Below are 72,089 nucleotides of genomic sequence, written 5' to 3'. Positions count from 1 at the left end.
GACTTTACCACCTTGTACATTTGCTTATTTTATGTTTTACTTTAAGGAATAATAACCATCTAGCACCCAGCATGGCCAAGTCCCCGATCTCATCAGTGCAGATGGTAATGGCTGTGTGGTGGCACCACCTGCTCCTCTGAATGCAGCACAGCCACATGTCTGTCTTATTGCCAGGGTCGCAGCCAAACATCTGCCTCAGTCACTCTCCCACTGCAGAGTCATGTATCTGTAGTTGGTGGGCTGCTGTCTGCCAGGAATGTCAAGTTCTTGGAATAAAAGTCCCCCCCCCATAAAAACAACAAAAAAAATGAATTATTCTCCATCTTTGCTTGTTTTCATGCCGTCATTTAAGCTGAAGTGTAATAAGTGCCACCCCCAGTCATATCCAAACGACGCCCACGTGCTCTCAGGCACGCGTCCAGATCTCATTGTCGAAAAGATTTACTGCTTAACATCCATGTGCCTCAGTTCATTCCCTTCCCTGTAGAAACCCCAGGCAGGGAGACAGGCTGCCTCTCATGTGGGGGGAGCCGGGCCCGTCGTCAATCAGCCAAAACACCATGTCAGCCACGTCGTGCCTTTTTACCTCCGGACACATCCGGCTACCTGAGGGACACAGATGAGAGAGAGAGGTCGCTTTGGGCGTACGATCTCTGCTATCAAGACAAATGGTCTTTGGTGGTGGATGTACATTCCCCCGGTGCTATCGTCAGGCCAAGGTGAGGAAGGAGAGGGCCTGTGTATGTCTTCATGTACGGTTTGATGTCGATGGCCTACATGTGATAGACCCTTGCCAAGCATCAGAGGTAATGGCCCACCAGGGAGACCTGACAGCTGAGACACACACACACACCTGACTGCCTGTCTCACACAACTCCTAGTAGTGTGTCACTGATAGACTGCCTTGATACACGGCAGCAAACACATGTATCACAACTTTTGTGCCCTTTTTTCTCCCTTGACACCAAAAAAACACACATGCCTCACTTCCAGTTGTGATATATGTTGTGTTAAGGGTAAGCTTGCTGCCGTGACAGCTGTGGAGCATTCCTGTGCAGCAACCGCCGCTTCTGACGTCAAAGTGGAAGTGCCTTAAACTTGCATTCTCTCTACTGGCCATTGGGGGGCAACTCCTCTGGTTGCAAAAAGAAGTCTGATTTTTCTTAACTTTCTTAACATTTGCTCACCAGAGGTCAGATGGATCCAGATGGTTGTTGCTTCCAAATGTGGTCACTTCTAGGGGTGGGTAAAAATATCGATACAGCAATATATCGCAATACTTTGCTGCCCAATACAATATTGATTTTTCAACTCCAAAGATTGATTTAAAAAAAAAAAAAAGAGATTCATGTTTACACATTTCAGTTCAGTGTTCAAACAGTGACACAAAAGGAAAAAAATATTTTTATTATTATTATTACTATAATTATTTCATTTATTTATTATTTTGTGCATTGTCACTCAGGGTACTTTATCCCTTTTCAGTTTATTTTCAATATGTATTCCAGTGATTGGAAAAGGCTGTTTTGAATTAAATAGTTTTGACTCAATTTGTCCTCTGATCAATATCATCTTATGTACATATACAGGTACTTGTGTTTTCATCATTATTTATATTGCAATATCGTAATATCGTGATACGGATCGTGACCAAAATATTGTGATATTTGTATATTTGTATTGTGATACACATCCTATCGTGAGGTTCTTGCCAATACTCACCCCTAGTCACTTCTGTTCGCTGGTTGCAAAAATTCCAAGATGGCGATGGCCAAAATGCCGAACACCAGGCTTCAAAACCATAGTGCACAAACCAACGGGTGACATCACCATGACTACGTCCACCTCCTGTATATAGTCTATGGTTTATGTATGTTCATATGCCGTCCGAACACCATTGTAGTAGGTTGAGCTTGATTGCCACAGAGTAAGTGACTCCAAAATGGCCCTCTTATGTGGCCCCAGGGCCCTCGCAGACTCTGGCACCTATCTGTCAGTGGCTTAGAAATCCAACTGTTGGAACAGAACAAAGGAAAGTAATGTGTTACATACATATATATATACATATATATACACACAGATATATATGCTGATACACATGTGCATGCAGCTTTATGCCCTTATGACACATATACATATAGATTTAATATTCCATTAACAACAGGCTGCAACAACTGCTGCTTTCTGAGATATTACAATCAAATAATTTATTTGCTCGGAGTTGTTTGCAATAATATGTCACCGCAATCTCATAAAGCCATTAACCTTTCTGTCGAAGGCACCCAGAGTGTGCAGAAAGCCCATTTTCTCTCCACCTAATTTACTTTTCCTGCAACCTGATCTATCGAGCGTGCCCTCAAATCCTTCCTGTTTGCAGACAGTGAGAGCCCGCGCTGTCAAAGAGAAACAATTAATTCATTGTTTGTATCTCATTTTAAGTTTGGTAAACATTCACCTGCGCACACGTGCATTTATACGTGTCATTGTTAGTCCTCAATGGGAGAAAAGGCCCGCGGAAGATGTGATTCCAAATATAGCCGAGAACAAACTCCAGCTACCGGCTGCCAGGAGCTTTTAATTCACAAAGCTGTTCGGGGGGAAAAGAGACCGGGCTTCAGCACAGTTGGATGCTAGCTTGCCAGGAGAGGGAGAGGAACTGCATGGCACAAAGGCTCTTTTAATGAAAAGTGTTCATTCTCCTCCTGCTCCTGCAGCACTGAGTACCCTTTAAAGTGCTTTACACTCATACAGTAGGACACAGGAAGTTCAGGTATCGGTGCCCTCGTCTTGTTCTCCATGTTCTCACCCTTACACCTTTAAACCTCTATCACATAACACCCTGTCTCAGTTTCTAACACTGATTTACCCTTCCTCACTTCCAACTTCATCACTGGTAATCTTCCCTGACTTCCCTGTAGCTTCACATTTATTCTCCCGTCTCGTTTTCTCGTCTCTCTTTCTCCCTCCCCGCCCACCACGAGGCGTCTGCCCTCCGGGTCGGTACCCGGCGCTCTCCCAACCTCCCTCTCCCCTCCTCTCCCGTTCTTTGCCTCCCGGCATCCTGTTCCCTTTCTCACACATTCACTCATCCACTGGAAGGTTTGGATTCATGTTTGAGCCTTGTGTTTTTAATGTCATTACTTTATTGGAACAGCGTTTCCCGTGGGGTGAAAAGGCAGATATTAGGATGGGGTGGGCTTCAGTGTCAGTGGCGCAAAAAGTGGGTATGTACTATATGTGGCACCTTTTTTTGTTTTTTGGTATTTTCTATATTAAGCTGCTGTTGTGCATTTCTAAATCATATCTGCAATCCCTTAATGTTAAATAACATTTTAGAGGACGAAGATTTCATAGAATGTTTATATCATATAACTATTCATAACTATGGCTGATGTACTTTAAAATAAACCTTTGTTATTTAAAGCCCATACATAATGATGTCCAGCACACTTATTTTTTTTATTTTTTTATTTTTTTGGAGGGGGGGGGGCACAAAACTGTTACTGCATACCCCTCTCTCACACTGGATAGATGCGCCCCTGTTAAGCAATATGTAGTTTGCAGTAAACATAGCTGGTTGTCAGTCCCCAGGAGGGGTGACCCCTTGCTGTAATGTCGTATTGAAATATTGAGCAAACAACAGAATGAAGCATCATGCCTTCCAGATGATCACATATGGTGTTGTTGATATCTTCCTGTTTCTCTAGTCAGATGACTGAATGTGTGCTGATTTGTTTTTTCCCAGGCTATTAACATAAAAAGGGTAGTTAGATGTCACAGAAAGTCGATCTGGATGAGCAGTTTTCTCCTTAACTCTACATGGCAGGAAAGCTGCACTAATCAATATCAATATAATATAATACATTTTAAAAACGCATCAAATGTCTACATGTAATGTAAAACTCTAATTTCCCCCTAAGCTCTAAACAACATTTACATTTTAGTTCATTGTTTTTATTATACAAACAACTCAGCTGTGCTAAAAAAGAAGTCTGCAAATTGCTGCAAAACACGGATGCATTGAATGCTAACGTTTCTACTTTCATACGTAACAAGCATAAAGTCAACAGTGACTTTTGTTGTCACAGGGGACATGAACAGCCGTCTGCTGGGTGAAAGTCCACAGTTTAACAAATAACATAAAAATGTAATAACGCAACATAACTACCATAAATGAATAACAACCACCATAAATGGACTTTCTTGTGTAACATAACAAGCAGTACAACGTTACATAATAAATGAATCCCTGGTTTGCAATAGCAACATGTTTTCCTGACGACTCAGCGGTTTACAACCCACAACTTTACTTTACTGCTTCACTTCCATCACTCTAATCAACAGTGTTTCCAGCAGGAGGCCGATGTTATCTGCAGCGAGCTCTGACCTACTTTACGCTACCTGCCCAGCACAAGACAGCAGAGAGACAGAGTGAGTGGCTGGATGAACATAGAGGAGCATTAAGGTGCTGAAGAGATTTTTCACTGGAGTCTGTGAAGACCAATACAGAGCTAACAGGAAAGTTAATATTTTAGACAGGGCTCCAAATGAACCCATCTGCTAAATCATTAATACGCTCAAGTTCAGGTGAGATCTAATAGTTAATTTAACTGTGAGTGGACCAAATACTGGAGACCCATATCAAAAGTATAATGCTATATGCATAACAGTAGATGCCACATAGATATACATCATCTGAAAGCTTGGAACCTAATTGGAGATGCAGCTCTTTGTGTATAAGGACTCAGAAGTAGCCATTCCCAAGCTCTCTTATAAGTATAACTCATAGATTTTTGTTCGATACCTTTTGTTACACAGATTTGGTCAAGAATTGATAGAAAATATTCCTCCAATTTAGGGTTTGGTACAAGGTTTTTAGATTTCTGCAAGAATTGCATTTTGGGGCTATTGGACAGTGAGGACTTGTTGTGGAATCTGCTCAGAGAGCTCCTCTCTGGGATTATACGGTAGCTGGGGAAACCATCCATCCTCCGAATGCCCTCGGTCTTTAGTTTGTGGTTGTAAAGTTTCATGAGGATGTGATTATCCAAGTTGGCGACAGGTCATTTTATACAGTGAAGTCAAGTTATATAAAAAAAGACCTCACTATGTAAAATGACTATGTGGACTAACATCATCAGACATGAACACAACTGGGCTGATGGGATCCACAAGAGTCTGAGAAAGAGGGGGATTATGGGTACCATAGACTTTATAGAAGTGGTGGACATCATCGTGATGTCACCCATCACGATGATGTCCACCAGCTTTGTTTTGAAGCCTCGGGTTCAGCATTTGGGCCGTTGCAAATCTGTGATTTTTGGAATCAGTGAACTTTGGACAGTGGAGAAGCAACAGGTGGATCTGACGAACGCAAGAGGCAGCAACCTTACCGGATCTGGATCCATCCGGATTCTGGTGTGGAGCTGTTAAGTCAGCTTTATAATTCAGGGGTGTGTTAAAGTCATCTTAGTAGCTAACTAAGCAATATGACTTATTGTTACAACCAGATGAGTCACCCATTGTGTTCAGTAGAGAGAATGCAAATTTAAGTCACTGTTGCATTGGCTTGACTTTTTAGAAGTGGAGGTTGCTGCCTGGTGGGTACCCATACAACCCATTTTCATTCTCAGATTCTGAGGTAAGAAGTCAAGGGACCCATTACAAAATGACAATGCTAGTTTTTCCTTCACCTAACCGGAGCATTTATTCAGCCCTCTTCCTGACGAGCATGATGTGGTTGGTACCAATGGATGACTTTGGCAGCCAACATTAGCATGCACCCCAATCACAGGTCAAACCAGAGGACCAAATTACACTGATGATGAACATCCCAGTGAAACAACACACTCCTTTCCCACCTCCAACTAATCTCTCCCAATGGATTCCCAGTGGTTTCTTTACCTCCACTGCCATGTCTCAGTGTTTCTGTGATAGTTTCGGTTTACTATCCCCCCCCCCCCCCCCCCCCCCCCACACACACACCCTTCTCCCTCTCTCTCGTCTCTGCTTTGAGGTCAAAACAAAACCAAAACTGAACACAGTTTGTTCATTCTTCTCCTTCTCCTCCTCTCTCACCTCAGCAAGCATGTGACCTGGTGGGGTTGGTGGTGTTTGCCTCACCATGTTCTCGGCCTGTCTTCCATTTCCCACGCTCGCTCAGAACTCCCTCTCTCTCTGCCGTGCACGGCTACCACTGCTCTCCTCCATCCCTCCCTGCTTGTTTTCCTACATCTCTGCTCCTCAGCAAGCTTCCAGCCCCTTGGGTCGCAGATTGCATCCTTGTTCTCTGATCTGTAGCAGCGGGGAGCCTGCCAGATTAATGCTAAACTTGTGTTGGTTCCCATCGTATGACACCCACACCCCCCCACTCTTTCCGTCTGTATAACACAGCACACCCCGAGCACACACAAACACACATACGCGCCCCATTAGCTAGAGTGGCATCTGCTTTTAATTGTACCCATCTGAGCACTGGCGAGGGCCCATGAATCGGCCGGCGCTAATTGCAGCGCCACATGTCCCATTGATGCCGGCTGCCACAGTGAGCTATAAAGAAAGAGACCTGCACAGTGTGACTTTGCATGTTTCATTACTTCCTCTGCCCCACATCTTTGGTGCATGGTCTTATGATCATATATGTACATGTAGTAGTAGTTATTATCATTAATAGGGTCACATGACGTGCCTGTATGTCAGCCTGCCCCTGTATGTGTGTGTGTGTGTGTGTGTGTGGGGTCCTACTGAGAGATAAATATATTATTTATGTTAAGTATGTAAACTCACATGAAGGGGAATGAGCTCATTTAGTCACAGCTAACATCCTTAACCAAAATGTATTCTCACTGTAGGACTTCAAATGGGAAACAAATAACAGTTTTCCTCAAATCTTAGGATCTTTTCAGCACTGTAAAGTTATCACACCCTAGAAAAGGGAATGCTGACGGCCTTCCAAGCCCTGTCGTCGTCTGATACATCATCTGAAGTAAAGTTTGTTTCTGTGGTTTTGCCACCCTTTTTATCGGTTATGCTAATGTTGCACTCAATCTGACAAACTCAAGCAGCGGAGCGTCACCCCCGAGCAGCAACCTTACTGGATCTGGATCCATCTGGTTTCTGGTGAGAAGCTGTTAACAAAGTTAGATTGATTATTCAGGGTTGACTTTACAGCTAAGTGAGGCCATGGTGGTGACCTCTGCATGTTTTATGGTCTGTTGGACTCTAAATGGACCATAATGTACTAAATGAACATCATGCTGGATCGAAGAAGACTTGAAACTAGAGATTGAGACCATCAACTCATGTTTAATATGTTTGCTGAGTTAATAAATCAAGAGAGAAGTAGACTCCTTTTCTCATAGCCTTCTACACAATCAGACTTCTTTTTGTTAGTGGAGTCGCCCCCTGATGGCCAGTACAGAGAATGTAAGTTTAAGGTGCTTCCACATGCGTCACTCTTCAGAACCACTTTGCATCATGCTTTGTCGTTGTCTGACACACACACAACCACCAGTACAATCATGTAGTGTGTGAGGCTAGGATAATAGACTAGACATCATTTTCCAGGTTATTAGGCAGATGAATCCATATTTTGCTGACTCTAATTGTTTTTGATTTATTTGAGTCACCCACTGCTTACATTCCCTTTGTTTCCGTTGCAGCTTGCTGCCTTGTGAGCAAAGCATTGGGAGATGGAGAGTCGGCATAAGGAGCAGAGCTAAATCAACCTACTGAGAGCAGAAAGTGGCTCCTCTGGGAGGAGGATCCCAATGACAGACATCCCGATGACTCGATCACGAGCGACATCATTGTTCCAAATGGACGACGTTCGGCTTAAAGCAACAATTTGCTTGCGTTGTGTAAAACACTTGAACTTTTCAGCATTATTAGATTAGGTGATTAGAACGTACCTCGATGGTACGATGGGAGAGTGGGCTTGCTGCCGCAGCACAGAGGAGGATGTAGATAAGAATTAAACAAATACAAAGTACTGCAGATTATAATACATGCTATGTGTATAACAGAGCATAATGGCTGAAGGATTACTTTGTCTCTTTGACATAGAGGAATGCAGCAGCAGCTAGTTCATTAATAATAGAGTTGTTGCAGAGGGCTTTATACATGGATAGTTCAAAGCTGCACACGTTTGCAATATTACAAATATAATACAAAAATACGCATTTGCGATATTGGGCTATATAAATAAAATGAATGAGAATTCCTTGATATTAAATGTTAATTTCCTTTTTTTCTGATATACTGAAGATCATAAAACAAATTGATTCTGCTGAAAAAAACCATTTCAAAGAGGCAGAGCTCCTGTTTTTGAAGCATTTAATAAAACATTCAAAATGATAAGTAAAACAAATAATAGTCGTCCAATCTCACACAAGTGTCATTTATAAGATTACAATTTCTAATATTATTTGTTTTTTTTAAACTAATTGAAATGATTTGCTTTCATCAGTAGTATACGTGGCAGTCATGTTCTCAAATGTAGGCGAGTGTAATGAACTAGCATCACATTTTGCAGATGTTGAAACTTTTACACTCAATAACGTAAAAACGACTTTCCTTCCATCGCACCGGTGTAAACAGACATGCTGGTCGTTGTCGTCCAGACTCACTTTCACTAATGCAGACTGACATTTCCTTCAGCATTTATAAAGGCCACCCAGATATATAAAAATACATTTCATGTTAAACTATATTGAATCGAACTGCAGGGAAAAGTGAGAAGTTTTGTTTTGGAAAGACTTTCGTTTTCTTTGTTTTGTTTTTTGCTGTGGTTGCAATTTTGACAGAGGTATAGTTCTCTATGCAGACAAAAAAAAACAGGAATAATAATATAATAACTTTATTCTGTGATAATTTATCACTTTTGTGTTTTTAGCTTCTACTGCCCCCAACTGGACCGTGCAGCTTTAATGTTCACAGTGACTTGTTGCTGGGTCGTCCTCACACCTCAGTGCCAACCCTTTTCAGATGGAATATTCGGAATCCAAATATGAAAATGGTTTACATGGTTCAGCTGTAACCGCTGGTTGCAAAAAGTAGTCTGATTGTATAGAAGTCTACTTCTCTCTTGATGTATTATCTCAGTAAACATTGTAAACATGAGTTTATGGTCTCAATCTCTAGTTTCAAGTCTTCTTCAATCCAGCATGATGTTCATTTAGAAAATTATGGTCCATTTAGAGTCCAGCAGGCCAGAAAGCAGGGGCTGCTTTAGGGCGGGGCTTTCTTGTGATTGACAGGTCACTATTGTGGCCTTGCTACTGTCGCTACCAATATAAATAGCTACTAAGATGACTTTAACACTAATCTGTAAAGTTCACCTTCAATTATGGAATCTAACTTTGTTAACAGTGTCACACTGGTTGTAAAATTTCCAAGACCAAAACACCAAACTGGAAGTTTCACAACCATAGTCCACAAACCAACGGATGACATCACGATGACTACTTCCACTTCTTCTTCTCTGCGAAGAATCGCTGCACTTCAGCTTGTTTTCCTGGTTTGTTAAAAAAAGGAGATGAGTCCTTTTGAAGTTCATATGAACTGTATCTTAATCATTTTGTCATTTAGAACAGTAACAAGCACACCGTGCTCAGTGTGACTATTGTAAATGAGTGCTCATTATGTTATCTTGAGTTGCAGGTGCAGATTATTCAGTATCCAGGTGCAGCCAAACACTCATTTTGTCAAATACCACATTTTCAATGCTGAGAGCGCCACAAATTCCATTCACCTCCATTGTATTCAGATTTAAACCAAAGTCATGTGCATGGAGAGATACCACAATAAGCAAACACATGTCTTTGTAATTTGGCTAAACTGACCCTTTAAATTGGTCTACAAGAGGAAAGCGTCCATGAAATGTTGCTTTTGCTGTAAGTAAATTAAGATGAACAAAAAACACATTCATTATTATTAATAATGTAGAGAGGAAGTAAACAATATTTCACAGAATGACTATGATCATAATTAAACAGTGAACAAATAGATGCTTTCTTGAGAATTAGTTTAACAGTTGTATCTTGAAATTGTCAACACCCGCCTCCGCAGGTGTTTGGAAGAACCAGAATAACATTTTCTCCTGTTTTAATTAGATATTCTTCTAAAATCAAACCTTTATGTCCTCAAAAAATAAGTGCAGCTCTTACAAAGTATTTGTCCGTCTTCTGTGCCAAACTTGGCAAAAGGTAATAATGTCTTCTCTGCAATTATAGATAACAGCAGTAAAAGAAATAGCCTTACTGCGGTAGCTGCATACAGATGAACTGTATAGTTAAGGCAGACAGTGGGTGCTCCTTGTTTGGAAAATGGGAAACATTCCTCTCGAGAAAAACGTGCTATTATGAACCACAGTGTGTGGATGAAGGCGTTCTCACACATGATGGGACTGGAAATGTAAAAAAAGGTTTAATTTTAGCTCCTGTTACCCTGGTTTAGTAGAGCAGCGTTAAAGAAGGGACCTGCCACCCACCTATGGGGCTGATTCACTGATGTATGAAGACATGCCATCGTGAAACTGTTCCCCCGATATTTTGTTACCTTTGAGAAAGTACCAATAAAACACTTCTCCTCTTTGCTCTAACTTCCTGCTTCCCATCTGCAGCGTCTCTCCGGGTGCATCACGAATGAGCCTATATGAAAATGCCCGCTGTGAAGATTTCCTTTTCTGTTCCTCTTTCGCTCTTCCAAACTAAGAAAAATACATCGTAGCCTGTAGAAGCCCCGATACTGCCATCTACATAGCATTAAAAGCATAAAATGTTGAATTTTCAGTCTATAGTCTCAGGCTTTCAGAAACGTAATATGCTACAGTTAACATTGTGAAACAGTTTGTAAAGTAAAGCTAGAAAAAAAGAAGAGAAGGTTGATAACATAACATCCGCATACCATAATTAACCTTCTCTCTTCTCTTTTGATTTATTAACCCAGTAAACAGTGAGTTAATTTCAAGTCTTCTTCAATCCAGCATGATGTTCATTGAGTACATTACGGTCCATTTAGAGTCAAACAGACCAGAAAGTAGGGGATGCTTTAGGGGCGGGGATACTTTGTGATTGTCGCTACTACGGCCTCGCTACCAATGCAATTGGCTATTAAGACTCCCTTAACACTTAGCTGTAAAGTTGACCTTGAATTATGTTGCTAACTTTGTGAGCAGTTTCACACCAGAAGCCAGATTGAGCCAGATGCATGGGTTTGGCCAAACTAGGCAACTGCCTGGGGCCCCGAGCTGGAAGGGGGACCCCACGATGGAGGTTACATAATTTATTTATAACGACAATTTAGAGAGAACCCCCTTAAATCCAATTACCTACATGTACAAGGAACCTCAACGACGTGTAAAAAACAATTTAGGGTCTCCGTGCCACTAATGGAACTTGCTGCCAACTGCTTCCAAATTACAGACAACAGGCAACCATGAAGGCACTAATCCTTCTGTAAACCAAAAATGAACGTGCAAGCAAGAGGAAAAGAAAGACAAAACAGTGGTAAATAAATCTGTTACTTTGATTAAATTAATTATGCCAGGGTTTTATTTTATTATTATTATAACAGCTACTATTGTTAATGCATGAACAGTAGATAGTATAGCTATCTATATGAATGACATGCATTAGTATGCTAGGATGATGTTAACATAAACTAGGATGTTGTTGATGGCTGTGGGCTAAGGATTTCGAGGTTATCCAGCAGAAACATTAAAAGACCAAATAGTTTGGACAGATGGGCCCCCGAAGTCACTTTTGCCTGGGGCCCCAGACCCCCTGGAAACACCCCTGGCCAGAGGCGGTATGGTTGCCTTTCTAGTTAAACTCCAGGCATGTGTTGATGACATAAAAACCTGGATAACCTGCAATTTCCTGATGTTAAACTCAGATAAAACAGAAGTTATTGTATTTGGGCCTAAACTCCTCCAAAGCTTGCTGTCTAAAGATATAGCTAGTATTGATGGGATTGCCATCGCCTCAAATACTACTGTAAGAAACCTTGGAGTTATCTTTGATCAGGACCTGTCCTTTGACTCACATATTAAACAAGGACAGCCTACTTTCACCTGCGTAACATTACTAAAATCAGGCGTCTCAAATGGTGTCTCAAAAAGATGCAAAAAACTAGTGCAAGCTTGGATACCTCAAGGCTGGACTATTGTAATTCAATCATCGCATTTGCAACAGCGTCATCAAACCCCCCCCCCCCACAACTTTACATTCTCAGTAACGGCAACGGTGTTGGAACGACGGGAAAAGTAATTAATTTGATTACTCATTACTGAAAAAAATAATGCCGTTACCAACACTGCTGTTTATACTAATGCTTCTGTTAATACTACCACTACTGCTAATGCTACTACTACTATACTTGGAACCCAAGGGCCTGGGTTGCACCAGATTTCTGCCTAAAAGTCTGTTAAGGCAGTTTTTTCTCGCCATTGTCGCTGTAACGCTTGCCCCTGGGTGATGTTGGGACTTTGAAAATGTATTAACTCTGAACATCATGAGCGTATTCTAGTCCTGCTCAATGTGATGTGTTAAGTGTCCTGAGATGATTTCTGTTGTGATATGACACTATAAATAAATTTAATTGAAGTGAATAAAAGTGTTTATTCCTGATGACTGTAAAAGCCTCATGATGTTGAACTTATGGATGTAAGCATCCATGCCTCCCTCCTCCTACTCCCACATTGAATTTAGCTCCAGGCGTCTGCATGTCTATCAGTGTGAAATTCAAGTGTTGTCCTAGAAAGCAAGCATTCAGAAGGGGGCTCATTAGAGGTGTGAAAGCAGCGTGATGGAGCTGGAAGACAGGTGGAATAGGCAAGGTAAAAAGGAATGAGATGGATGACCTGAGCCATAGCGGCCCCTAGAAGGAAGCCAGGATGTGACTGGAAAACATGCAGGGTGACAGCTTTGATTAAGATGCTTGCGGGCTAATCCGCTGCCTCTCTGACTTTCTGACTCTCACGTCAGTGTAAAGTATTATTATTGTTTATTCTTACTCTTATTTTCATTCATTATATTCTCATTTTTTATGTATGTATGTATATATCTGTGTGTATATACAGTGTATATATATATATATATATATATATATATATATATATTTATTCACTGTTCATTGTTCTGTTAGTAAGGCGGTGACAGGCCCTCTGTTACACCCCCCCCACCCCCCCAAAAAAAAACATATTTAACATAATTCTGTCATCTTTATTATTCCTAATTTCAATATTTGTTGGTCTTGCTGGATTTACAAATAAACTGGGCACTTTAGTTTTGAGCAAATGTTACTCAGCCATGAGTAAATATTGCATTAGTCGGGGACGACTTTCAGCTTACTACACATTGTTAGTTTAGTTAGCACCGAGGAAGATATATGAGGATACAGCCACAAAGCCAATAGTCATAGTTTACGTGATGACGGGCAGGAGGAACGTGATTAAACAGAACAGAACTTGATTTGAGGAAAGACAACATTGAATGAGAATGATGTTATTTTGCACTCAGCGCAAGGGCAGAAAATGCATTTCTTCCACACGATGAAACCGACTTTAGCTCGCTGTAACCGACTTTCTCCAGCTCGGATATCTTCTGGCCCTAATTGCCGCCAGTGGCTAAATCCTACCCATTTGCATCGATCTCCTTTGAAGAGATATGCAGATGAGCTTAACAAGTGTGCTAATTATGCTCGCTCAGCGTGGGGAACCCGCTGAAATCGCAACTTTGTGTGTGCATATTTGAGATTTCATGCTTGTGGATGCCGTTAGTGTTTTTTTTTTCTTTTTTTTTCTTTTTGTACACGTGCAAAAATTGCTGGCGACAAACAAGCTGAGGATCTCGAAGAGAGCGGCTGAGCTCGAGTATCATCCGGCGGATTGAGAGCGTTGTGTTCTGGTGGCGTTGTGTGGAGCTGCACATACTCAGCATCAGAAACAACCTGCCACGCTCTCCAGCAAAGAAGAAGAAAATGGAGCTGTTTTGCTGAAAACATCAACAAAACAATATTTTTCAGTGTTGACATGGGAATGGAGACAGATACGTGTGTGTGTGTGTGTGTGTGTGTGTGTACCAGAGGCTGTTTTGGTCCAGTATGTGTGCTGCTCTGCCAGCCAGTGTAATGGCAATGACTGGTGTTGTCTCCCTGAGCACACAATAGCCTGGACGCCGAGACCAAATGTCACTCGACAGGCCTGTCTCTTGTCTCTCCCTCTCTCTCTCCCCCTCTCTCTCTCCCTCTCTCCTCCTCCCCTCCCATTCTTCCCTCTTTCCGCTGAAAGGGATGTAATGACATCGACGAATGACAGAGCCGGAGCATTGGAAAGCTGTGACACCGGGGCACAATGCGCACAATTGTGACTAAACATCTCAGGAGACATGAAAGCCCCCTAACAGATGGATAATTGGCTGCGGTTGCGGCTCCTCAAAAGCGAGCCGGAGACAGCGAAGGGCTGCGACCCGTCAAAACACATCAAGGTTAATTGAGAATTTCAGAAATGTTGGGTTCTTTTTAAATCTATCGAGGGGGGGCAGGCAGAGCTCTCAGCACCCAAAGGATGCTTCATGGCGATGTCCCTTTCTGATGTTCGCTGCTGTATTTCCACTCGGAAGACATGAGAAAGTGTGACAGCGAGGAGACAGACGACACTTTTGACATTCCCAACTGTAAGACATGATGCATGATTCCCTGTTTCACCAAAACATCAGCCCGAGTGCATCTTATTCCTTTATGCAGTCAGAACTGTGAGGCCTCACCGTGGTCTTTCGGTCTATCTGCTTTCCTGTTGACGAGAAAGAAAGCACAGTGTTTGTGTTCGACAACGCCGGCTGTTTCCACTTTACCCGCCTCGCATTAAAATTCCCTCGCAGAACAAAGATGCATCGCCACCAGATATCCCTAACAATGCAGCTAACAAGGACTGGAAATTGGATTTTCAAAAGGACCCACGGCAGTACATTAAGCCGAGAGAAAAGGAAGGTTCCAGGTGTGCATCCACTTTAAAATGTGAAAATGGAAGCCTTCGTTGGAAGCATCTGTTCACTGTCACGCCACGCCGTAGTCATACTCCTACAAGAAGGTTTAGCTTGCACGGCAGCCAGATCCTTGTGATGTCACAAGATCATTGGCAGATGGTTCATCCAATCACTTGGATTTTTTAAAGTGCCTGCACTTTTCCAATGTTAATGTTGCACTGTGACGAAATAAGGCGCAACACAGCAGCACCTCCGGTTCTGAAAAGTGAAGCCAAACTTTAAGTGCCTTAGACTTGTATTCTCTCTGCTGGCCATCAGGGGGCGACTCCTCTGGTTGCGTAAAGAAGTCTGGTTGTATTTTGGTCTCAAAGTCTTCTTCATCCAGCATGATGTTCATTTAGTACATTATGGTTCATTTAGAGTCCAACAGACTATAAAGCAGGGGATGCTTTAGGGGCGGGGCTACCTGGTGATTGACAGGTCGCTACCACGCTACCAATGTTAGCTACTAAGATGACTTAAATTTGACCTTGAATTATGAAGCTAACTGTGTTAGCAGCTTCACACCAGAATCTAGATGGATCCAGATCCAGTAAAGTTGCCGCTCTGCTGCTTGTGTTCATCAGATCCACCCGTCGCTCCTCTGCAGTCCAAATATGGTCATAAAGTCCAAGTTGGTGACAGCCAAAATGCGGAAGTCAAGGCAAAATCGAGAAACCGTGCAAAATACAAATGGGTGCATGTCTGTGAAAACAAGATGTAAAGCCATACTTCATTGTTTGCAATGCCGTCTGCCAAGGGCCAGGGTGGAAAAGACCTGTGTTTATGAGGATTCAGTGCACCAATAAGTAGGCATTCTTTTGCATACGGGCCAACATGCGGACGGTGCTGCCAATCATCCGCCAGGATATTAGCACTCGCTGGCTACAGGTTCAGTTCACAGTAGTCTTGAGGCTCCTAAGGCTTATTTTTAATTAGCTACATGGTCATAACGATGTGTTAATTGTATGCATTGTGTTAACGCTGTGTCAAAGTCAGCTAAGGACGGGGCTCGACCGAAACTGTGGTTTAGCGGCTCCCCAGTAATGCAGTGTGACCCTGTGTAATTTCAATATGATAATTGGAAGACACACACACACACCCACACACACACACACACACACACACACACGAGTGTGAACTTTGGCAGATGAGAAAGCAATGCAGCACCCCCTTTTGGTGGGCTCACTGCAGAGATTAGTGTGTTTTCATCGACGTAAGTCCCTAAAACTTGTGGTGGCAGAAAAACCCGTCAAACGTTATGAGGGAGTCATTCTGGAAAGCAGAGGATTCTGCCTGCAGTCAAATTGCAGAGATAGACAAAGTGCTTCCCCCTCCACGCTGCTATCCTACAGCGTTATGTTGCAATGTGGTGCATACAGTGTGTTGAAAAAGGGTGGCAGCATGAAGCCCTCTCTAAAGCCACGCAGCCCCTCTGTGGGAGGAAATTAATTATTCATAAAACACAGTAGTATAATTCAGCCCTGCTGTGAATAATGCATTTGGTGGTGAAAAGGTGAAAAGGTACAAATGAGCCTGATTTACTTTTCCGTTTGAAAAGTGAAGGTGAATGAAAAACAGTTAGTTTGAGACTTTTTTTTCTGCTTAGCAGTGATAGCACCAGATTTAATGCACAAAACTGAATAAAATGATAATAATGATAATAATATATAACATTAGCCTATTTTACTTTAATCCTGTGTGCACCGTGTCACAGCCCAGACATAGGAATTAAATTTACCTATGCTTATAAATACGAAACCCAAATGTATTCCCTGATGAGAATTTGAGTATACTAGAGTGTACAACACACACACACACACACACACACACACACACACACACACACACACACACACACACACACACACACACACACACACACACACACACACTAATCACCAGTATAATTCAAGTGTGTTAATGATCAGTTCATTTTAAGTTTGCTGTTTTGGAACAACCCATTTTGTACTAAGTGTATTTTAGTTTAATTTAAAAGCACAATTTGAAGTGTATTTAGTGAACTTTCATGTGATAAAATTCCAGTTCCATTCAGAAACACTTTCTGTTATATTACTTGAAATCCTTGTAACATACCGATAGCAATGAATAAATGAAATGCTCTGACATTAAAAACTATAAAAACCCTGACCAATAAAAAGACTTGGGCCAGAGAAAATAATTGGCTCGATGCCAATGCTTACTTCCTGATTGTGCTGATCTCAAGCAGTTGTTTGGCATTCTGGGGAGCGGAGGGGGCGGGACTTTTTCAGTTTGGCAATGTGTTCAAAGTCTCTGTGGTTTTTCCACATGGCCTACTCTGCCTTTAAGTACACCAACATGTATGTACTAATATACATGCTTGATTAAAGTTTGCTTTGTTTGCATAACGACTGTATTAAAAACAGTGTCTTACTAATATATAAGCAATGTACCATTAATATATATGCTTAATTATACATCTGGCATGTTCCTATGTTCCAATTAATGAATTAATTTGCTTCCAGTACATTGTTACAATAATAATTTTGAGCCTATACCATGAATATTATTTATTATTATTTAACAACAAAGCATATTTACCTGTAATATATTAATAGAACTTGTACTATAGTACAATTATTTTAAAGTGTTATTATGAAAAAATACTTAAAAGTCCAGATATTACATTTTCTTCATTAATATATTTGCATGATACTATTAGAAATTTCAATATATTTGAAATACATCAAAATGTATATATTAATGTTTCACCTGGTCACAAGACTGCTGAAGTGTTACGTCACGCTCACATCTATTTGGTCATTTATGAAATGTGAAACTGCAGCGCGGCAGTTGCCATTTTGGCTCAAGTCTCCAAACGGACCACGGATGTGTGCGGCAGATAGCGCTGGTTAAACCGATTATATGAACGCCTCTCTGATGCTGCGTTCATAGACTCACCGGAATGTCGTAATCACGTAAACGTGCCGACGACTTAGCATTACAAGCGGTGTTAATGCCAAATAAGTAGGATAATTTGAAGAGGCTAAAGTAATTGTGATTTGTTATATAATTTTATAAATGCAATTGTTTTGTAGGCTCTCTGACATATGCATTTCCTTGTACTTGTTGTTTACATATAAGTGCATAATTAATTTGGGAATGAAATAAACCAGTTGTGGCATGCAAACATTCAAGAGATAGCGGCATTTTATGTTACAGTGTAGCCTTTTATATTTTGGCAGATGATATGGGTGTAAGAAGCCAACAATACAATCAAACAATGCACCAGAGCAGAATATAGCCAATGTGGCTTTTAACACCTGGATGTGTATAACATGGCAGGCACAAAAAAAATAATAATAATAAATCAACTGAGTGTTAAAGTAGGCTTGCAGTACTGTGTTTGACTCAAGCATCCGACACACCGTGTCACTCTTTATACTAATATTAACATTACTACTAAATGCCGGCAGGAAGCATGATGTCTCGCATAGTATTGCTAGCATATTGAACTTGCATGGGTGTGAATAGACGAATAGCTAACGTGTGACTATTCTCAGGGTAAATAGAATACAAACACTTCCATTTCCTCTGACAGTTTTGGTTATTGTTCATGAGTCCGTAACGCCTAATATCAGAAGTGGGATTTACAAAAGGACAGTGAAGGCATCATTGCCGTGAGTCTTCTTCCGCTCGCCGTAGACACTCGGAACTTCCAACATGACTGCCTCCGTGGTTGTCCGAAGGTTAGCCGCTCTGTCCGGGGCTTCCGCCGTGGCAGCGGGGGCGTACGGGGCTCACGGTAGGAACTCTACGGTAGTCAGTGTACTTCATTGTCATGCTCGAGTCTTTCCGTGAGGACGCAGTCGGGAAAGACTGACATGTCAGTCCTAGCTAGTCCAGACTCCGTCCCCCAAAACGACAATTTAAGAGGTAGCTAACTGTAGAAGAACGCGTGTTTTATGTGTTAATGGTGGTTTTATCGCAGAAAAAAGGACCTGCGGAGCAGCACGGTATTGTAGCGGGATAAACGGCTGTGTCATCAGGGTGACCGCGTCAACTGTCACGTGGTGGAAGGACGCGGAGCAGTTTAATGCAAACGTGCACTTCCAAGTGTCATTTGGTTTTTAGTGTTTACCCGTTAGCTCCGTGTTGCTGTGGTCACTTAGAAGTGACGGCGGATATCCGGTCTGCACCGACGCTGCTGCCCATCAGATCAACAACACGGGAGGAGGTAGACGTGGTTAAATGGTAGTCTGTAGACTGCCATTAAAGTAGTGCTGGATATGAAAACAAATCTTATCATGATCATTTTTTTCATATTGATATCGATATAGTCACGATATACATTTTTTTTTCAATATTTGTTTTTTTCTGTCAAGTTGCTCCTAGTGAGATGTGAACATATGACACATCTATCTAAATATTATTTATTTTCTCTCTGAAGTTAAACATCACACAAACATAGTAGAACATTATAAAACTGAATGTCAAATAAATAAATAGGCTCTAAATAATAAACTAAAATCTTAATTCTGACCAGTCAGAAGTTTCAAGTGTTACAGAACACAGAAACAATGGACAAATAAACTTTCAAACAGATACAAACCGTTAAATAAATACATTTAAACTATATAAAAACATTTACATCCTCAGTACAAATTCAAGCAGTGTTTACATGAAAACGAAGGAGAACATCAAGGCTGTTGCTTTTGTGATATCACAGCGTCTTATTCTCATTGGCTGTCCGTGTTGTCTGTCAAAACAGGAAGGAATGAGTTCTATCAATCATATATCATATTTCTGTTGAGGAAAAGTTGTATTGGGATAATTATCGTTACCATTTTTTCGCCATCATTATGATGGTCAGATTATCTGTGAAGGTGACATTCATTTCATATCTCACACTGCAATAAGACATATTTCTGTTCTATATTTCTTGTTGTAGGTTTCAAAAACAAAGATCCTGATGATTACCAGAGAGTGGTGAGTAAATGGCATCCCCAGGTTTTCACCTGATCCCAGCCGTAGTCTCCTAATATAGTTTCTACCTCTGTGATGGTGAATATCACAATCTGGATGAAGCACTTTTGAGATTGGTGCTATTTTACTGTGGTAATGTTTGTTTGTTTTTACTCAAGTACCATGTAATTAGTATTATTATTATATTTTGCAAACGTGTTGATCTGGAAATGTTGAATGTGAAACAACTGAAGACATGAAAATGGTTCTAAAATGTCTCTTTAAAAATAGATAGATTTTTCAGTGTGATTTGTCCCTTATGCCATTAATACTTAACCTCATGAAAATTATGTATGATGTAATCGTGCATGATCGTAACCCACTCCAATAGGGTCACTTTGATATTTTTCAACCTGGAGACTATTTCCTCATGTTTATTTTATCCACTGACATGCCGATATTGTGAATATGAATGCCTGGCAACAGAGAAATAAAAGCTTTTTGTTAACTGTCTCTCTGTGTGCCTCCCCAGCTATTTGAAACGGCCAACAAGTACCATTTCTACCACAGCCTGGCCCTGCTGGGGGCCGCCCACTCTGGCAAACCTGCTGTGGTGAGTATGGAAGCCTGATACTAACTCTCAGGGACGGATTCACTTCAGCGTCCCTTTAACATGTAACGAGTGTGACGGTGTTATTCTTCCATTACCTGTCTGTCCCGACCCCCCACACATAAATCCAGTGTTCCTTTAGGCCATCATTACAAAGCCGTGGCTAACAGCTGGCAACAGAGCAGGGAAATTGTAGTAAGGAGCGTTTTTGTGCGGCCTGCATTTATCAAAGTTTGACTAATAGAATTCCCAACATATGCCAAACCTGCAGTGTCAAGTATTTTCAGTATGAAGGTTATTTAAGGATTCATTAAACGCGGAATGTCTGATTGAAAATCAACAAAGTGAACAGGAGATGCATGCCAGATTGGGTGTGAGCTATGTGGTGGCCAAACCAATCAGGATCTCTTGGCTGTCGCATTTGGTCGGAGCTTTTGGAGAATTTGAAGGCTCAGTGTTTCCTGTGACACGATGTACTTTTATTCTCCAGTTCAGAATGAGAAATGGGAAAAGGACTTTTCTATCTTACTTCTCTAGTCTTCCAACCAGTCAGATCGCTTTACATGTCAACATTCACCCACACACAAACACACACAAACACACACACACAAACACACACACACACACACACACACACACACACACACGTTCCTGCTGGTACTACTCTGATGGCCGAGGCTGCCTTACAGCAGGAACTACCACATTTACACACATTCTCACACCGGTGGCCATCGGAGGCATTGGGGGTCAGTATCTTGCCCAAGGTAGTACCAGTGTGGCACACACTCTACTAGGGGTGGGCAAAAAAATCGATTAATTTAAATGTACACATTAAAAAAAGCGATTTTAAATCGTGAATCGTTTTGAATTGAAAATCGATTCTGAATTGAATCGTAAGACACCCAAATATTCCCAGCCCTACGCTCTGCCTCTGAGCCACAGCCCCCCGCTACCCTTGTCTGATTGTGTTATTTAAGTTTGATGAGAAATGGCAGAAGTTACCAGTTGTCAAATTATGTAAAATTATAATTGAATGCATTTGAGTGACTTCACCTCTTTGTGATCGTAGCTGCGTTACAGCAGTCAAATGAAACCATGACCTATATATTTCTTACATGTAGAATGTATTCGTGACCTGACTGATTACAATAGTTCCTTGTTCCTTACAGGCTGGTGGCCTCCTGATAGCAGGCATGGGGATGTTCTGTGGCTCTCTGTACCACCAGGCCATGACGGGGGACCCTGGTCTACGCAAGGTGGCTCCCGTTGGGGGTGTAGCTATGATCGTCGGCTGGCTGGCCTTGATTCTCTGAACCGGAACAGTTCTGGTCCCCTCCAGGTCCACTACCTGACACAGAACTGTCTGTCACCCTGTTCATGGAGGACCTGGGGAGCTTGTGAGAGGTGGCTGAGAGGTTAAAATGGCTGCGTTGTGTCACCCATCTGACCACACCCTGTCCTGGGTGTCACAGGAGATAACGCATTATCACTCGACCGTGGCTGTCTGTTTCTGATTATTGCACTTAAGTTAAAATGGATCTGCAAAATGTGTCAACCTAACATTTTTAAAGGCATTTCATTGTTGTACTGAGAAAGAAACAGTAATATATATGTAGTTTCTTTGTTTTGACTTGATTTCCCGTCCCTGCAGTAAGTACAGCGTCTACATGTACATTTATACAGCAAAGGTTTGGCAAATAGTTTAAAAAGAAAGAAAGGAATTATGAATTATTTAAAAATGAAATAAAGACTTTTTGTCACACATTGTTGCGTTGCCTAGTTTTTCCATAGTAGTGCTGCTTATAGCTTAACATACTGAACCGCCTGCTCCCTCAGCTCCCTGGCAACACACCTGCCAAGTGTGAAGTCCTTTGGATGACCGGTGGTCAGGAAACGCTATTACCTCTGATTCATGGTGCCCAGAGGATGTTTTCTTCTGACGTTCTTCATCTGTTTTCCTTCAGTGCCACCACAAGTTTGATTTAAGACCCCAAACTTTGCCAAACTTTGTGTTTTGATTCTAATGAGCACATTTTAGCATCCGAATGCTCTAAAATGATGCGTGGGTCGTTTCAGGAGTGATTCAAACTCACGAGACCTTCAACTCGACCGTGACTGGAGCTGCAAAAATGAATAAAGACAAAATAATATCCGACCCACTTTCCTACACTGGCTCCAGTTCTGTTCAGCACACAGGTATCTGTCAACAGCATCTCCTCATGATTGAAGTCATGTTTGAGTGTGACTTAAACAGCTGCTTAACATGTTAGCCTGCTGAGGTTATCAATTAGCTCAAAGCTCTATACTTTACATTGTGGTGTTTTTTGGGATTGAAGGGTCTGACGGCTTGATATTAGACTGTTCAGCTGTTGTATTTCTATGAACACGTGATGTGCTCCTTCATCGTAAACCTACCCACTTCTACCAAGCTTGGGTTTTCATGCAGGATAAAAATGAAAGATGAAAGGTTCATTGTATAGTTTCATTATAAAGTCTTGCAAAAGCCACACAGTTGTGAAAAAATAGTAAAAAGTAAAAATGTGAAGGGGTTGAATGAAAATGTGTCCAAAGCTTGGGAGTTTTATTTTCCTGCTGCTTCCCAAAGATGCTGATATGATTGTAAGAGTTAAGATTATTCACAATGACTCCACTTCTTATACAGTCTGTGGTTTGACCTTGTTTATTTAAATTCCTTCTATTGCAGGTACATAGACAGAAGAAAGTATTCTGCCGGCCACCTCCATACATGTCCCTGGACCTAAGCATCCCAGTAGATTCACAGCTGAAATGAAAACCCATCCCAGCTGACTAAGTGTAACGCGGGTTGAGGGGTCCTCAGTGAGAGGTTTTCAGTAACGGATGGTTAAATTCACCGGATTCGCCTATCGCAGCCGAAGGAAATCATCTCCTGCGGTGCTGAATGTCTTCAAAGCCTCAAACATTTGATCCTGTAAGTGGCGGAGCACAAAGGGGTTCATTACCGACGGCTTCCCTTTAGCCGGGGCCGCGTTCCAACCGCTCTGCATTCAAATCCAAAGTGAAATCCATTGAAACACTAATTTGCCTTCCTGTAGGCCCACGAATGGGGGACCTTTAGAAAATAGCTGTATAAATCTTCGGGTCAATCGGTCGGCACGTGACCCGGGGCCCGGCTCAGAAGAGGGGCTCCTATTGACTGAACGCGTTGCCAATGAGCTCTTGATCATAAAACCCTCATTTGAATTAAGTAGCTATTGTGAAGCTGCAATTCCAGGAGCAAGCAATCAGCTCAGGAAGCTCTGCACCCAGTCACATGTGACTCACATTTTTCACTTTCAGACACATGATTGAAAGTAACAGGGTGAAGCAACTATTTAAAGCACCGTCGTCACATTTCCAGCTACCTGTTAAATATCGAGCTTCTCCGGCGAGACGGGAGCTACACGTTTTGACCAGTTTCACGCCACAGTCTTATTTTAGGGTGATTCTTTTTCTCTGCTGACAGCCGACACTCGGAGGATCCTGTTGCTGCCTCCGTGTTAAGTGGAGCTGGATCACGATCTTCTACTTTGTCAGGCCGTATTTAACGTGCGAGCACATGAGAGAGGGAGGAAGAGAAAGCCAGATAAAGCCAGACACTGGTGTCTACCTTAATATCCTTTACCGTAACTTTTCTAGGCGTTGGGACAAATCTGCTCAGTCCTACTAACAGCGCTGATCTTATCTGTTCATCGTGCCTTTAAAGGAGATTCTATGTGGCTTTGTGGAAACTGATGAACAGAAAAAGGGCCTCGGATCTCAAGGTGAGGAGGAAGTAAACTAAATGTTCTAAATAAACGACAAATATAAAAGATTTGCTTCACCACTTTCAAGTCTACGTTTGTTTGACGATCTATCCCCACAAGCATGGCCGGTCATTTACAACATGCACTATAAGCACATTATCCTAGATTGTATATAAGAAGCGGATGTGATGTCACCCGTTGGTTTGTCGACTACGGTTTTTGAAGTCTCGAGTTCAGAATTTTAGCAGTTGCCATCTTGGAATTTTAGCAACCAGTGAACGGCAGTAGATCGGACTAACACAAGCAGCAGAGCTTCACCCTTACTGGATCTGGATCCATCTGGATTCTGGTGTGAAGCTGCTAACAAAGTTAGCTTCATAATTCAAGGTCAAATTTACAGCAAAGTGTTAAAGTCATCTTAGCAGCTAACTGCATTTGTAGTGTGATAAACCTGTCAATCAGCATGTAGTTAAGTTTATGTAGGGTCATTTTCCTATAGATTTCTATGTTATCTGACTTATTTTTGCAACCAGAGGAGTCGCCCCCTGATGGCCAGCAGAGAGAATGCAGGTTTAAGGCACTTCAGCCGGAGGTTGCTGCCTGCACGGTATGGTATGAAATAATTGAATTTAGTGTGAAAGTTTATTCTTCAATTCAATTAAACGGGACACTTTACACATGGAGCAGGACTAGAAAACGCTCAATGATTCTTCCCAACATCACCAGGAGGAAGAGTTACAGCGCCGCGCTGGGGAGAAAAATCTGCCTTTAGCACACTCTTGGGTTCTATCTGAATTTGCTCTTGTTAGTAGTATTAGCAGTGTAGTAATATTAACAGTAGTAGTAGTTTTAGCAGTAGTAGTCCACGGTGTCATGACCTACTGTAGTTTGACAAAACAATCCCAACTCAACGACCACTTACGAGGTTGTGAGAGGTTTTTCATGTGTAAATGCTAATAATAGTAGCTTGCATTTCAACACTGACAAGAAGCAGTCCAGCACACAACCCCCGCCCCCCCATGTGAAAGGCTGTCCCGTATCCTTCCCCCTACTTGTGCTTTTCAGTCAGCTCTGCTTGGATACAGACTCTGGACCTTCAGATACACATGTAGACTATTGATCCTGCAATCAACTGAAACCCCTTGACTACACATAGATGGTCTTTATTCTAATAACTAATAACTATTACATTTGCCTTAAAGGGATTTGCAGTCAGTACAACATCCTGTCCTTGGACCCTCGCAGCGGATAAGGAGAAACTCACCCCCAATAATACTAATGACTTTAATGACGGCTCGGCCCTCTTCAAGTGTCCCAGTGGGCCACAACAGAATGATATACAGTCCTGAATCCCCCCTAATGTCTTCAACTTACGATGGGGGAAGCATTTACCATGTCACCCAAACACGCTAGGTACAATGTTGAGATTTTATTTCACGTATTTTACTGATTTGACCCTGAACCCATAGGAACGGTGAGTGTGGACGCTTGGATCGGGCACTCAAACTGAAGCTTGTTTTACTGTGCTATATTAAAAAGATCTTATGAAAACCGCCTATTGGCTGCACCTGTGATGAATTACATGTTATTAAAGGGGTCAGAAGAACCAAAGAGAAGCCACATTAAATCCCCTTTGATTCCGTGTTGTTTATATGCAGTGCATGTTGCTGTTTAATCCACACGCCATCAGCAGGATGGTCTGCAGAAGAAGAGCCTCTGGCAGGAAGTCTGTCTGGGGCTTTGCCTCTGCATCAGTCTGTACTGTAGCGAGCGTCAGAGAACCAAGCAGCTCACATAGTATTGTTAATTATACCTCCAGGGACTTCCCCTGCACTTCACAAGCATTCCTGGCTTTTATTTCTCTTACCCTGCATACAGATTTGATTACATCAGCTTCTTCTTCGTTCCACTGGATCCTTGGTCGGAGTGTGTTTAGGGTTAAAAATGAAGGAGGTGGTTGTGTGAGAGACATTAGTTGTGAAGGAGTGAGGTGATAGAGTGCTTATAGGAGCTGATGATGGGCTGATTGTGGGGAGGGCTGCTCCAGATCCTCTCCAGAACACCTGGAATGAAACGCCCAGGCCATCGGACATGATTACCCATCGTCTCCTCCCTCTCGTTCACACACAAACAGGCAATATATTAAAGTGCATCCTGCAGCGTACACACCACAGCAGTGCCAAATCCTCTCTCAGGCATCAATCAGGCGGCAGCTCCTCGCACAGTGAAGCAGAATGACTGTAATGGCTGTCCCGAGCGCTCCCACGTCCCGGTCCCCCAGATGACCTTTTTTTTTCTCCAAGCCACTTAAATGATGGTCAGCGCTATCGCACCCTCAGACAGATTATTCCCTCACTCCAATGGACACCGAGGCCCCAGCTCTACAGCCCCCGTTTCACGGTTTTACACGCAATCAGTTCACTCCAATCTGCAGCACAGCGATGACAGTTGTGCATCAGCAGCTCAGGGGATGTAACCGGGGAACGGACATTCTTACCCAAACACCACAGCCATCAGCAGCAGTGATGGTATTAGCCTGTTGGGACGATGATGATGGTAGATGGTGCTAATGGTTGGGGTGATGCTGCGTCAATGATAACGGTCTATAATGACACTGTGAACAACATTTTTGCGCTGTCAAATTGTACAGAGATTATTTATTATAATACGGCTAGCTATAGTGTCTTTTTATTTTCTATTTATGTTCTTGACTGCAGTACTTTATTGTTCATTCTTTTTTACTATTATGAACACTGAACCCCGAGGCAAATTCATTGTGAAAACGTACTTGGCAATAAACTTCTTTCTGATACTGATTCAGTGAAGCTTTACAACTGAGAATAAAGATTTAAATTTGTTATTGAAAGAATTAAATGACCCTGTACTACTTGCTTATATGGCTAGTTATTGGAAAAGGATTAATTTCAAGATGCTACACATCTCATTACATATCATGCTATATTCCTAAAACATGTTCCATAGGGCTGCAGACTGGAATTATTCTATTACTGATCACCTTATTCCCAAGGTGATGTCCTTCTGTCTGATAAACAGTGTAGAAAACTAATTCTATTTACAACATACAATTTACATAGGCTAAAGCCTACTATTTTAGCAGTTATTATACTCAAATATTACCATGTTTTACCATTAATACTTAATGAACACATACATTATGTGTAACTGTCATTCAGCATCTCCATTTCGGATTTTGGCCACGGCCATCTTGGAATTTGTTCAACCAGTGAAGGAAGTGACCATATTTGGACTGTAGAGGAGCGACGGGTGGATCTGATGAACACAAGCAGCAGAGTAGCAACCTTACTGGATCTGGATCCATCTGGATTCTGGTATGAAGCTGTTAACAAAGTTAGCTTCATAATTCAAGGTCAACTTTACAATGAAGTGTTAAATAATCTTAGTAGCTAATTATATTGGTGAAATTAGGGACACTCTGGAAGTGACCTGTCAATCACAAGGAAGGCCCGCCCCTAAAATATCCCCTGCTTTCTGGTCTGTTGAAATGGACCATGATGTACTAAATGAACATCATGCTGGATTGTTGTCAGTATATTCTCTAAGTGTGTTTATGTGTTTGCTGTTGTAATTAATTCTATTTGTACATATTGTGAATAGAGAAGTTAAAACTCACCTTTGAGTCTGATTTGATATAATCGTAGTGGTGCACTTCAGTCTCTTATGGCTGACATAAGTATTACAACAGCAAACACTTTAAAAAATGATTGTGACAAAAATAAGAAAATAACCTGCCAAACTCTGGATGGAAGAAAAAAATATCTGTATCTGTTCTGTTCATAAACACAGTTGTGAGCAGTTCCTCCATTTCATTGTGGCAGAAAAGAGTAATTAACAGCACACTCAAAAAATGTAAAACGGTATTATATCTATACAGCCAGCCAGCTAGTTCCATAGAAAAATAAAGAATATTCTATTGTCTATTGAAAAATCAAGTGCAAACTTATCAATGGGTTCAAATTAAATGTTGTTGTTTGCATACTTTTTTTTTTTTTTACATAAAAAACGTATGTTTGGAATAAATATCCGTACCTATTTTGAAAGGACGATTGCAATGTTGTTCTGCAAACATACAGCATGCTTCCTGTTTGTGCAAAAGGCAAAACCTGATATCTTTGTCCATTCCCTTCCTTTCCGTAGTTTTATTTTACCTACATTATGGGTTTGCCCCCTCTACTTTTATAGTATGTTATCACTTTTCCTTCACTCGTTTTGCTGAACAAGCACTGACTTGGAGTCAGAAATTGAATTCTTGAATATCAGACCATCACTTGACCTGAAACGTTTCCTTCACATGCCTCCAATTCCAGCCTCATCTAACTTGCAAAGGGGGAGGATTTTTATGGTAGCAGCAATTCTATGAAGGGGTAATATATGGAGGAATGTCAAGCGAGCTGGTAATGTTTATCAATGTCTGCCCTTTCTGGGTAAAAACAGGGCAAATAAAAAGTGAGACTTGAAAGCGGAGAGTTTAAGAGAGATTGCACTCATTCTTTAGCGGCTCACTCTGAAGGCCAGGGTTGTCTCTTACCTCTCATTTGGCAGACGGGTAGTGTCACTCCCTGAACTTGCTCATTAAGTGCTGTTTGGTACAGCATTACCTTGACAAATGTTTCACTTGTACCACAGAATAGACTGATGAATCAGACACCGTATGGCTCTACACAGACAGCTCTTCCCACAGTGAGGGAGATGGCAGTGTGTGAGTGATCCATCGACAGGCTGAAAGAGAGGTCTGACGGGCAATTCCAGACACTATCCATCCAAAGAAGTTTAGCAGGGATGCAGGGAATGAATAACTTGGAGTGCAAAGGAGGCTTGTGCACATATTTTAAACAGCACAGGGGGGAATGCTTGTCAGAGATCCCACAGTGCCCCATGAGAACAATTAAATGCTTTACTACAAGGAGTTTCAACTTTATTTTATTCAACATTGGAACGATGTAAAAAAAAAAAAAAAAAAATGCAACACAAAGAAGTCAGATGATAGGCTACAATGTTTTACAAGGCAGGATCAGAAACATTAACAGGTTGATCTTATTCCACTCGGTGTGGGTCGAGTTAGTCAACCACTGGTCGAATTAAAGACACCAGTTGCATTATGGGAAGAGCACTTTTTATAAGTTATAAAAAAAAAATGCTGGGTTACCACCTTAGATCATTTCATAGGGTCACATGATCATTTTTGTAGAGTTGAGTGGATTTTCTTTTTTACAATAATGGGGTCAACTGTATATTCATTTGAAAATTAATTATGGCCAAACTTTGGAGTTTTCTTATTGAAAATAACAGAATATTCATATTATGTGCATTCTTAAAGTTAGAAGTTGTAATCATTAATTTAATTACACAGCCTAATATAAAACCACATTTAGTTAAATATTGTGATATGAGGATCTCATGGGGAAATTGCAATGGAGTGTGCCCCACCTCCATCACCAGGCGTGAGTAACGGACAGGGTGATCCGGAGCCAGGACCCCGCTGCTCCGCTATGTGCTCGTGCATCTAAACCCCGCTGTGAAGCCGCCCTGCCCAGCTACAACTCCACCTCAGCACGGACTCGTCTCTCTCGCGAGGACGCGGGCACGATTTTAATCATAACCTGACCTCACAAATCCGTTTGTAGTTTTGTAACGTGGGGCGTCCGTGCCACACACACGACTAATCCCTGGATCCTCAGAGAAGGACCATGATTTCTGGGACGGTGTTGCCAGGGGGAAGGTGGCGCCTGGGACCTGTTGGAAATGACAGCTGAAGAAGGCGGATTGAAGCACGGGGATCACGCGAACAGTAAACGTAGAAGATAGCGAAGAAAGTCCCTCGCGTCGCTGTAAAGGGTGTGTGTCTGTTCGGATGTTTGACAGCTTTAGCCCGATAGCTAATGATTGCACTGTGATCCGCGACTCGCAAGCTAACGGGACCCGGGCTGAGGGCATGCGGGTGCATGTGTGTGTGTGTATAGCTATAGATTTTATTGTGAATGTGTGCCTGTGCCGTGCGTGTGCGTGTGCGTGTGAATGCGCGGATGTGTGCCGCTGCACTACTCTTCACTGTGCCCACCTGTCATGTTAGCTAGCTTGCCAATTTGATAAAGCTAGTTGGCTAATAAAATAAATTAGCTGACTGTGGGCGAGGTACCACACCGACCTCACCGCTGCGAGTACAACGGTCCGCTAATACGCTGTTACAGCGGCCGTGTGAATCTATTGCCGTCCGGGCAGTTTTGTCATCTACTACGTATTATCTAATTAGCTAATGTTAACTGTCAGACGGCAAGCTGGCTAATTTGCTCGGCTATTAGCTTAGCAGCTAGGAGCACGGGTGCCTGCTCGCTAATTGACCTAGTTTGCTGGGGCAGAGGCCATGTTGACATTCCGCTCCACTGAGCTTTGTTTACATTGCAAGTTTTGTCTTGTTACTTTCCGGGCACAGTATTCAGAGTTATTTCAACGTGTTGATAAGTAACTCACTCGATATACTACAACGTAATGTGTTTCCACTTAGTCCATAAAGACTGGTAGAATCTCGTAGAAACATGCTATGATACGAGCAGGAACTTATGGAGAAGACAGGAGAAATGTCCAAAAAGCTAGCCTAAGTTTACAGGTTTATTTTAGAGGCAGACAGTAGTTTAGCTGTCATTCACCATGCCTATGTAAAAACCCTGATCAACAGTTACATAACAGACAAACACTGGAGCTGTATTATTCCAGTCAAATTACTTGAGGCTGCTAAACGGTACACTTACGATAGCTTATGTTCATATTAATATGTTAATATGTGATATCATGCTGACCCAAAATGCATCGCATCAGGGTGGTTTTAATTGCTACCACATCAGCTTCACATTTTCTGCTATTAAACTTTCATGTTAGTTGCTCCCTGATGTGATGTGTTCCTCCAGAATTGGCCCTCACAGTCTCATGATGCACACAAGGCTGTTGAAAGCAAAGGAAGCTTTACACACCAGTGAAAGCTCAAAAAATAAGTCGGTCTACATGTACAGTAAGCTGTAAGATGCAGTCTAAAACCAAGTCAAATATAGGCCTGTGTTTTCTTATCCACCGCTCAATAATACCCTCAAAACCAATAGATATTATTGGCACTGTAACTGCATAATTCATCCCTCGGGAGCTATTTAGACTGAGTTAGCCATGAAAACAAAGCTGTTGTGATTTTAAAACCATGTAGATAAAGGCTATAAAACCAACAATGATTTATCTTCCCTCCCCCTTACACAACAGGGTTGTAGACATGGAGTCCCTGATGAGTGCGGTGGCACCGCGCTCCCCAGCCCCCGCTAAGAAGCTGTCCGAGGTGGATTTCCGGTCAGGGGCCACCCTGGAGCAGCTGTCAGCCCAGGTGTCTGAGCTCGTAGTACTGGAACAGGGAGACTTTGGAGACCAGACCGCCTTAGAGGTCCACACCGCCAAGGACTTCATCTTCAACATGCTAGGTATGTCTGCAAGCCAAAAGTACTGACCAATAATGCTGTGTCCCGCACTTAGCCCAAACATTTTATTATCTTCAATTCTCAAACTGATATGAAGTTAAAGCATCATGCATGGTTGGATGAAGCGTTGAAGTAGTTCAGAGTTGTGATTATGATCACAGTGAGACGTTAACACAGGAAAGACGGCGAAACCTTTAATCAGAGTTGTCCTCTTAAAAAATTGGTGCAGTGTATTCTCACACAGTCAACACTAAATAATCATGACACCTCATCTCTGACGCTGACAATCAACAGTTTTGTCAGCGTGCAGATGTGCATGTTTTTTAGTGGAAAAGTACCATTTATTCTCTATTCATTCCCTTTATTTACCAAGGGTAGTGTCCTTGAGAGCAATGAGTAATCATCCACACTATTGAACACTCACCTGGGAGCTGCCCACTGCAACCACAGTCTGACAGGTCGGCGACTGAACATGCAACAAGCTGTGCACTCGAGTAAATGATATAGCTAAATCCATATCACAGTGTACTGTGTTCATCGTGTTGTTTTTACTCGTCACTCTTCTCTGTGTGATCAAATGTGGTTACAGTGATAGAATAGCAGAAGTAGTGCATCAGGATTACAGGATCCTGAAAATAATGAAATGTGTGAAAACATTGTGAGATGGAAGAAAAACGGTCTAATGTTGGTGAGGATGTTCCCTCCCATGCTGCTTTGTTTTTCATTCTTAGAGTCATAGTTTGTCTGGTCAACGGCTCGCCAGGCAAAAATGGGCAACAATCAACAGGACTGAGCTAAGAGAGAGATTTTGAACCACAATACAGTGTTTAAAAAAAAACGTTTTAATCACGTGCATCCTTTAGTTCTTAGACTTAATTCTGCTTTTAGACCTCAATCTGTTGCATCTTAGTGGTTGTTTTTGATTTGCAATTTCTGTCAGTACAAATGTGAATACAAGTTTTAATTCAGGCAAAAAGTGAAAAAGCTGCAGGATCTCATTTAAATGGGATGGGACATGGTTCTCTGGACATGATGCAGGTTGTAACGTGTGACAAACACGATCAACACTGTAGGCTCAGTCTGCAGTGAAATGATGCATGTGAATCTTCTATTTAATCCCCTAGCAGACACATTAACATGCATGGTTGTTTATTTTACTTATATGCAAATTCAGACGCTTGTAATTTGGATGCAATGATTTGAAACTTTCTACGTTTTGGCTTTCGGCACTTTTCAAATGCAAATGTGATTCTAAAGGCCATGTTGGAATTCAAGCACATCGCATAAACACGCGATGCACCCAGAGACGGGTTTGCTAAGTGAGACAAGAAGACATGAAGCTGTCAGTTGTGAGTAAGAAGTGGAGTGTGTTTGCTAGTCCAATAGGTGGCACTCTCCCCCCTCCCTGCTGTCATCGTTGTTCTCTCTTGTCACTATCAGTTTGTCCATGAACACTGGAAACAAAACCTGTTTGGCCAGCATCTTGACCATTTTCTATCTATTTTCTTGCTCAACTAATTTCTGTGTTTTTATTTTCCAATTTTACCCCTCTGCAAGTCCTCTGTCCGTCTTGTATAGTCTGTCTGTAAAAGGCTTGCCAGTCTTTTCACAACATATCACAACACACAGTTTAATCATTCCTGTCAAATCAGCAGTGTCACATACTGATAGACGGCTCCTGTAGATTGCAAAATAGCCTCATCAAACAGACTACCTCACCCAGGGAGAAATCAAACAAATCCAAATGGCCTCAAGCCTATTTTTCTCATTTCATTGGATCACCACATACTGTAGAGGCAGGGATTATTTTAGCATGAACTTTTCACAAAACTATCTGTTTTTCTGTCTTTTCCTTTGTTCGGATTTCATTTTTCATGATCCTGGTGCAAAGCCCTCCACTTTCCTCTTTTGTCTGCTCCCACTCTCTGTTGGTTGAGTCTCTCGGTAACTTTTTTTTTTTTTCAGTTTTGAAGCTGCTTTTTCTGGCATTATCACCAATGGTTTGCTGGTATTTTCATACCCTGTGCCTCACCGCCTGCTGTGACAGCTCTGGCTGTGAAAAGAAAAAGACAAAAAGTTTGGCACTTTGCAGGGTTTTGTTGGATTCTAGGAATATAAACTTAAGGGGATAGTTTGAATTCTGTGGGGTTTGTTAGAGGTACTTACCCATAGTCGGTATATTAGATCAGTACATGGTGGACTGCATGCCTCTAGTTTAGACAGACGGACAGAATTTAAATATTAATATCAGTTTAAGTCCGAGACTCTATATAAGAAGTCGACCGAGTGAATGTGACATTGGTTTGTGGACTCCAGTTTTGATGTTCAAGTCCCAGCATAAACTTCTTGAAAGGGTAACGGCCATAATGGACGTTAAGTTAAAAACGGTGAAGCCCGGCTACATGTCAAAGTAATGTAGACCAAGCCCAGCAGCCCATGTGGTGCTTTTTATGTTCTGTAGCTGTAGCATGGAAGCTAGCTAGCTATTAGCCAAATTGAACAACTTAAAGGTCCCATATTATGAAAAACAGGTTTTCTCTGGTCTCTACACCTATAAACTGGTCCTCCCTGAGCCTGCCAACTCCCAGAATGAGGAAAACAAGCGACTCCTGCATGGTCTATGCAGCCCCCCCCACTGGTACAACGGCACTCCTACAGGCTATTCAGATTCAGCTCCCATCGTTACGTAACAAAGGGAGTCATTTGCATAGACCAAACTCCTCTGATGATAGGAGATATCCGAGAGGGGTTGTTCATCACCGAGGTGAAGTTCGGTGTGTCCTGCGGTGAGACAGCAGTGAGATAGCGTTGTTTCACAATGTCGTCACTCAGAGTTAGACATGCAGATTGTTCCGTTGTTGGTTGTAAAAATCAACATAAGTGCTTCTATTTGGTCCCAGCTACAGAAGAACAGAAGAGACGGTGGTTGCGTTTCATATTTAATGACAATGTGCCGGCTACGGTTCGTGTTAGCTTGTATGTGTGTGCTTAATACTTCACATCCGACTGCTTCAGCAACGAGGGTCAGTACAAAGCTGGCTTTGCCTCGACACTGACCCTCGTAAAAGGATCTGTCCCAACCATACGGGACCAGCAACTTCACCTGAAGAACATTGGCGCATGCTACCGCTAGCATAAGCAGCAGCGTCTCCGTGGCTCTCCATTAGGCGTTGACAGATGGAGCTCATTAGCATTTAAAGGTGCAGATACAGAAACAGCCTGTTCTCAGCAGAGCTCATTTTAGCAACTTTAAGACAGCTGAAATTCACGACCACGGATGGGTTTGGACTGGAGCAACGCAAATTGAAAAGTGTTGTTGGACCTCTGACAGCTGTGTGATTAAAAAATTGAAATTTATGAAAAACAGTATAATATGGCACCTTTAATGGATCATCCACACACTCTTGTCAAAGCAAATGAAAGCACATTGCTATCTTTCACCTGCAGATGGTTTGATTTTATGTCGACAGAAAAGGGGCAGAACGGCTTGTGCTGTGATTGTAATGCTGGCCGTGTTGATTTTTCACTCCTCAAGGCATTTTTGGATTTCCGGGGTAGAGACACTTCAGCCAAGACTCTTGGGTTTAGTTACTGTGTAAGTACGTGATGGGAGCTCTGCTGCATTGGCCTCCAGGCCCTGCCGAGGATGAAAGGCAGCACTGAAAAGCAAATATCACCTGCCGGATGCAGGGACGTTTTGCAGCATACCGGCCTGCTGGAGGAGGCTTGTCACACAGTAGCTGCGTGCGTGTGTGCACATAGATGGTGAACACCTTTTGGCTGTGGCTGTTTTTGCCAGGTTTTCATGAAGTTTGAGCTGCAGAGGGATCCCCACTGTGCTTTGCACACTGTCAGGGGAAAGGAACAAGAAAAGAGACTAAACTTACACACTCACAAGTACACCCAGTGAATTTCTACCCAGTCTGACAGACCGAGAAGAGGCTCTTATTTACCCTGCGTTTGAGTAAACATTGCGGTTTTCCTTCGGGCTAGCACGGTGGGGGCTACTGTGTATGTCTTTTGAAAAACAAAAGTCTGATGAAGACAGAAATAGATCCACACTGCTGGTGAAGAAGCAGATCTGGTGCAAGGCCCTTTTCAGATCTTAAAGTTAGTTCGCCGGCTTGAGAGAGTTCAGTTCAGATCTTCCCCCTGATGTTCGTGAAAATAGATACTCTTGATCCAAGTTTAAAAAGTCATGAGCACTGTTCTGTCTATATATTTTATCTGAGAGATGGGAGAAAATAACATGTTGGATGCTGAGATTTTGAAGAATTCGCTAATTCTTATTGAAAATAAACAAGTCTTTGTCAACTTTGTCCTACTGTGACCTCAACGTCTTGCCTTCCCGTTGGGCATCTTACATCAGCCCCTTTTGTTTTCCACTATTCCTCACACTTAGCTCACTTAGCTCGGGCTTGAACAGTGATAAGTGGAGGCTGTTAGACGCAGAAGGGTGATCAGCAGACTTGGTTTCTCAGTCAGGAGGCACCAGTCACAAGTTCACCTTGAGCTGTGGTGAAAAATGAAGAACACAACCCAACAAAACAAAGTCCATCTGCGTGTGAGTGATGGTGTATGAGGGCCTGCACATGAATCAGCCCCACTAGTACCTGAAGATTTGTCTTATTCTTGACTGAAGGTCCTCCAAAACAAGAATATGTATTTTCAGAGCTTATTTTCACCATAAAAATGTCACTCACCAAAAATCATTATCATCTTTAATTTCCCAGCTTGTGATCAATAAAGTATATCTATCTATTAGTTCCATTAGGTGTAACCTATTAGTTATGTGAAGATCCCCTCCAGTCATGTTTAACATGTACATAAATTGCTCTACTTTTAATAATGATATTTATCTGATAAGATCAAATAGCTTGTTAAAATCCTTGACATCTGCTTATTTCTTCTCGCTCAGGAGAAGAAATAGAAATCCAGAATCTAAGTTGAACTGCTGGATAAACGAGCGCTGCAGGCTCCATGTCTCCATATTACACTTTTGCAGTTTGAATATTGGATATTATATATTGAATAACAGTTTGCTCTGATGATGGAATGATAAGTGAGCACATAGAACTATTTCTCTTTCAGCAGGTGAAAGTGAAAACATCATTCTAGTGTCAAACTCTGCACATACTAGGGATGCAACAATCCAGTTAGCCCACGGTTCAATACGTACCTCGGTTCTTGGGTAACGGTTTCGGTTCTGTTTCGGTACACATTTTGTGTGCAAGGAGAAAAAAAAATGTAAAAGATTTTTTTTTTTTTACATTCAGACACATTCAAGTGTATTAATAAAATAAATATGTAAAAAAAAAAAAAAAAGCCTTGCCTTGAAGACTGGGAGGAGGATAAAAGGGGGTAAACAATTTCAAAAGTAACCATATTTAAAACATAAAGTCACTGTTTTAAATAACAATATCTGTAGCCTATTCAGGAGCCTATATATGACTTTCATACAGGGGACATACCATCACAGTGAGATAACTCTCTGTTGGGTCCAGCTATCCGGGTCAGTGCTCGGCTCTGTGCTTCAGCCAGTTCCACGTCAATGCCTTTCTGTTGTTATATAGAGGTTGGGAATTACGTTAATGCTGAAAAGTGTATCACAGATCAAGCATTTTGGTTCAGTGACGAAAGGCTGCAACTCAAGGGCTAAATCAAATCTTTAGCAATAAACGTCCCACTGCACTTGTTGTGTCCTTGTGTTTTCTGCACCGGTAGAATCAGCTTGTTGGAAGCATCAACAAGAGACGACCGTTTTTAACTGACGGCGTTACCTGCTCAGCCGTCTCGCTTCCAGGACGTTGGATATTTACTCGGCAGGTGAACACATGCTGCGTTCAAGTGCTCCTCTAAAGCTCTGACATACAGGGTCCAAAACTAACACTCGCCACTCGCCAATTACGAGTAGATTTTGTCTCTGGCTGGTACATTTTTAAGACCACTCGCCACTCTGGCGAGTTATTTTTTTTTTTTACCGGCGAAAATTTAATTTTTCGTTACTGGAGGAGAACGACGCTGGTATCTGCTAGTTTCCTGACAGAGTAATGTGTCTTTTCAGCAGAGACGATCTTTTGGCACGTAAGCGCGTGATGCCACCATTCAGCGTACCCATTGGTGTTGTTTGGCGCGCCCAGTAGAACTGCTAGTTTCCTGACAGTCACGTAAGTGCGTCGCGCCGTCATTACGGTCGTACGCATTTCAGTAGTAGAAGAAGACGAAGAAGAAAGCAAGGATGTGGAGATGCTGGCCGGATATAGTGGAGCCTCCCGCAAAAAAAGCAAAAAGAAAAGTAAAAGAGCATGCCGATTCCGAGGCAGACACTCCGAAGACCCGCGGCCACGACCAAGAGACGGAGGATAATGCTGCCGCTGCTGTTGTTCCTGCTCCCGCTCCCGCTCAGTCTCAGCCGCCTAAACCTGCTAACGTTAGCCGGCATTTCCTCGAGAGATGGCGGGTCGCAAGGCCATGGCTGCCATTCACCTGTGGCACAGTGACACTGTCCGTTCCAGAAGACCAGATTATGTTCCAGAGGACCAGGAGGACCAAGATGGCTGTGTTTTGACTGGACTGTCCGATGAAGACTGAAGTCAGTGATACATGTTGTCATGTATGCAATATAGCTGGACAATATAACAATATTATACTCTGTATAGATATCATTTTAGATTGTGTATATGTTTATATGGTGATACAGCATAGGTGTTCCTTCCTGATTTCCTAGCTGTTTGTTATTTGCATTTTATCCACTTAGTCATAATTGCATTATTGATTATTCTTTTTGTATGTTATTTGTGTAAATATTTTGTTAAAGCACAGACAGTCATTCCTGCAATATTATAAAAATATCTGTATTTGGTCAAAACTATTCTTAATTGATTTATCTGTATTGCCCGGCAGCCACTTTTACATGAATTAAAAAAAAAACTTTCACTTAAGTCATGTCTTTGAATACTTTGTCCACCACTGGTCAGATATTCATGTTTATATAGGGCTGTTGCAGTCTGGTTGAGCTAAAATCAGAAACAGTGATTCATATTTTAACATACATTGCTACTAGTATTAGTGCATATACTATTAAAATATTGATTGAGAATCGCATATTAGACCCAAATGACATGTTAAATAATACTGATAGCAATTCACAACACTTAAAAGCAATTTTTATTTGGTTGGCTGGTAAAATATCTGCCTGGCTGGTAAAAAATTTCACTTACCAGCCAGCCTGGCTGGTAAGTGAAAAAGTTAGTTTTGGACCCTGCTGACATAGACAACTCAGAGAGGACATACAAGGATGGAAACGTGAAAGTATGTGAAATTTTGAGTGCGTATTGAACTGCATGGCGTACCATCACTGTACTTACCTGTCACAGTGAGGGTTCTATCTGCACTGTAGGCTTTAACATTGGGCTTTTATCACATGACACTAAATTGCTCCTCACAGACTTTCTAACCTTCATAAGACTGCACAAACTTGTATGGAAAATTATGCATATTTTACTTGGGGGGGGGGAGAGAAAAAACCCTTCTGATTAAATTTGAACCATCAGCGTGGCAACGTTATCCCTTTTGGGAAGGTAGTTCACTTAGCCAGACTAGCTGCTAGATCGATGCAGCAGCTGGCCAGTCTCTCGCTCCAGCCCATTAACACTGCTGGACTTCTTTTTGGATGCTGTGGCTTCCTGCCTCATTGCGGGGCCCTGATCTGATGCTCAGAGTTCACTTGTAGTTTTTAGCTCGGGTATGGGGCCCCACATGGCTGCTTTTGGCTGAATAATTCTCTCCTAATGCCATTTTGGATCGGAGAGCCCGTCTTCATCTGGCAGCCAGACCGGATCCATGGCACTGCAACAGTAGATTATTGAAATGTTTCTGTTTATTTTTTCATCAGCGCAGACCAGTGCCAAGCAGCACAGATGAGATGCGCCTAGCCTGCCATAAATGGGAGTAATTGTTCCTCACTGACTCACCTTTTTTGGCATTAAATATTCATTGTTGGACATCTGGCACATCAGTGGAAATGAATGCAAAACACAGTTTAGATGATGTTAATTTACCTCCCGCTCACAACCTCTGTTACATAAGGCTCTGTAACAAATCAACCAACAACTGTCTGTCAATGAAACACAGTAGAGTGTCTTGTGACTGAACGTGGCCACAGATCATCAATTAAGTGTCTTTCATGGTATCTAATTAAATATGACTTACAGGATTTGACATGTTCAGTAAGCAGTGTTTTGAAATTGCATGACATATTATCTACTGTGCTGCTCATTAATAACCGTGGCTGACATTGTGAATTCTGCTCTTTCATATTCTCTCTCCTGCGGCGAAGAGGGAGGAATCATTTGGTCTCTAGCTGTCAACTGCTAACAGAATCTTATGTGCAGGCTTTAGCTGTCTGGGTTGCTGGAGGGGAAAAATGTAAAAGTCTGTTTGCCACACACCTCAACACTTTTCAATAATCCTTGAAAAAGTTTCTTGTATCTAGGGATGTTGGAGCACATAAAACTGACAGATATTTCCCTCTTTCTTTTAAATCGTGTAAGTGGAGTTTTTGGAAATCATATTAACTTCAAAATGTTGTGTGGAGTTGTGGATTCGTTTGTCCCAGGCGGCAACCTCCGGTTCTGAAGTGAAGCCAACGCTGAAGTGCCTTAAACATGCATTCTCTCAGCTGGCCATCAGGGGGCGACTTATCTGGTTGCAAAAAGATGTCTGATTGTATAAAAGTCTCACGTGATTTATTATCTCAGTAAACATTTTAAACATGAGTTTATGGTCTCAATCTCTAGTTTCAAGTCTTAAATTTGTCCATTATCTAAAAGAAATACATTTAACTCAAGCCGATGATGGTTTATGTTGGGTAATGGGGCAAATACAAGGTTATGTTTCTAGATAATAATTAAAGACTTAATTGATGATCTCTCTTTCCCCTCCTTATAGGACTATTAAAGGATCAGGTGTGCATGGCTTCTCCAGTGACTAGGCTACCCTGCTGTCCCAACATGGAAAAGTAAACCTGCAGTGACACACTAAGTGATAATTGCCCATCAGCTTCCTGCAGGTGGTTTGGACACACTATGTCTGTTGTCCCTCTGAGCCCTATTTGTTGTATGAAACACATTCTCACACCCCGGACTCGGTGGTTTGAGACTCTCCTCTTTCACCAGATTACATCGGAAACTCCCCCATTCCTCTTTAAGTAGCCTATTTTTGAGGTAATCCTCCTGCCTCCATATGAATTCAGCTACAGCGAGCAGGCAAAATGGCTCAACTTTCAGCGGTTGGGCTCTTTGGGATTAATCCTGCTATTAGCGTGTGAGGTGAGGCTGCAAGAAGTGTCGATTGAACTGAACTGATAGCTAAACTGAACAGCTAAAGCTCTATTAGTCAGGAGTCATTTGGATCAAATTCAATTCCAACTGTTTTTGATGAGGCTGCTTTTTAAGACTATTGCTATGGCATGCTCTGCTGCTGAATATTATATATATATATATAATTTTTTTTATTGTCTGACATAACAGGAAGGGCACACAGCTATAAATTTAGCTGCTATCCTCTCACACTCGTCTCTCTCTCTCTCTCTCTCTCTCTTGCTTTGTCTCTCTGTCTCTCTCTCTCTCAGCAACAGCACTGACACGTTGCCTGCTTATTTAGAGAAATCCCATTTTCCAGAGAGATTTCCAGAGCTATTTCTGAAGTCTATCAAACTAGAGGTGTGTGGCAGAATACTCTCACTCTTTCCGGCTGCGATGGTAAAGGACTTATTTCCCATGATGCCGCTGTTCTCTCTGCTTAAGGGGGATTTCTTAGCTGTGTCACTTCCTAGCTTCATCTTGTAGGCACATACGTCTGAATGCACCTGTGAGGGTAAAGTATCATGTATTCAGTATAGTCTTCCAGTCAGATGGCCTGATTATTATGTTAGGCCAATCTGTATCAATGCACTCCAAAATATCTGTGTATTATAATATTACGCTGTATATTACTACATTACTACATTATATCTATGCATCTATTTGTTTTTAAATGGACATTTTCCCAATATGTTTATTCATATTTTGAGGCAGATACTGAAGCCTCTCCTGCTGGATACATTGAAGGGGAAGATATATATTATTTACCCTAAACCTTATTTGTCTTTGTCCAAAAAAGTTGGTCTTCTTTTTTTTGCTTCGAGTCTTCAAAGTAGCATGTAGCATCCCTTGTCCACACTCAATATGCATGGAAGCAGCTAGAATTGTGAAAGCCGGACTGGGATCCTGCTTTACTTTCATCTTTTTAGGCAAGCCCAATGCCTTTAAGTAAAATGCAGTGCAGAGGTTGGCAGCAGCTGCAGATATCTGTGCTGTTTGTTTATGGTAATCTCCGTTATCTCCCGGGATCAAAGTTGTGATGATTTATTGATGTTAAAATCAGCTATTGAATTTTTTCCCCCCTCATCTCCCAGAGGAGGTCATTTCAAAGACGGTTTGCTACTTGATTGCAGCACACACGTTTATTTTTAACCCACCGAATTTTTGCTTTATGATTTTACCGTTGATGGATCAAGTATGAAAAGCTTTTTGTAGTTATTCTGGTCCATTAATTTGAAATTTGAATTAGCCTCAGGGCCTACAGGAGCATGTGAAAGCATGCCATGCAGGTAGGTGGGTAAGTAGGTCGGCTTTACATTACCACAGGCTGAGACTCATGGAGTAACCAGTAGCCATCAAATAGTCCTTTCACAGACACGGAATTGGGTCTAGTCTGAAAATAGCTCTTATCAAAAAACTTCCCTCTAATGGAAATCTACATTCAAAGACATTTCTTATAGGATTAGGTTTAATCCGTGGCTGTGAAACCAGCCTAGACTGTCTCCATTCCAGCTCTATTCTCCGACTGTGAGTCCACAGGCATATATGTTGAAGTGTGTTCATCCAGTGCGAGTGCGTGCTCGGCTGGCAGACGCCCAGTGAAGCAGCGTGTGGCTGTCGATTCGAGAGTTTGGATTAAAAAATAGATTGTGTTCCTTGGAAGAACCTCAAAGTTCCCACAGCCAGTGGTGGAGTTTGAAGAAGCCTCGCTAATTGATACAGTTTTCCCGCTCTCTCTAGCCGAATCCTTTGCTGCAGAGATAAGATGCACTTTATTCTCCTTTTCATCATTCTTTTCTTGCTCCTCGGCCCATTTGACCCAATTTATCATGTGGCAGATAAAACCAGACAACTCGGAGGAGTCGCAGCTTCAAACTTGTTGCCCTTTGGCTGCCGTCTGATCCGTCCCTCCCTCTGACACTGTCCTCCCCCTCTCTTCTCCTCTTTGATCTGCCCATCCAGTCGTTCTCCCCTGCCCTCTTTTCTCCAGCCTCCGACTGATTTCAACGTCTGATTATCCACTCACAGTGGTGGAAGAAGTACTCCGATCTTTTAAATAAGTAAAAGTAGTATTAAACTTTACGTTTTTAGACCAAAGTGGAGAAATACTTGAGAAATACTTGAAAGTAAAAGTTCTGAGTGAAAGTGAAAAGTACATCAAAAGTAAAAGTACTCCTGCAAAATGCTCCTTGTCATGTTAATGTGTAATATATTTTTGGATTATAGTTGTTGATCCCTAATGTGTTCATCAGGTTAATGTTGCAGCTACTTTATATCAGACATGGGATGATGACAAATATTTGCGGTTCACAATATCCTGATGATCATCAAAATATGCACTAAAACATACAGGAATTACTTCACATTTTGTTTACAAACACATATTTTTATTGCGCCACAGCTAAGACATCTATTTTTGTATCCTGTATTTTAAAATCAGGCTCCATCTTTCACTTCTCTACCATGATAGTGAGCTAGGCAGCTTTCAAGTCACTTGTGACGATATTTAAGATTATCTCAATAAGTAATTTTTATTGTGATCCGCAATCAATCATCCTGTATTATCGTCTCATCCCTACTTGATATATTGCTGGGTAGTTTGTGAATTTCCTCCTGGGATTACTAAAGTTTTATCTTAACCAATATTATAAAAGTAACTAGCAACTAAAATAATTACATAAAAGTCCAATATTTCCCTCTGAGCTGTAGTAAATTATACAGTGGCATGAAAAGAACTTTTGAAAAGTCCAGTTTGTACTAAATTACAATACTTGAGTGAATGTACTTAGTTACGTCCACCATTGTCCATTGCATGATGCAACTAGAAGGCATGTGTTTGTCCGGTCAGCTACCTCTGCTGTGTTACTTTGATCTGATTTAATGTTGGAACAACAACCAAGTCGAGCAGCGAGGTGGAACTTCACCAGTGAATACCAGAGAGAAGTGAATTTTAAACCGAGTTTACATGGAAAGGTTTGTTGAGCTAGACTATTATATCATCCCATTAAATTCAATTTTAGCCAGCGTAATCGTGACATGAAATCTTCATATCGCCCCGTGCCTAACCCTGTACTGTCACCAACGAGGATATTAGCTACGGACCATGACAGGTTTTTGTACCAGGCTGTTAACATGTTTATTTCTGCTGTAAATTGGGTAACTGGGCCATTTGAACATACTTTGGGGATTGAATCCCTTTAGGAGTCGGTCTGGAAGAACGTCCACGTGAGCTACCTTCTTCAGCAGCCGAGCGAGATGCTTGGGGTTTTGGGTTCTTCAACCAGACAAAAATAAATAAAAATAAGTGATCTTATTATAATGAAATGTGTCCAAGACAGTGAATTGAATCCATGAGTCATATTCATTTACTACATATTAATTCTGATCTTTACTGAGTATCTGCTTCAAATTGGGAACCCTTTAATAAAGTGAAACATTAGTTCCATAGGAGATGAATGGAGCTCGTGGAGGGAGATGAGCCGGTTCTGCTGAGACATGGGGAATCCAAAGACACGCTGTCACATTCTTTCTATTTCCCTTCCTCTCATCCACCGCTCCCACAGTGGTCGCGTCAAATGAAGCACTTTCATTGTGCTCCTTGTCAAAGCAAAGCACCGGAGAGATCCTCGTAAGCACATCTGACTTTGACTCCCACTTAAGTCGCTTGTTCCTTTTCAGTCCCTGGATGTTTCCCCACCTATTCTTTTCTATTCCATCACGCCGCTCTACATCCGTGATGTAAAGTAGCAGATGATTGTTCAGGTGGGCACGCTGCTCTCACAACTGTTCCTCTGCTCTTCATTTATTAACATGGATAGCCTACTTTAGACACTACACTTAAGGACCAATTCAAATAGCCGGCCTGTGAACATCCTTTTTAGCTGAAAACCGTAAAATAATCTTAAATATCCCTGCATGAATAATGTCATCCTGTTTTTCACTCGTCTACCATGAAAGCAAGTTGGACAGCTTTCATATGATAATCACTATCATCATTATAACCACTATATTTTTGTACGAATGAAAGCATTGAGATTCTTTTTGACAGAATTATTGCCACTTAAAATCTCCACAGTATTGTTGACTTTTTCCTTTCCTTTTTTCCGACTCACGATTTTCCTTCGGTGCACACACATGCCACTGCACACAAACATGCCAGTGAGGTTGTGTGCCCATGTAATTGGATGAGAGGAGTCCTGTGGAGCTTTGTGCCCCCCCCCCCAGGCATTGGCCTGCCCGCTTGGTCTGATGCTCCTGTTTCAGCTGTCTGCAGCCACTTAACTGCCCTGGAGAGGCCCAGGCTCTTATAAGGTCCATGCTCCACCTTTGACCTATATAGTAGCTGGCAGTTAGCTCCAGACCACTAGCATCTGACTTCCTCCGTTGCTCCTTTTAAGCTCGCAAAACATAATTTACTTGACTCCATTTGCTGCGGCTCCCACGGGCCCCGAGCCTGGGAAGTTTACAACACAGCTAAGTAGCCATAAAGGGATTTGGAGGCTGGAGTTTCTCTCGTATAAACTGCTCAGAGAAGAGAACGAGGCATGCTTTTTAGAAATATAATAAGATGATTATTGCTCATATTTCTTGCCCCATCAGGCTTCCTTTCAGTGATATTACTGTTTTCCCAGATCTCAACAATTAACTAAACAAACTACACCATTATTACGACCTAAATTGCAATAAACCAGAATGATCCTTTAAGTGATTCCCCTTTGCCTGCTGGCTGCTGATCTTTAACAGGAGTAATGGCTTGGCCAATCGTAGCGTCTGCAGAGAGGGGAAGTGTATGGAAGCTGAAATGGAGCACCCATGTAGTGGTCACTGGAGGGGCCGTTTCACACTCCTTCATGTGTCAACATCACTGGCAGCTTGGACTCATACATATATGCAGCGCCTCTCAAAGCAGACTAAGCCTGAAATGTTCCAGGCCCACTCACTTGCCGACCTGCTGTTTCGCGTCCCGGCGTGTTCGTCCACGCCGGGGCGCGTGCTCTGAGCTCGTCTGTGCTTCTGAATATGAAATGCATTTTAATGTGCGAGCATCTGTGAGATCTGCTGGCCGAATCACATCTCCACACAAACCAGCGCCTCTGAATATGAATTTTGCTGAATGTGATTAATTTTTGGGCTTGTCCTCTCCCCCCCCTCCCCCCAACCCATCCAGGCCTAGTCCAGAAGGTAGACCAGCGCCTCCCGGTGGCAAATGAGTACCTGCTGTTGTCAGGAGGGGCCCGGGAGGGAGTCCTGGACCTAAACCCGGAGGACCTGGGCGACTACGCCAGGGGGGCCGACTTTGACCTGGACTTCACCCTGCTGGTGCCCGCCCTCAAACTCCATGACCGCAACCAGCCCGTCACCCTGGACATGAGGCACTCCCCGCCCTGCCACTCGTGGCTCAGCCTGCGCCTCTGCGACTCCAACGTCATGTCCCGCTGGAGCATCTGCTGCCAGGAGGAGAATGGATTTCCCTCTGAGGAAGACGAAGAGGAAGAGGGCGAAATTAGTAAGTAGAACGGAAGTAAGGAAACAGGTTAGAGTGGAGGGAGTTTGGGTAAACACCCACAAAAAATCTGAAGCTGAAGAGAGAGAGGGAGGAATAGACAACGATGAAGGTACTGTAGCGCTGCAGAGTGGAAGGAACGGCGAGCTGATTGAATTTTGTTCATGTTCCAGCGAGATAATTTGATGCATGATGTTGTGATGCAATTTTGCCCGGCGAGCTGCAGCGGAGGGCCGTTCTTATATAACCCTCAGATAAGTGGAAGGAGAAATGGCTCCCCAGGAAATACACGCTGAAACATTTATGAGTGCAACTTCACAAAGGAAAGGTCAAGCCTACACCGCCGCTTCCAGATTACACCACGACATCAATCTGCCACACGGCCGTGAGTGTGAGACTTCCCGAGATGAGAAAAAGTAATGACATTTATTGATATGAATCTCTTTAATTTTCAACAGTTTGGGAGAATGCGTCCGTCACATTTTCCGGTCCTATCATAGTATTTCCCACAGGATGTTCTGTTCCAGTATGGTGGCGGCAGGTTGTAACCACTACTGGAAGATTAAAGCAGAAGCAACACATCCAATATTGTGTAATAAATTCTATTTACAACTTAAGCACAGAGAAGTTATTTAATGAGCTCGAACCATAAACTGTAGGTAACAGCACCGGCATGCTGGTCACTATGTATATGTATGGGACGATATGAAAATATTACAACATGATCCTGGCCAAAATAACTACGATTCACGATATCATGATAATCATCAAAATATGCTTAGAACGCTTTTGTTAAGAAAAATATTTTATGTGTCTTAAAATAATCTTGTATATAAATGAATGTGTGATTTAAAAATGTTTTTAAATGCTGTTTTTCTCGACCATGATGGTGAATTAGACAGCTTGATGATATTTAAGTTTATCCCGATAATGAAATTTCACCACAATAAACCTATTGTGAGTGTTTTTTTATGGCAATACAATTCTATGGTCCCCCAGCATGCATTGCTCCTCATCCGTCTCACCCGTCCTCAGGTAAAGGCTCCATCCCCTCCCTGGACTCTCATTCTCTGGATGGATGCTACTTCTCCCCCTCCTTGGTGACGGACTGGTTCTGGGGGGTGGTGAGCGAGGCCGTGGAGGAGCTGAGGCGCAGCCCCCAGAGAGGCATTCCCATCCCGGACCGCCTGGAGAGGAATGGACCCCTCACCACCATCATCCTCCAGGTACAGATTGGCTGAAAAGAAATGAAGGCAGTTGGACTCATTATGTCTGAATGGAAGGAATGTCGGGCTGCTCTGTGGCTCCCTGTGGAGTTTTCCTGTAAACAGAATAAGTTGTGTTCCTCCCTGCAGGCCGGCTCTAGCCGGGTGCTGTACGACCTGCTGCCTGTGGTGTCGTTTCGGGGCTGGCCCGCTGTGGCTCAAGGCTGGCTGACTGCCAACCACTTCTGGGACGGTAAAATCACAGAGGAGGAAGCCATATCTGGCTTCTATCTGCTGCCCTGCTGCTCCCCGCTGGGTGGTCGGCCCGACAGGGAGTGGAGGCTGGCATTCTCCCGCAGCGAGGTGAGGATTGTTAATGCAACTTTTATTTTGGTCTCATGTTTAAGTTCAAAGCATCGGTGCAGCATTTCCATCTTCCTTCTTGGTTTATTCGTCATTTCTCTTCCCTTTGTCCTTCTCTCAAATATTCCTGTTCTGTCTTTAATCCTGTTCCTGCTAAATGCCGTGGTCCGGTGTTTCTCTTCTTCCCAGGTTCAGTTGAAGAAGTGCATCCCTTATCCCATGGCCCAGGCTTTCCAAGCAGCCAAAGCCGTGTTGTCTCGGATCCTTGCCCGTCCACGTACTGGCCTCAGCCTCTATCACCTGCGTACCCTTCTCTTCTGGGCCTGCGACCGACTCCCCGGCCCCTATTTGTCCTGCCCCGATGCCGACACCCCTGGCCGCCTCCTCCTCGGGCTCCTGGATGACCTGGCTCATTGCATCCTGGGTAAAAACTGCCCAAACTACTTCCTGCCCCAGTGCAACATGTTGGAGCACCTCACAGACGGCCAGGCGCTGCTCGTCGCCAGGAAACTGGCCCACGTGCGCTCAGATCCCAGCGAGCACCTCCGGGCGGCCGTGGACCAGGCCCAGCAGGCGGGCCAGCTGAAGAAGGAGCTGACAGCGAGCACCAACGGACACGGCTCCCCCGGGCACCACCCCGCCAACGGCATCATCTCCCCGTCGGAGGACAAGCTGGCGCAGCGGCTGCAGCAGCTGGTCACCGAGAACCCTGGGAAATCCATATCCGTCTTCCTCAACCCCGATGATGTCACCAGGCCGCACTTCCGCATCGACGACAAGTTCTACTGACGTTCACCATCCCAAGGCTGAACAATGGGTCACAGCCTCGCTGCTTCGCTGACTCTTTAAACCAAAAACACACTTGTCCTTCTACTGAGAAATGACGCAGACGCTGCACAACAGAGATGATGTCACCGAGCTGTTGCCACGGAGACGGCCCTCTCCTAATGAGCTGGCCTTAACAAGACTTATCAGCTGGTGCTACGAAGACAAGGGCCGGCTTTAGTCGTGTGAAACAAGTCCAGTGAAGCTCACGACAGATTGTGTGTGTGTGTGTGTGTGTGTGTGTGTGTGTGTGTGTGTGTGTGTGTGCGCGTGTGCGTGCGTGTGTGTGTGTGTGTGTGTGTGTGTGTGTGTGTGTGTGTGTACGTGTACGCCTAAGGGTTTTCACATATTACTCTCTAAAGGCAGAGGGAGAAACGCTCCTTGATTGCTGCATTTCTTTCCTTTTATTTGCGTGTGGATGGCTGAATTAGAGCAGCGTAACAAGGTGTGGCTGATGTAACTGAATGTAACGTTGTGAGGAGAACTGCCTCGTCTTTGAACAAAGAATCTTTTCTCTGTCTACTACATTTCAGCCCTTCTGTTTGTTTGTCTCGTTCTATGGCATCTTTTTCATTTAAAAAAAAAAATCTTTCTCAGGTATTCATCATACTTATAATTTTTCTTTAGTATATGATTCCTTTTTTTTGGTCTTAAACTTATATTTCAATGCCGCTTACATTTCATTGGGTAATGGAATGTACCAAAGAGCTGCTTTTGAGTGTTTTTTGCAAAGAGGAACATGTGTCTTGCACATCTCTCAACATGGAACGTCGATTAACCGTTGATCCTCCCGGAGGCCCGGTCACACCAGCGTTTCCAACGGCGACACGTTGCTGTAAAATCAATGAATTTCAATGGAATCAGCAGGTAACACGCAAGGCAAAGTACATGTTTGAGGAAGAGCTGTAGAGTCTAAGCCGTTAGCTTATTAGCTGCGTTGCAACATTCAATATCATTTCTCCTCTCTGTAGGAATAAAAACAACTCCACAAAAGAGTGTTTTTATACTCATGAAACATGAGTCAATGGCACTTCTCTAGAAAACAATGCCAATCTGTTGTTAGCTGTCGAGCTAATGAGTTTGTTAACTGACATTAGCATCTGTTAGCGAGCGTGTTTCCACCTCTGCAGTGGAACCCGTTATTGGAAGGAATGAAAGATAATTTTGCACGTTAAGAATGTCACCTTTCATCATATAAATATTGAAATATGTAATTAGAAAGACTACGCATCCATCAGTCACGTCAGCCACGTCTCTCTACGATGTCCGTGTGTTCGGTACCAGGATGTAACGTTCCTCACACTAACGTAATAAGATATAAGCTCCCATAGGGAACGCTGGAGGGGCGTGGCCTCTCTATTAAGACTGACTAGCTAGCTAACGAGTTGAACTCATTTATTATTTAATAGACAAGGAAAAATTGGCAACTATTTTGATAATTGATCATCATTACAAACGTATTTCAGTGTAAAATCCAAATATTCAATTAGTCATACGTCTTAAATTATGACAATTTGATGCTTTTCTTTGTCATATACGATAGTGAATATGATATATTTGGGTTTTAGACTGTTGGTTGGATGAACACGTCATTGACTTGGACTCTGAGTGATTATCATCTGCATTTTTCAGCTTTTTGATGAACAAAGAATAAGAAACATGTGACTTGCAGTCCTAGTAATTGTATCAGAAAGCTTCTAGAAACGTTGATCTGGCTGAGCTACTCTGGTGTGACCCGGCCTCAGAACACGGTTAACAGACTGAAGAGGATTGTGATGTTATATATTATAATGCCACGTTTGTCCCTTATTGTACTGAGATGTGTTACAATAATTGAGAAATCCTTGGGGCTCCTTTAAGTCTTTGAGTTTTGGTTTCCTTCTTGACGTTTTGGTCTTTTGTGTTTGGAGTGTTAATGTAGGCCCTTTTATAAGAGATATAGAACATATAACCTTATGTATGGAGATGATGAGGAATCCGATTAGTGTAAAGATTGTATTCATTGGACAAAAGAAAGGTACAGAATAGCTGTAGAGTCAGGACTTCGGCTATTTATCTATCATAGTCACGACTGAGTCAAGGTACTTAACTGTCAGAATGTCCCACAACGGGCCGGCACATCCTGTTTCACATCACGTAAGCGTGTCTTCACTTTTCACGTCTCGTGCGTCTCTTTATTTTTCTTTTTTCGGGTTCTGACTTCAGTGATTCTAATAACTGTCCCCCGTCTCCTCTGCTTGGTTGGTCCTTTTTAATGGGCTTTGCGTGCGTGTCAATGCGTCTTCACCGATAGGAGCGGCACAGCAGGACGCAGGGACAGACGCCCAGACGCTGCCCGTTTGAATGATCCCCTCAGCGGTGTGTGTGAGGCCCTATCGTTGCTCACCAGACGGGGAGTCATCCACAGGGGGGGGGCTCCTCTGGTCCTTTTGAAGAGTTTTGAAGATGGGCCTTGCGGGGCCTGGACAGCTGCCTCTTTCTGTTGCCGTCTTTTCTTTTTTTAATTTTATCTGTCTTTCTTTCGCTTTTTTTTTTCTTTTCATCTCACTCTTATGTCCCTTTTCCTCCCTTTTCCTCCCTCCTGGCGTCCAGATTTCTCCTCAGAGCCGGCCTCCTTCTTTATTTTAGTACGGGAGCAACAGAACTCCTCCAACCTGAAGTGAGAACCTTTCCACTGATTTGATGAGTAGAAGCAGACGAGCGTTGAAGTCCTCCCGTCTGCCTCCAGCGGGTTTGGGGCTCAAACGTGAAGTTGTCTGAACGCCGATGTGCGTAGGCAGGGTATGAAACGCCACAAAGCACATGATCAGCTACAGTTTACATGAATATCAAGGCGGTGGTTAATGGAGGTGATTTGTAAGGTCTGTCTCTAAAAGTGTCATGTGCTTACTACTGACTGCTTTTTCATTGGTTACAGCATCTGTCTGTACTGTGCGTGTGTGTATGTGTGTGTATGTGTGAGAGAGAGAGAGAGAGAGAGAGAGACTATCTATGACGTGACCCTGAGGAAAACCAAAGTGTGTTGTTGAGGTTGTGTTGCAGATTGTCTAAGCAGGATGTGTATCCAGATGCCAGGTGTCACTTTGTGTTTTCAGCACTTTTTTTCCAGACAGGCTCAAATGTTCATCGCCCCAAATTGTACAAGTTTTGAAAAGTCCTAATTAAAGAACACAGAATTTATTTATCGGGGGACATGGGTTGATGTAAAGGTACTACTTTCTCTGTAGCGCCTCTAGTATTGGACTGATTGGTGGAAGTGTAAAGTGTGACGCGTTAATGGGCCGAGTTAGAGATTACAAGACACTGGAAACGATGTTGTACACGTGAATATCCCGTCCTGTATTTTATGACAGTGTCAGTTTCTAGATATGCAATGGAGCCCCCTCTGGAAAAACCTCCTCTTATTCTAAGAACATCTGCTGTGCAGGGATTGCATGAAACACAGACCACACTCCCAAACACCAGTCTCCGCTCCGTGCTACTCATTTATAATCTTAAACAGTTTTTTTTTTGTGTGCTGAAACTTCTGATGATTCTGTTTAAGATTCAGTCAACTTTTTTGTGAAACTAAACTGACTAAACACGATGAATGTATCCACCGTATCTCTCCAATCGGTTCCCTGCTCGAGAACACATCAAATCTAATTCCTCACCGTTATCTGCCCGGCGGATGTTCTCCGGTCCGTACTCAAGTGCCGAGATTACAATCCGTACTGAATCACTCCAGTTTGAGAAATTGAATTTCATATCTCTGTTATTACTTGACTTCTTTTTTTCTTTTTTAAATAAGTGCAAATTAATTTCTCTGTATCATATGACTGATTTGCTGTATTTATAACTGTTATTTTCTGGGGGTTTATATTGATCAATCATCAAGCTTTAGCATGAAATAAATCACTACGTTTCAAATCACATTCTGTGGAAATGTGTTCATTATAAATATATCATACCATATTATACATTCTGGTGTGAAAAGAGTCAAAGAAAGCTGCTTGTCCTCTGAACTTTACTTGCAACACATGTTAAATCCAACAGAGGGCGCTCTAAGACTGTTTGTACTGAGAGTTCTGTTCTGTCACTGAGTGGAGGAGAGGATGTTACAGGCTGACAGTTATTTATAGATTTGTTGTATTAGATTTTATATCAGTTTATCTTTGATGCAGCTTCCCAGCAAAAGTATTTCTCACCATCCCACGTGTATAACCGGACAATAACCATCTCTCATCTTGACCGTACGACAGTCCAGCTGAATTAAAGACCAGTTATTTCCAGACTTGGTCAGAATCCACAATCCTGCGTCAGCGGTGCTCAGTTTCTGATGATCTATGGACACTGAAAAATCACATGTTTTCTATTACTGCACCTTTTTGATCTACAGTCATTTTGCTTCTGCGTAATGATGAAAGATAAAATACCAAACTTATTAATGTGGAGAGTTAAAATACTGTCTGTGAATTAATGACTAAACGTAAAAGTGTCGTTTCCCAAAGGTGTCATTTGTAGAAGGAAAAGGAGGCAGAGTATCATCCAGAAAGTTCTTTGAATAATCTCTTTGCAACAATTAAAATGCCCAAAAAGATAAAGTATGAAAAGCGGAAGCTGTGCGTACGCCGAGGACACGTAATGTAAAATGTGGCTGTGTCTCCAGGCGCTCCCTGACATTTAGAAATATTTGCCCGTTGTCTGACGTAAGTAATGTGATGATGGCGCAGATGTTTCCAGGACAAACGCACATCATATAATTTCTTCTTTTTTTTTTAAATGAATAACCCAAAACCACATGCACCCACTGACAGCAGCAATCTGTTGATGTTTATTAAGCAGATTATGAAGCGGGGGTTTCACTGGATTGTGTGAGTTACAGATGTGACCTCGGGGATGATACGGATCATCTCAGTCAGCTTAGTTTAAACTGTATTTTCTAGTTGTTCTGCTAAATAGCCTTTCTGATACACGTAGGCAGGATGTTTCTGTTAGTCACCGCCTTGGTGAGGACATTGGGACGATGTGGAAGAGGTTGTTTGTCGTGAAGCTAACGAGAATCGTCAACTAAATCCGTAGCTCCACGTTACGGAGGTTCTGGTCCACAAAGTCACAGCTGTTTTCTGCAAAAACGCTCTAAAAACCCGCCTGCTCAGCACCAAACAGCAGACAGGCAACTAGCTGTGAACACCGTGGAGCATTTAGCAGCTAAAGAGGCAGCTATTTCTCTCCGTGGTAGGTTGAGACCAAACATGGTGTTAAAAGAGGGATATGGACTTGGAAACATGAATGAAACGTTGCTCCTTGACTTGTTTACAGCCTGGTTTTGGTCTCTATCGCTGATATTTCTGTCTATATAATCATTTTATATTAAGGCAAATGTGGCATAATTAAGGGCGTGGCAACTTTGAGTGACAGCTGGGTGCCGTCACAGGTCACTAGCAGCAACCAGCCAATTCTGAAAGTACCTTAAACGTGCAATTTCTCTACTGGCCATCAGGGGGCGACTCTTGGTTGCAAGAAGTCTGATTTCATGGAAGTCTATGAGAAAAATGACAAACAACAACAAACAAAAATTCAAACGGAAAAACAAAACAAACAATGATGTAATATCACACTGATAAACTCAGCTGGACTGTTTTTAATGAACATCTCCTCTTCTAAGGAGAAAATAAACAAACATCTCAAATGAAGAAGAAAACAATACCTCTTACTTGCATGTGTCCAAATGACCTTCATCCATTTTTTACTGCTACCTCCATGTCCCTATCGCCATGTTAACCGTGCCAGTAATTGGGACCAAATCTCCCTCATTAATAGGCCACTGTAACCTCAGCCCTCAGGCAGGCTCTGTCAGTGTGTGTGTGTGTGTGTGTGTGAATGAGGCCAGGCTGTAACTCCATAGCACCTGGCTGTCTGTCACTGAGAAACTGGGGCTGAACAAGGACATGTGTTCACCTGACAAACACACAAACACACACACACACACACACAGTAACACTGTAAGTCGACCCAGTTACGTCCTGCAGACATGAAGAGGTCCGTCTTCGTCCGTGTGGTCCAAACGTGTCCTCCGACCGGAGACTTGAGAAGTCATCGTGACGTCACCTGTCAGATTTGAAGCCTCGTGTTTGGCGTCGGGGGGGGAAGAAGTGGCACTATCATAAATCCATAACCTTGACCTAGAAGTGTTTAGGCAGTAAAGCTGGATGTTGCAACCTCCTTAACGCCTCACTTACCTGATCGAGTGTGTGTGCACGAGACCCGAACACCCACAGTGGTGTAATCCCTGTTAGTTTCTGGTGACTGGTCAGAGCAGCAGTCAGATTTGAAGCCTCGTGTTTGGCGTCGGGGGGGGAAGAAGTGGCACTATCATAAATCCATAACCTTGACCTAGAAGTGTTTAGGCAGTAAAGCTGGATGTTGCAACCTCCTTAACGCCTCACTTACCTGATCGAGTGTGTGTGCACGAGACCCGAACACCCACAGTGGTGTAATCCCTGTTAGTTTCTGGTGACTGGTCAGAGCAGCACATCCAATCTATCTTTCATCTCCGTCCCCGTTCACACACACACACGCACACACACACACTCTGTGGTTTTATATCCAGGCCTCTCGACCGTCCTCCCCATCAAACCCTCCGTGTGTGTCAAACTTGTCCCCGTGCCAGCGTGCATTAATCTCCCTTACTGAATCACGTGTATTAAGAGTTTGGAGGAGAGAGAAAGAGAGGACGACCAGGGGGAGGGCTCTGTGTGGTTGTCATGCCGATCACACGTCGCCGGTATCTCCCCACCTTTTACCCTTGCTCGGCTCCAGCTGGTCCTCGGCTGAGCTGCTGAACCACGTGTCGTGTTAACGGCCCCCGTCGTCGCCATCCGTCCTCCGTTCTGCTCGACTGGCGCACCTTGAAGAACATTGTAACATTCATCATTAGCCCAGTCTTTGTCCATGTAAGGGCTACTGTTATTAGTGCCGTATTCACCGGGAGTTGCCGTAACGTGCCGTGTTGCACTACAACGGCGTGCTGCAGTGTTCCCTGGTATGAAGCTGGTAACTAGTGCAATTTAGCATAAAGACTGGATATGAGGAAACAGCTGGCTTTCTCCAAAGCTACAACAGGTCGAAGGTCATTAAATTCACTTTTTATATCTTGTGGATTCTGCCTCTGTTGGTTGACTATTAGCAAAGAAGATGTCGCTGCACTTTGTCAAGAAAGCCAGCAGAGAGAAAGCAAGTTTAAGGCACTTTAGTATTAAAAGGTGGAGTCTGTGATTCTATACAGAAACAGTTTCTGTTATATGACTTGAAATCCTCGTAACATAATGATAGCAATGAAGAAATTAATTGCTCTATAATAATAAAAAAAAGTAATCTGTGGCCGTGGCAGTACTGTAAAAACCCCATCCAATCAAAAAAGTTGGGCCAGAGAAAATAATTAGACGGCCTGCCTGTCTGAACGAAGGGGGCGGGACTTTTGGTTCCAAGTCAAAGTCTCTGTGTTTTTCTCAGTGACCTACTGTGCCTTTAATGTCACTTTTCAGACCCGGAGGTCACCACCTGCTGTCAACACGCCAACATTAGCATTTGAGCTTCACTACAGCAGAAGCTGGTGTTGTGTTTCTGGGACCGTGACTACGGCCGATCCAAATCCCAGTATGACATTCTCGACTTAACGTCTTTGTGTTTATTTAGTGTCGACTGGAGGCTTTGGTCACATGTCAGTGATTGTGAAAGGCTATCCCTGTCACTTAGACAATGGACAAAAGGAGCAGCCGATGACGAAACTTTTTTTAATAGACAGGAATCCAGGTTCTGTCAAAGGTCAACTCTGCTTTAAATCCTTCCGCCACCTGGAGCCTCAGCCAATGTTGTGACACGTGTGAGCAGCGGTGGAATACCACTGGTGCACATTTCCATCTGTGTTCAGCTAAAAGGAACCTCCCTCGTTGTGCAAGGCATGCATGCGTTAGACCAGGTGTGTCAAACTGATCCAGTAAAGGGCCGCTGTGGCTGCAGGTTTTCATTCCAACCAAGCAAGAACACACCTGACTCGACTTATTCACCTACCTGATTTGCCTTCACACCTTGATTGGTTGGATCAGGTGTGTTCTTGCTTGGTTGGAATGAAAACCTGCAGCCACAGCGGCCCTTTACTGGATCAGTTTGACACACCTGCGTTAGACAAACGAGGCCCGTGTGTTTGGCTCCCACGTGTGGCAGAGACGCCAACATTAGTTCTGCGCTCATCGATTCGTGACACAGCAAAGTCGATATCGTTGACTTTGTGGCCCGGCCAGAACGAAATCCTCCATCGTCAAGTCGTTTCCTCGTGTCGGGATGGAGGAGAGAAGAAGAAACAGAGTGTTTGGCTGATTACGTCCTCCTAACACTGACTGCTCCTCTGGATCGACACAAGCACTAGTTTTCTGTTGTCATTCGTTCTGGGCCTGTCGTCAAGAAGATCTAAGTGTGTGTGTGTCTGTGTGTGTCTGTGTGTGTGTGTGTGTGTGAGAGAGAGAGAGAGAGAGAGAGAGAGAGAGAGAGAGAGAGGGTTTGAACAATGAATCTTCATACAAACCTCCTCCCTTCCTCTCCTCTGTTGACCCCGACTCTCTCTTTCTCTCTCTCTCTCTCTCTCTCCCTCTCTCTCTTTCTCTCTCTCTCTCGCTCCATGACGTCCCTGCTGATTGTAACGCTGCCGGTCATGTCTGTCTTTGGACACAATTACTTTTATTGATCAACATCTCTGCCTCCTTCTCTCTCCTCCTTTCAACTTTGCAGACGTTGCTGTTGGCGTCAGATGCAGAATGTGTGTGTGTGTGTGTGTGTGTGTGTTTCCATATTAATGAGTGAGAAAGGATATCAAGACAGAGCGTCACCTGTTGTTTTATTATTTAGATTTCCTTTCCATTCTGAGTGACTAATTCACATTAGATGAAGGAATCAGGATGGTGACACAAGGACAAATGTGTGTGTGTGTGTGTTTGTGTGTGTGTTTGTGTGTGTGTGTGTGTGTGTGTGTGTGTGTGTGTGTGTGTGTGTGTGTGTGTGTGTGTGTGTGTGTGTGTCACCTCTTCAGCCACACACTAGCTTTAAAGTAACTCCCAGTGTTTAAAAGGAGTTGTGCATTAGAGATACAATATGATTGCTCTCACTTTTACTTGCGCTGGCATTACTAACAAATATGCTGCTAGCAGATGGTGCGCACTAATTTGCTACATACGAGCACGGACGTGGAAGTTTTATCAATGCCCCATTGGAGGAGATTTCTGTTCAGCAGAAAATGTGAAGCATTTTAAAGCCAGCTTGTCCATTTTGGCTTAAAAGTCAGAGCTTCATTCTTTACAGTGGGAACAGCACCGTCTCACCACAACGTCTATAAAGCAGCTTTTCATCGTATCAAACAATCTGTCACAAGATTTTTCCATCTCAGAGAGAAAACTACAGAAGGCCTGAGACAGGCGAGAAAATGAAGTGATCTAAATATTTTCTCCTCTATTTAAGATCAGCTGAAACACAAAGTAAGGACTATTTTTCTCCCTTTTTTATCTGTGAAAATAAAAAAAATCTGCATTTTTCAAGTGTTTGCAATGTCTCTTAGAGTAAAGTTTCGTAATTAAGGATGTGGATGCATTATTGATAAGTCGTGATGAATAATCTGCAAACTATTCTGCATTTGCACCCTTTTCTGTTAAACACTAGTGGGCTACGGTGGCCCTGAGAGGTCAACATCTAAAGAAAAGGCAAATAAGACATAAAAGCAAGTGACGACATGCAGCTTCCTGTCTCTGACGTCCAACATGGCTGCTGGAGGGAAGATCACACATGATGAACTTTTGACCGTCACGGTCATAATTATTTTATGGTGCGGTCTCACCTGAATGACAGACCACCTGCACCCGCCGACCCCCCTCCCTCCGGCCACACCCGCCTCCCCCCTCTCTCTCCCTCATTCGCATCTCCATCCCTCATTAGCCCTTCGTCAGTGCTGAATTATCCCGACCGTTTTATTATTCTCCAGAGGCGGCCGGTGCTGACGCAGCAACGAGGAGTTGTCTCGTGCCGTCTGCCCCCCTCCCCCTCTCTTCCGCAGCCCAAAGGAAACAAGGGAGGAGGAAGAAGAAGGGAGGGAAGCTAACATCCCAGAGGGGCTTCGGAGAAAGAGCGAAGGCAGGCCAACATGGGACACATTAAACTTGATGATAAAGAAGGGACAGAAGGATAAAGGAGACGTCGACCTATCACAGACCCACCAGAGGTGTTTGGCCGAAGCGCCGGCACATTCACATTTTAAAATACCGGAATCTTCCTTCGCTCACTAATCTCTCACTCCAAGTCTCATTTCTTTCCCATCTTGTTCCCCGTCTCCTCCAAACATACAGTTCAAAGACCTCCCTACTCCTCCCTTCCTGTTCCCACATTAATTAAATCTGTGTGTAATTACTCTCGTCGAGAAGGGAATCTGAGGCAAGCAAGGAAAATTGGTCACGGCCTCGGTATCTTTGAAGTGAAATTACTTGAGCAAAGTTTACTGGCAGAATGTGAAGACGCTACAGTGTAACGGCATGCAGGGGAAGGTTGGGGGGGCTCGAAATCTAAATCTAACACTGAGCTCCCACCTGTTGGTCAGCTGAGGACGCGGGACGGCGGACGATGAGATCGGGACAGTTCAGAGAAGAGACTATTTCTCCCCACAGAGATCGATAAAGATCGTGTGATGATGCGTCTCTGTAGCAGAATATTAAAGCGGCTTTTCCTCATTTCATGACCTTACTACAAATGTTTCCCCTTAGCATCTTTTCTAGTTTATTCATGAAAACAGCTTGTAATTATTCATCAGCTGCTACGGGGACCGGCAGGCTTCTACGTCTGTTGTAAGTGTCTAAAGACAGTCAGGGAGAGTTGTGATGCACAGGGACATGCTGTAGTGTTTCATCATCACTGCAGTCAGAGAAGAGGAGTTTGACCTCTGACCTCTCAGACAGCAGCACGATCACTGCTCTCATATGGATTATTGCACATTTTCAGCTGAGCACAGGATTTACTGCACAGACTCCCTCGTTTCCTGCGAAACTCATATTGTCATTTTTAGGTGATTGTTAGCATGGTAGTTATCACAGCCTTTTGTAACACAAATCAATATAAACTTTGCATTTTTGTTCTTGGGGACAGGTTAATTGGTGACTCTAAATTGCCCGTAGGTGTGAATGTGAGTGTGAATGGTTGTTTGTCTCTACATGTCAGCCCTGTGATAGACTGGTTACATGCCAGGGTGTACCCTGCCTTCGCCCAATGACAGCTGGGATCGGCTCCAGCCCCCCGTGACCCTGAATACAGGATAAGCGGTAGACAATGGATGGATGGATGGATTTTTGTTCTTTTATCGGTACTGCTCTCGTGTTAAAACAAATATATTTGACTCACTTTTCAGTCATTCCTGAAAAATTGTTGGGTGGTTCAAGAAAGTCCACAAGTTGTTAACAATTTACAACAGAAAGGAGCATCCAGGCGGCAAAGTGAAGCCCAGCTGAAGTGCCTTAAACTTGCATTCTCACTGCTGGCCATCAGGGGGCAACGAAGAAGCCTGATTGCATGGAAGTTCATGAGAAAAAGACCCTACTTCTTTCTTGATGTATTACCTCAGTAAACATTTTAAACATGATGGTCCATTTAGAGTCAAATATAGGGGGCGTGGCTACCATGTGATTGACAGGACGCTACCACGCCCTCATTTACATCACTACCACGCTACCAATGTCATTAGCTACTAATAAAGTTGACCTTGAATTATGAAGCTAACTTTGTTAGCAGCTTTACACCAGAATCCAGATTGATCCAGATCCAGCAAGGTGCTACTCTGCTGCTTGTGTTCATCAGATCCACCCGTCGCTCCTCCTCAGTCCAAATATGGTCACTTCCTTCACTGGTTACAAAAATGGTGGCGACGGCCAGAATTCAAGATGACAATGATCAAAATGCTGAACAACCTTCGTCCACAAACCGATGTGTGATGTCATGATGACTAAGTCCACTTCCTGTATACAGTCAATGAGGGTTGGTCCTGTTAGCGAAAATGCTCTTCATTTAAATTTTTAAGTATCAAAAATGCCATCATATCAAAGCCAACTTTAGATGTTTCCATCACAGCCTCAGCCTGAAATAATGACCTTTGAGCTGTCAGTCGTCCTCTTTAGCTGCATGCTAACCGGCTGCCATCATCATGATGCTCCTTCTCCCCCACATGGGCTGCTCAGACCAGGGAGAACACGCACATGAATAATTCCACAACACAGCTTTCTTTATTATTGCACTTAGTTTAATAGGACCTGTGTGTGTGCATGTGTGTGTGCGTGCATCCTCTCCTCCATGCAGGATGAATAGAAATGTACCCCTCCCACCCACACCCATAGAGAGAGAGAGAGAGAGAGAGAGAGAGAGAGAGAGAGAGAGAGAGAGAGAGAGAGAGAGAGAGAACGTGAATTAAATGAGACACAAAGTTAAATGGATTTCTAATGTGATGCTCAGATGCTTCACTTCCATGTGTGTGTGTGTGTGTGCTTGTGTTCATGTGTCTTCGTGAGAGATGGACCATGATTGAGTGAAGCAGCACTTGGTCAGTGTGTGTGTGTGTGTGTGTGTGCCTTGTCCTAGCTTTTATTGTCATTGAGCTAATCAAGGGACAAAAGGAGGCAGAACTGAATGGAGCAGAAATGTGTGTGTGCGCATCAGTTTGCAAAACTGTTTGCATGTAAACAACATGTACATGTGCATATGTTTGCAGACAATAAATCCCCCCTTCAAATGTATTATAATCTTCTAGCTACTGCAGAGCTTCAATTTGAGCTCAAAGAAATACATTTTAGAAACAATTTAAACAGCCAGGTAATCCATTTTTGCACACGGTGGGGAGGGGGAGTGGAAAAGGAAAGGAGGGGAAACAGGCTGATTGGAGGGAAAGTACTCCAGGCAGAGATAATGGAAACAGATGAAGAAGAAGAAGAAGAAGAAGAAGAAGAAGAAGAAGAAGAAGAAGAAGAAGAAGAAGAAGAAGAAGTAATACTCTGAATCTAATATTAGGTTTTATGTAAGGGCACTGGTGTGAGTTTATGTTATTAAAACCACGGCAGATAGTGAGAGTGCACGTGAGTTTGCTGCTGGTGGGCGATCCATCATTTCAGGATCTGCACGGTACAATAGGATGAACTCCACAACACAAACAAACACAGAGCACAGTGTGTTACTGTACACAAGGATCTGTAAGACACACACACACAAACACACACACACACACACACACTCAGCCATCCTAAGTGCAGAATGCTGTTCACACCCACTGACTTGTACTCTATGTTCTTACAATTACACACTGACATGAACATGTGACAGGCAGACACATTGCATCTGTGTGTGTGTGTGTGTGTGTGTGTGTGCGCGCAGACAAAGAGGAACACTGCAGATGCTTTCCAGTGTAGAAAGGGAGTGTATGTAAATGATTGGGCGCGGATATATATCCTTCCAATTAAAAGAGGAAAAGCATAACTCATTTTAGATTGTATGGATATTTTTTCCGAATTCTTTTGTATTTGTTACTATTCATCAGCAAGGGGAACATGGAAGTAAAATAAATCAGGGGTTACAGGGTACATACACCCCCTTTTCTGACTACATAATAATTTACATGCAGTTCCTAAGCTCTAATAAGTAAAATGTTTTTTTATTTTTTTAGTTTGAAACTCATGTCATGTGATTTACATCTCCTATTTGCCCAATCCGTGCATCTTTTCAAGTTTGTCATTTTAGCAATTTGCATTAAAACTCAAGATAGAAAAGTCTTCTTTAAATCGGCTGTTGGTTTATTCCATTAAACCATAAACCTTTAGCGTGCCTCGGACTTCAGGAGGTCCTGAGCCGGTGCTCAGGTAGTCAAGCATGATGCATTATGCGGCTCAATTAACCGAACATGGACGTATCAGCATAGAGACCGAGCTTTCGTGCAGAAGAAATCCATATCCTCCAAATAGAACAATCACATATTCCTTACATTGAATATGGATGAAGGTTTAAGACACACACTTAAAAACCTATTAGACAAGATGGTGTGACACTGAATTAGAACCACAATGTACACATTTAGAAACAATTATTATCATACCCGCACACATCCAAGCCTGCACCGACCAGCCCACCTTCAAATCACTCATCAAAACCCACCTCTTCAGAATTGCCTTCAACCCCCAATAATCCACTATTTCATTTAATCTGTATTGCATCACAAACTTGTTTTTAAATGTGCCTGCTTTTAAACCATTTAATAACTTTACATTACATCTTTTTAAGCGTTTTATAACTTCACAGTACATCTTTTTAATGCAACTTATTTCTTAAGAATAGCCTGCTTGTTTTTAATGCACTCACTTGTAGCCTGCCTGTTTTTAATAGTACTTGTTTTAAATGTATTGATTTTTTATTGTATATGTAAAGTGTCTTTGAGAATCTTTGAAAAGCGCTATACAAATAAAATGTATTATTATTATTATTATTATTATTATTATTATTATTATTATTATTATTATTATACATGCTCACATATTAATGATCCTCCTTGACAAAGTAAACATATATATTAGAACTATTTTAGATAAAATGTATGTATGTATGTTAGTGGTTGAAGTTGCATTGTGGGTAATATCCTCCATGTTTAGACAAGGAAGTGCAATGCTAAATACGTGCAGCACTCCACTTAGAATGTTTAATAATTCCGCCAATCATTCTTCAGGACTAAATCTTAACATTATGTTTGTAGAGGTCACAACCATACATTGTTTTCACTTTGTGTGTGTGTGTGTGTGTGTGTGTGTGTGCGTCTGTGTGTGTGTGTGTGTGTGTGTGTGTGTGTGTGTGTGTGTGTGTGTGTGTGTGTTTGTGTGTGCCCCTGGCCCAATGTGGTGCCTTGCAGATCCCATCACATGATTGTCTCTAATTATTTTCAGATTTTACTCATGTCATATATTAACGGTCACTCTTGTTTTGTAAAAGATGGAAAATAATATTTTGAGGTGTGTGTTTCTCTCCCTTATTACTTTCACTTTAAAGGTTTGATGAGATGTCCCTGCCACAAGAGCACCTCATGTTGGGGACATAAAAATATAAATTCTGAGCAAAGAGTTTAAACTGCTTTTGAAAATCTGGATGGATGGAGATGCATTTGTTGATTATGTTGGGAAACTATTTCACATCACTAGTCAGTCTAACAATCGTAGACACGCCTTCCACCTGGGAACTCTGTATACCAGTGAGTTTGTTCCCAACTTAGTCAGGTGCAAATATGACTTGACCACCAAAAAATTCTAACAAAAGGTTTGTCAGTGGATTATAGTAGTATTAGATGTACTTATAACCATACTAAAAGTTTACCAAAGTGTGATACTCAGAAAGGCCCCACTTAGAAAGGTCCGCCAGGTCCTAAAAATGACCATTACTTTGTATTCCTCCTAGACCAGCAATACTGGTGCCTGATACATGTTTGAGCCATTTAATATTCTAATAAGCTTATGTGCATGATAAATAAGTGATTACAAGTTTTATATTAAAGTGAATGTTTACAAGCATATTTATGTAAAAAATAAGTACAATTTCCCTGAAGTAATTGCATATTTCTCCTTTCTCGTATCATTTTGCCTTGTATTGGTGGTCTGTGGTTCATAACCATTCTTTTGATTCCAACAAAGAATAAAATAATTAAAACTGTGTGGTACTATAAAATTAGTTAAAACAGGGCTGCCACGTGAAGGCTCAGTACCGCTAACCCCTTTCATTTGTCAGTGTTATTGCATGAAAATATATAATGGGTCATTCCATTTGAAAACAGCTAATATCGGGGGATCATGTACATGGTACCTCTCAGATTTTGCCCGTGGCATCCATTTGAATTTCAAGTGCCACACCCCTTTTTGACACATTGGAATTTCGCATTTCATTTGTTGGCATTTTTTGGAGGCCCATAACTTCTGTTCTAATAGTGATAGAAGGCTGAAAATTTGTCTGTTAGTTCATTGTAATGTGTACTACACAATGCAGAATCAACATTGCTTACTGTTTGGGTGAGAGGTGGGTTACCAAAATCCATTTTTTTTTCACTTTTTGGGTGCTCCTAACACCACGATTAATGATCATATTTATTCTAAACAGGATTATTTGTTATATTTGGGAACTTTGCTCTTGCCAAAATTAATTTGAAGGGTATGGTACCACTGGTGGGGGTTTTATGGGGGTCCAAAAACCCTTTCAGTCAGAGGTGTCTCTTTTGGAACCCCATATTTGAACCCCCAAATGACCATGTGGACATTTGATGATCCTAATGGGATTTATACCAGATAAAGATACATATTTGTTCTTTCTTCTAATGAAATAAAACCTTTGACTATGAAGCTTCATCATATAAATGTTATTCTTCATAATGCACCATTTTGGACATTTTTCCAGAAGTCTGGAATGAAGATCAGGGAGAATTTAGTGATGATAAAGCATGAAAATAGTGAACAGTGTAGGGGCCACAGCCCCACCATTCTCGGATGTGACTTCTCAACGAACAAAAGATGAACTATTCACCTTTAATAGATATACAGACAAAGGTCCCCTCGCAGATGAGTAAACATTCTCCTTCAGGTCACTGGACTAACCTGGAGGAAATGTGAGGCCGCTCTATGGCTCGGTTAGAGGATTTACGAACACTTAAATCAGAGCATCTACAAGTTCTCCTCGCACCCCCGAACAAGGAGGACCAGACCTTCAGAGTCACCAGACTTTGAGGCACCTAAATGCAGCTGGAAACTGATTAAGACCTTTGTTTGACAGAGAGCCTGATTGAAGTATAAGGTAAACACCTTGGGTCCTAGTTTCGTGGCGCAGCGCAGGGCGGCGGAGGTTGGCGGAGCCGGCGTAATGCAAGTTTCGACCCGCGCAGCCCTGCGCACAGTCAGTTTGGCAGTTTGGTGGATCGCCTGCGCCAAGATGGGTGTGGCGGCGCAGCAGTGGGAGGCGTCACAAATTCAGCTTGGCCTATCGGAAGTTTCGAGGCAAAAAGCCTCGCCGAGACTTTGCCCGCCAGCCCGCCAGCTCCAACCTAGTCTACTCTTGGCGTAAGGCGCAAGACGCAAATAAAGTCCATTCATTCAAGGCGAATCACAGCTGGCGGAGTGGAAGTTTGGCTGACGGCGCACAGTGTGTACACGTCAAACGGAAACTCAGCCTCTAGGACCAAAACATCTCCCTCTCTCTCTCCTGTTTTTTATAATATCGGCATTGTTATTATTATGATACCCACGCACAGCGCGTGATGCGCGTGGTGGGAGCGGCGGCGCTGCTTCTGTCATCGGGTTGTCAAGTGACGGAACATGCACTGAACCTCGCCTAACGCATTAAAGGTGAGGAGAGGAGCTCATTTGATTGGTGAAGATCTGAATCGGCTGTATTAATCCCAGTCCACGCCTCGTCTCCTCCTCGTCTCCCTCTCACGCTTTCTTCTCCTCCCTCTTTCCCACTTGTGCAGGTGGGCGAGTCGGGAGGTGTGCCTGCGCTAGCCTGCGTGGTGCACGAAACTTGCAAAGTCCAGGCGGACACACCCCGTCGGCGTGGTGCAGGTGCGCTGAGTGCTGACTGCGCCTGGTCTACGAAACTAGGGCCCCTTATCTCTTCCTCACCATTTGCTCCTAAGTCATGTTGAAGACCCCTTCCACCCCTCTGGGAGTGATAAACTAATGACCTGGGGCCTCATTTATAAAACTGTGCGTAGGATCCTTACTAAAAGTGTACATACGCCCAAAAGCCAAAGCAAGCTGTACGCAATGTTCCCTTTATTAATCACAGGATCACCCACAAGTGTGCGTACCTGAATCCCGCCCTGTACACGCCCACATTTTACTATATTAATGAGCCGGCATGCAATCGTTTCCGTGTGGTGAATCACGACGACAGGTCAGAAAAATAGCAAAGAAACGTAACTTTTCAGAAACGGAGAAAGAGACACTTGTTGGGGAGGTGGAGGCCCGGAAAATAATTTAATTTAGTGGTCACAGCAGCGGGATCATGAATAAAAAGACGCAGTGCGAGTGGCAACACATTGCTGCTGCAGTCAACGGCGTCAGTGGGACGGAGCGGACGGTGATCTGAAGGTAAATTACATCTTTCTGCTCCTAACATGGATTTAATGTATTGCTAGAGTATTTGAGGAAGTTTGATTTTGATGTGACTTTGACGGGGATTGTGTCCGAAAAGGAGGGAGACACAGACGCGACTGAGACCAGATGTATGAGGGTGAACAGATTTTGAACTATTGTATATAAAACAAAACGTTAAATAGTTTTTGTCCTTCCAGAGTCTGCAGCGTGTGGCGTAGAGGAGGGTGACGGTGAGGAGGGTGATGTGAGGAGGGTGACGGTGACGGGCCCTCGGCACAGCTTCCGGGTCCGGCGCAAAGCAGCAGCGCACCCCGGATGCATGGCACATCAAGCGGTCGGGTGCTCACTGATGCCGTCCTGCAACTTCAGCAAGACACAATTGCCGCCATCAACAACGTTGCAGATGAGCTACGGCAAACGCGCACTGTGATTAATAAAATAATACGTTTACAATGAACATTGATTGTTGTCTTCCTTATATTACAAACGCATAACATCCTCATGGATTCTTGCGCCCTGTTGATACCCCTCCAGTCGGGCAGGGGGCCGTGGCTCGGGGTCATCATGCTGGGGACTCTACCACCTTTGCCGGGTGGAGTCTGCCTCCTGAATTTCGGTAAAGTTGCGCTCTCCACGCTCCACGACTGAGCGCGCACGAGCGTGCCACTCATTATAGCGCATTTCCTCTGCGCTCTGGTGGTTTAAAAACGAGGATAAGTGTAACAAGTATACGATGGCTTAATGGCTGTATGTATGTGCGGTGATGATATATGCACATAAATAAGGAGAATATCTAGTTATTCCTGCTGTGTTCTACAGTGATCTAATGGAAGGTATTTATTGTATACTGTATTACATGCATTTGGGCCGTCTCCTCCTCCTGCGGTGACAGCGCTGATTCAATATTTCAAAATTATTTTGATTTAAGATACAAGTCAGATTTTAAAAGGTGTTAATATGAAAAAAAAACGATCACTGATTAAAAGCCTCAAAAACATTGCTGGAGTTCATCATGATAACGCAGATGTAACGTATGATATGGAGTGTAATTAAATGTGTGTGTCATCAAAAATATATAGTTCTTCTCAAGTTTTCTGCTGATTCCCTTCCAGTCTCCAGAATGTGCGTACCGGTACGCATGCCTCAGTGTTTGCTTACGGGTACGCACACTTTCCCGTCAAGTTTGGTTTTTATAGATCACAACTTTTGCGTGGAAAGTGGCGTACGCACGTTTCCAGCCCCGTTTTGTGTGTACGCAAGCTTTATAAATGAGGCCCCTGGTCTGCTGGCATGCAGAGAGAGGTCACATTAACTCTGCAGGAAATCATGTTCACATTTCAAGAATCCAAGAAAAGGATGAGATATGTGTTCAACATAAGTTTAAAACAATCCATAATAATCATTGAAGAATTTTAAGCCTACTGTTGAACTTCCCGTCGTTCTACGCCGAAGGACAAAGAAGTTACCAAAAATGCTAAAAAATTAACATTATCATTGCAATGGACTTACTACTGCACTCACGCAGTCAGACGAAAATATGTTTGCTCATTAATCTGCCCAAGGACAAAATGCTTACTAAGTTACCAAACTTGTTTTGGCTAGCTTGATAGGTTTGCATTGTATGTGTTGGATCAAAGTTCCTTTCAACTCTAACAATAATGATTTGTACAAAGAAATGTTTACAGTTCATGATTCATTTGTTTTGAACTATCATTCTGTGTGAGAACTATATGCAATGTGCCAACTTTGACCATAATGGCGAGATGGTGTTCAAACGTTCTAGTCATAGGATTGCATTTCGTTTTGTTTAACAGTTTAAATCACAAAGATTTCGGACTGTAACTCGAACGGGTCCCTCCTGGACATGCCCCCTCGGTCAGCATAAAAGCTGCGTGTTACAGACACCCGTAGCTTCTTGCCTCCCGGGCTCCCCTCCCAGCTTCCTGCCTCCCGGACTTCCCTCCCGGCTCTGGCCTCCCGGCTCTGGCCTCCCGGGCTCTGGCCTCCCGGCTTCTTCCCTCCCGGGCTCTGGCTTGGAGTTTCAGTAAGCCGAGAAGAAGCTTCCCAAAGTATGACCGAATCTGCATTCAACAGTAATGACCGAGTTGCAGGGTGAAACTAAGTATAGCGTCTGTTAATATCTAATATCTGTGAGGTCATTTATCCCATTATTCACCTTTTCCTCTTACTAAGGAGTTCAAATTCTTAGGAAGAACACACTCGCCTTTATCGCCAAACGTGCTAGATGAGCTGTTAATCACATTTCCAGTTATATTTCTGGCGTTGTATTGGTGTTTTGTTTATTTCATCTGTTATTGTTTTATTCACTTTTGTTTAATCCCTAGTTAATCAATAAATTCCCCTAAAGCATAAAGTCGTTGTCCGTGGATATTTCTTCCGTGCAAAATACAAAGATCCCTATTTCAAGAACTTATGATCTAAGGAAATGAGACTGATTTATTAAATGATATTGATTAATTGTTATTAATAAGTGGTCATTAGAGTCATTAAAGTGAACTCTATTAATTTCTGTCTGACCAACAGATGTTGCCCCTTTTACGAGAGCAGGTATTGAAATTGTAGATTAATATACATTGATATACATATTTTAATATTGTACTTAGTTTCCTTACATACACAATTTACGTAGGTACCATTAGGTATTAGGTATTAACCTTGTTTTCCTACAACAGGATTGTATCATTGCTTGATACCAATTTCCAAAAATAAGATACGGATGAAAAGAATATCACAGGATACAATATTCACAGATGTCGATGAAGGACAACAATCGGATTCAGAACACTTGGATACAGAACACCTGGAGGCAGAACAGTCGCAGTCAGATCAGCCACAAAACTACATTTTCCAGCCAGGAAAATACATTGCCTGGATCTATGATGATGGCTGGTTCATTGGAAACATTGTTGTACATCCAGATGAACATGGTGATGTTTTTGTGAAATTCATGAAGCGTGTCAACAACATCTTCACATCGCCATCGGACCAAAGACAGATCCCCTGTTGGGTACCATTCCAACATATCATTTCTTGTGTCAGTGTGCCAGACATCTATGGACGCAGTGCTCGCCAATACAAACTTGACCAAAAGTACCATGACAAAATTTGTCACTGCTTGCACAATTTCTTGGATAATAGTTCAAGACACTATTATCTTTTGTCCAAGAAATTGTGGAAGCAGTGACTTAATTTTGTCATGGTCTTTTTGGACAATAATAAAATGGAATTGAAATCTAACAGACCAATTTTCAGTTCTATCACTATTAGAACAGAAATTAAGGGCCTCCAAAAATGCCAACAAATGAAATGTGAAATTCCAATGTGTCAAAAAGGGGTGTGGCACTTGAAATTAAAATGGACGCCATGGCCAAACCGTTTGCGATATTGACCTGAAACTTAAGTAACATAAGGCATATTTTCACCGCTTTTCAGCAAAATCTGAGAGGTGTCATGTACATGGGTGGCTGAGTTGGCATGGAATGACCCTTACATATTTACAGAAATGTGAGGGGTGTACTCACAAGGAGAAGGAAGCAGTGGTGAGGTAGATGGATGACGGGTGTTTTTTTTATATATATATACATACAAAAATTTGTATGTACTGTATATATTGTGGGAGAAACCTGAGCACCAGGAGAAAACCCTTTTACGTTGGAGGTGAGGAAGGACAGAGTGGAGGGAGATGGAGGTGAGGTAGATGGATGAAGGGTGTTTTTTTATATAAACATAATATATATGTATTTATTGTGGGGGAAACCTGAGCACCAGTAGAAAACCTTTTTACGTTGGAGGTGAGGAAGGACTGAGTGGGGGGAAATGGAGGTGAGGTAGATGGATGACGGGTGTTTTTTTATATAAACATAATATATATGTATATATTGTGGGCGAAACCTGAGCACCAGGAGAAAACCCTTTTACGTTGGAGGTGAGTAAGGACAGAGTGGAGGGAGATGGAGGTAAGGTAGATGGATAAAGGGTGTTTTTTATATATACATAATGTATATGTATATATTATGGGCGAAACTTGAGCACCAGTAGAAAACCCTTTTACGTTGGAGGTGAGGAAGGACAGAGTGGAGGGAGATGGAGGTGAGGTAAATGGATGAAGGGTGTCTTTTTTATATATACATAATGTATATGTATATATTATGGGCGAAACCTGAGCACCAGTAGAAAACCCTTTTATGTTGGAGGTGAGGAAGGACAGAGTGGAGGGAGATGGAGGTGAGGTAGATGGATGAAGGGTGTTTTTTTATATATACATAATATATATGTATATATTATAGGTGAAACCTTAGCACCAGGTTGGAGGTGAGGAAGGACAGAGGTGAAGTAGAGGGATGAAGGGTGTTTAAGTATTCTGGTATATCGATTTCACAATGATACTGTGCAGAAAGTGAAACAATCAGAACCCAGCTCCAACTCTTCAAGGCTTTCACGCTTGTTTGTTCGGTGCATAAAGCTAAAGAAACCCTTTTTCTTTGGCTTCTCCTCACGTTCTTTCTCCTCCTTCTCCCGCTTGGCTTCCACCTTCATCTCCTTCTCATACATCTTGTCCTTCATCTTCTGCAGCTCTGCCTGCTCATCCTGGATCTCTGTCCTGAAGAAGAATATTCCTCTCTTCTTCTTCTTTGTGTTCAGACAGAGCTTCTCCAGGACCCAGTTGTCCTCAAGGACCTTTGTGAGCTCGTCCTCCAGTTCTTTTTTCTCGTCCTCCATCTGTTGGACTTTTGTCTTCAGCAGGTAGATTATTTTCTCCGAGAAGTCCCGGGATACAGCCAGGTCCTTTTGGAACTTGTCCTCCAGTTCCTTTTT

At 42.6% G+C, this 72,089-nt stretch overlaps 2 protein-coding genes across 2 annotated transcripts; both read left to right on the top strand.

Moving 5' to 3' along the window:
* Nucleotides 1-18,662: 18,662 nt before the first annotated feature.
* Nucleotides 18,663-22,342, top strand: tmem256 (transmembrane protein 256). The gene is made up of 4 exons (XM_084002325.1): nucleotides 18,663-18,810; nucleotides 19,957-19,994; nucleotides 20,503-20,583; nucleotides 21,750-22,342. Exons 1-4 carry the CDS (start codon nucleotides 18,729-18,731, stop codon nucleotides 21,891-21,893), a joined length of 345 nt encoding a protein of 114 aa, XP_083858451.1. The 5' UTR covers nucleotides 18,663-18,728; the 3' UTR covers nucleotides 21,894-22,342.
* A 7,551-nt stretch (nucleotides 22,343-29,893) lies between these two features.
* tmem102 (transmembrane protein 102) lies at nucleotides 29,894-52,998 on the top strand. The gene is made up of 6 exons (XM_084003821.1): nucleotides 29,894-30,220; nucleotides 31,626-31,837; nucleotides 46,364-46,702; nucleotides 47,735-47,925; nucleotides 48,055-48,267; nucleotides 48,457-52,998. The coding sequence occupies exons 2-6, from the start codon at nucleotides 31,636-31,638 to the stop codon at nucleotides 49,054-49,056; spliced, it is 1,545 nt and encodes a 514-aa protein (XP_083859947.1). The 5' UTR covers nucleotides 29,894-30,220; nucleotides 31,626-31,635; the 3' UTR covers nucleotides 49,057-52,998.
* The last annotated feature ends 19,091 nt before the right edge of the window (nucleotides 52,999-72,089 follow it).

This window comes from Eutrigla gurnardus, assembly GCF_963514095.1.
Source record: "Eutrigla gurnardus genome assembly, chromosome: 23".
NCBI classification, from domain to species: domain Eukaryota; kingdom Metazoa; phylum Chordata; class Actinopteri; order Perciformes; family Triglidae; genus Eutrigla; species Eutrigla gurnardus.
The sequence above is the reverse complement of the archived record's forward strand: the minus strand, read 5'-3'. Positions and strand labels throughout refer to the sequence as shown.

Coding starts and splice junctions, on each gene's coding strand:
- tmem256 (XM_084002325.1), top strand. CDS start 18,729: ATGACTGCCTCCGTGGTTGTCCGAAGGTTAGCCGCTCTGTCCGGGGCT. Junction 18,811..19,956: donor GGGGGCGTACGGGGCTCACG/GTAGGAACTCTA, acceptor TTCTTGTTGTAG/GTTTCAAAAACAAAGATCCT. Junction 19,995..20,502: donor CTGATGATTACCAGAGAGTG/GTGAGTAAATGG, acceptor GTGCCTCCCCAG/CTATTTGAAACGGCCAACAA.
- tmem102 (XM_084003821.1), top strand. CDS start 31,636: ATGGAGTCCCTGATGAGTGCGGTGGCACCGCGCTCCCCAGCCCCCGCT. Junction 46,703..47,734: donor AGAGGAAGAGGGCGAAATTA/GTAAGTAGAACG, acceptor ACCCGTCCTCAG/GTAAAGGCTCCATCCCCTCC. Junction 47,926..48,054: donor TCACCACCATCATCCTCCAG/GTACAGATTGGC, acceptor TCCTCCCTGCAG/GCCGGCTCTAGCCGGGTGCT.